The sequence below is a fragment of the Rhipicephalus microplus genome, chromosome 3 (genome assembly GCF_043290135.1).
Source record: "Rhipicephalus microplus isolate Deutch F79 chromosome 3, USDA_Rmic, whole genome shotgun sequence".
Classification (NCBI taxonomy): Eukaryota; Metazoa; Arthropoda; class Arachnida; order Ixodida; family Ixodidae; genus Rhipicephalus; species Rhipicephalus microplus.
Window position 1 is genome coordinate 187560334 of NC_134702.1, and position 72089 is coordinate 187632422.

The following is a 72089-nucleotide window of genomic DNA, read 5'->3' on the forward strand; positions in this document are numbered from 1 at the left end:
CTCGTCAGGCATTGTACGTGCTAGCCGGAGGACGAGACGTCGTGTCGCCAAGACGCCGTTAACCATTCGAGAGAGGCCAACAAAGACAGCATCTTCCTGGAGGAGACCAACGGCCACCGCAAATCACCCCGCTAATTGAGCGAACGAAATCGGCGGACCCTTTGAAGTATGCTGCCAGGATAGTGGGAACTCTCGAGTAGCGGCACACACACGACGAGGAAGAGCCCTGCTGGCGCCACCACAGTGCAGTGTTCACGTGGACCATGCATGCTCGCCCCCCCCTCACCTGTGTGTGCGTGATTGGTGTTCGACTCGGAGAGGAGGAGCCCGACAGGGCATAAAACGACGAGGCAGAGTGCTGGACGTCGCTCTGAACTATGTAACGTTCAACCACCACGCTCGTGGTTTGTGAAACCACTATCCCTTCTTTTCTGTAAATATGTGTAAATAATGTCATAAACCCCTGTTTTATTATCGCGTTTTATTATCGAAACCGCTTTCCTCTGCTGGTATCTTCTCCCATGCCGCTTTGCCTTGTCTCCGAGTCCCCCTCCCAATCTCGCGTGGCATACATCATCACTGATGCGCTGCTTGAAACACCGTCTACTTTCGGTTGTCGCGCCACCAACCGTCGACTCCATCAGTGCTTGTTGGCAAACCATGGTTGCCGTAATCGTGCCGGTATAGAACCTGCGTTGCGCACATGCCTTCAAAGGATTGCCAACGTGATGGATCCGTAGGGGGACACGCTATGCCACGCACAAGTTACACGCACGCAGGCAACACGACGAACAACAAACAGCGCAAACAGCTGCTTGCAGACTGACCGAAATTGTAGGCTCTTGCTCGACAGCATATTTGGCATATTTGGCTCAGCGCGCCAGAGATGTGGCACGGCGCGTCACGCGGAGGCCTGAAAAGAAAAAGGAATTGTTTCTTGGAATTCGTGGCGCGTTGGCTGCTCGCAGCGCTGCCGCATGCAGAATCGACGGCACTCTGCACACAATACGCACGTTTACTTGAAATGCTTGAAAAAATATTGGAGGTTTTTTACGGGCCCCTTAAAGGCCAACTCCGGCGATTCTTCAAGGTCAAAAGATCTCACTGTAATTTACTGGGTACATTCATTTGCATGTTTTCATCATTCGTCCCCGATTACAGATTGAATAGATGTGCAGAGTTTTACCCATGAATTTTATAGATTGCCACAACTCTCCTAACTGGCTTCGAACAATTATTGGCAACATTGTGCGTGTGTGCACAGTGCGTGTGTGCATTGTGCGTGGCAACATTGTGCGTGTGTCCTTGATTTTCATTCCGGGCACTCTAAAGTTGTGAAAAATGCTGTCACGACGTGTATGAGGGCTGCACTTAAGAAGTCTTGCCTGCACTGGATGAAGGAAAGTATCGAGATGCCATTGGACGGGCTCAAACTGTCTTGGTTTTCTGAGGTCTATTTGGCTAGGCTGACAAAGAATTCTACAGGTTCTGAGCATGGCAGGCGCTTGAAAAAAACTGCCTGTTGTCAGCATTGCATTCTCTCATAGTGTATCACACTATGGGTGGGCAGCAGACATGGCTCTTCGAATTTTACAGTCGTGTTGCGTGCTACAAGAAGGCAGTGCTCTGGAAAGTGATGCGTCATGCTAGCAACAACACTTGGATAGACACTGTACGCTTGTCTCTATTTTTTGGCTACAGGGATATTATTATTGGGCTTTTAGCATGCTATGGACACGCTGTGGCTCTGACATCTGCGCAAGTGAATTCACCGCATACGAACATGCTCAGAGTAGTGAATGTATGCTTTAAAAGTAAAGATATTTGGCAGAGAGCTGTTTGGGTGGGTGGCTGGGTGAAAATTATGGGAAATGAATTCTCTGGCCACTTTTAGTACTCTAGTTTTTAATGTTAATATTAAAACTAAAGACTGACCCGACAGTTCAGGACCGATTCGGTTTCGATCTCAGCGGTGACTGTAAGAAATTGTGTGGTTCCCAAAACGCAGCCAGTTTTTTAGTTTTTAATTTTAACATTGAAAACTATAGACTAAAAGTAGCTGGAAAGTTCGTCCTGTTTGTTTGCACTACCAAGTTGCTCTAATGAATTTCTATCAACAGGCCCGCCTATCAACTCTTCTGCAATCATTCAAGTGTTTAATGATATGTGTCATAGCAATAGTGCAATATACCAATGTATGTCATTGCTACTGTGCAATAAAATGTTCATGAACAAAATGCTCATAGTAGTTATAGAGATTTAACACCCCAAAAACCATCATATGAAGCGTAGTGGAGGGTGTCGGAAATTTCGACCGCGTGGGGCCCTTTAGCGTGCACCTTGATCTCTTATTACACAGGCCTCAGACGCTCTGCTCCATCAAAACTGTGGTCGCCGCTGCTGAGATAAAATCCGGCGACCTGCGAATCGGCATTCAAGCACAGTAACCAATTTACCATCATCATAGGCAGCAGAACTTTAGCACACACGCATGATGTTCAGGCAATAAGACGTGTTCATTGACTCTCAATGTCTGACTGATACGTAGAGAAATGAATGGAATTTCGGTAATTCTCTTCAGGATCAAATCTTAATCATCAGGCGGAGCACAGACAGGCTCAAAAAAGCCGAATATTAATGGCAAATGACTATAACTATGCTCTACAATGAATCAAGCACGACAAAAGGAACCAACATTAGCCACTTACAGCCAATGGCTAAGTGAACATCGGTTAAAGAGCGGCGAAAGTAGCCCAACATTAGCAGGTCAAGGCCAACTTAGGCTGAAGGACAGCAGTATCGGCTCATTATTTGCTGGCGAAAGTCATTGGTTCAGCCGATATTGGCAGGACGGAAGCAAGCCAGGCCGAAGCCACCTAGAACAGGTCAAGGCCTGTGCACTCCTCCCGTGACGTCACGTGCCTTGCTCGAGTGGGCCGTGCCTCGCGAAAAAGTTTGTCTGCTAGCCGCCCAGGCTCTATTCACTCCCATGTGCTAGACATGTGTGGGGTTGCCTCACACGTCATAATGGTAATCACATATATGTACTTTTTACTCAAGCATGCAGATGTAAACTCAAGGGCAAGGTATTTCAAGGTAACACATGCTAAAGGAAGCTTCGATTATTGTGCCCGAAAGCTGTAGTGCTATAAGAATGTCCGACTATGGTATGGGGTTTTTCGATTTCCTTGATTAAAAAGAAATGAACTATGATCAAATATATTTCATGCAGTCTGCATCAGTTATTTATTCTGAGACGAATCTTCAAGCCGTTAAAGGTAGCTTAATTAAGCATCTTCAGTTTTCTCTCCAGTGCTGCACCGTTAACTTGTCGGTTTTCATTTGGACGTAGTTTTTCAGTGAGGTATTGGTGGCTGCCCACAATATGTTATGAAGCACTGTGTCTGGATGGTGTCCTTTGCAACAAATGTCCAAATCTTCATTTTAAATTAGCAGGTGCTTCACCACACTGAGAAGAAGCTGCCTTTGGTGCCGTGCTGCATGAAAGTGGGCAATGTTCTCTTTTGAGGTTATCTTATCTAGCACGAGTTGTGTGTGCAGAACAGCACTTGTTGGGGAAACTTGAGGGCCCCTTTTTGTGAGGCCTTTGTTCAGCATATCATCTCCCATTGGCATATCCCTATCTCGCCTCGTGATGTTGGCCACACAATTTTTACAGGGAATTTTTATGAGTGCGGCGAGGGTGCAATAACCTACGATATACGCTATTGAAGGCAAGCTTTCCTCTTTTGTCTTCACATCCTTTTTGATAACCTTAATGCCATATTCTTCCATCACCTTGGTTGCATCAAACACAATGCTGCTCGGCTGGGACAGTTCTTTCATGTCTGGAAATACCAGCACGATTTGAAACTTCAGTTTGACCTCTGATTCAAATATTTGTTGGGCGGAAATATGGTAGTTAAATCCTCATAGCAGACCGTAGCGACCAAACCTCTCCTCAAGGCTGTCTGCCTGAAACTTTCCAAGCAAGACATATTCAAAACGTAGCTCCTCCAGGCAATACCGGCCGACTTAAATCAAGGTATACAATGTGAGACGTAGTGTTAGTGCGTCTCCGTGGTTAACAGTCCTGCACGGCCAGTGCCAACCTTCAAGTTTTCCCAAGTGTCTAGCCAGTCCACAAATGTGTTAAGAAACTGCAGCTGCATGTCCTCCATACTTCTTACGGGTGCTTGATGAGGATTTCTTAGGTGCTTGCCTTTAGATTTTTCGCGTTCACAACGCAACACCACTTGTGTATTAATTCTTGTTGTTCAAGGTATAGCGCATCCAGGACTGGACAGAGAAGAACACAGAACACATACACGGCGCCGTGTATGTGTTCTGTGTTTTCTTCTCTGTCCCGTCCTGGATGCGTTATACCTCGAACAACATGCATAACCAACAAGCCCGCCGTGCAACCTTAGTGTACTAATTCAATATATTCGGCAGTTTCTTGGGCAGAAATCAAACCAAGCTTTGCACCATACGTTTTGAGTGCTTTTGCAATAAATGGGCTGATCACTTTCAGTGCTAGTTTCACGTTTTGTCTTGCGAGGTTGGAGGGGTTCAAAGCCTAGTAGGTAAATCCGTATCCAAGCTTTGAGAGATTGTGCTGCCCGGATGCGTACAATTTACGAAGTGTCTCAAATGTTGCTTATTTACTTGCACCTGCGATGTTGTACTTGAAAATTTGGGATAAAAATTGAACAGGCTTCATTTTCCTGGTTCAACCAGTTGTTACGGATGCACTTCAACAAATGCACGGTATCGACAACAAAAAATAGCGGCCTTGCATTGTCTGGTGGGTGTGGGTACACAATGTCTATTGTTATATAATGGCAATTACTGTCAGTCCTGTTTTTTCAAGACCCAAAATACTTTTTTAAGATGTCGTGCAAATGGCTGGCTTCAATGCTGGAAATAGGAAGGATGTGTACCACATCTTTGTAGGCAGAAAGCAACGAAGATAGCACGTTTCCATTTTATCCGACGACGGTCTTTAGGGAAGGATAATAAGTGAACCCTCGGTCTACCGTCATAATTTCCACGACAGTTTGGCACACAGCAGCGGCCCATCCTGTGAACTTCCTGATAATTTCACATCACGAAACTTCACTGCTTGCACTCGAAAGAACACAGACAGGGTCAAGACTTTCACAAATCTTCAAAGCACGTCCACCAGCACTATTTCCAAATTCTTGTGCAGCGTAGCACCTCGCTATGGCAGGCCCAAACAAGTTCCAACATGCTCGCCTTAACGAAAGGAGTGACTGACTCTACATTCCCCAACCGCTCCTCACCTTGCCCACCAGTTCGTCGGGCTCAGTGTGGTGATGTTAGACAGGAAAACGAAGGGAGTGCAGAGGCCTTCAAAATTCTAGGAGGTCCTGGCCAGGCCCAATATCGCATGTGAAAGTCCTATATTGGATAAAGGGTGGCAAAACCGGCCCAGTATTACTGGCCAAAGTCATCGGCTCAGCCATTAATGGCTTACAACCTTCAACATTAGGCCAAGATTGGGCCTCGCATAATCGCCGTAGAAGCAATACCGGCCCTACTTTTGGAGCTGCCTGGAGTTCGAGTGGTCTTTGGCAATTATGACAGAATGCTTAGTAAGACGGAGGGCAAGAAAGAAACATTAAATTAGCATTTTTTTAAACACCGTCGTCCAAGGCTACTACTCCAAAAATGGATCTGCATGGCACGAGGCCTTGTTAAGTTACGTGACGGATGTGCAAATGTTCTACTCACAAACTTTGGAAATGAGGTGCAGCACATTGCAAAAGGAACCGTCATCGCCAGTCTGAATGATTTCGTCCAGGTTACGGAGCTGCGCACTTTCGAAACCAATGAGTCTGATTTCGAAGACGTGAAGTCTGTTCTTGCAGCCATCGACATCGAGCCACGTCTACTACCAAGCGAAAAAGAGCAAATAGAGGGTCTTTTGAGGGAATTCGCCAAATGTTTCTCGTTGTCATCTAAGGTTCGACGCACTCCTATCGCCAAACATCGCATCATTGTCGACGAGTCAGTGAGGCCAGCCCCGCCGCGGTGGTATAGTGGCTAAGGTACTCGGCTGCTGACCCGCAGGTCGCGGGTTCGAATCCCGGCTGCATTTCCGATGGAGGCGGAAATCGTGTAGGCCCGTGTGCTCTGATTTGGGTGCACGTTAAAGAACCCCAGGTGGTCAAAATTTCCGGAGCCCTCTATTACGACGTCTCTCATAATCATATGGTGGTTTTGGGATGTTAAACCCCACAAATCAATCGAGTCAGTGAGGCCAATACACCGGCATCCATACCGAGTGTCATCAAGAGAAAGAGAAGCTATTGGTAATCAGGTTAAAGAAATGCTCAAAGACGATATAGTCCAGCCTTCATCAAGTCCATGGGCGTCACCTGTTGTTCTTGTGAAGAAAAAAGACCAAACCTTACGTTTCTGCGTTGATTATCGGAAGCTGAATGCCGTCACCAAACGGGATGTTTATCCTCTGCCAAGAATTGATGACACTCTGGATAGGCTGCGAAATACCAGGTATTTTTCCTCATTGAATCTTAAAAGTGGATATTGGCAGATAGAAGTTGACGAAAGAGATCGCGAAAAGACAGCGTTTGTGACACCGGACGGTTTATACGAATTCAAGGTGCTCCCTTTTCGCCTTTGTTCAGCACCCGCCACATTCCAATGGATGATGGACACAGTGCTTTGTGGTCTTAAATGGCAGTCATGCCTGGTTTATCTCGACGATGTTGTAGTTTTCTCTGCTACCTTTGACCAACATTTGGAAAGGCTCCGGGCTGTGCTCACTGCGATCAAATCAGCGGACTTGACGATAAAACCGCAGAAATGTCATTTCAGCTTCCGTGAGCTCCTTTTTCTCGACCATGTCATCAGTGCAGAAGGCGTCCGCCCAGACCCTGCAAAAACTGAGGCCGTAGCAAGATTTCCGAAGCCAACAGACACAAAGGCTGTTAGGCGATTTTTAGGTCTCTGCGCCTATCATCGACGGTTCGTTAAAAAAATTTTCACGAATTTTGCTGACAAAAGAGGAAATGCCTTTCGTATGGCTTGCCGAACAAGAGGATGCCTTCAATGAACTACGAAAGTGCCTTCAAAGCCATCCTGTTCTCACGCATTTTGACGAGGAAGCGGAAACCGACATCCACACGGATGCAAGCAATTGAGGTCTTGGGGCCGTGCTCATCCAATGGCAAAACGGACAAGAACGAGTCATTGCGTATGCCAGTCGCACTCTTTCGAAAGCTGAGGTGAACTACTCAGTGACCGAGAAAGAATGCCTTGCCGTGGTATGGGCTATCAGCAAGTTTCGACCATATTTATATGGTAGGCCTTTTTGAGCTATAAGCGACCATCATTCGCTATGCTGGCTGGCTAATCTCAAGGACCGATGTGGACGGCTTGCACGATGAAGCTTGCAATGACAGGAGTATGATATCACGCTTGTGTACAAGTCAGGTCGCAAGCACAGTGATGCGGACTGCTTGTCACGTGTTCCAATTCATCCTGCTGCTTCTGCTTTCACCGAGGATGGTAAAGATTTTATTTTCTTGGGAGCTGTGACACCATCAGAGATGGCACATCAGCAGCGATCCGACCCTGAGATACTCCTCTTGATCAAGTACATACAAGGACAGTCTGTCGATGTTCCACGACCTTTTTTCCACGGCTTGTTAGCGTTCGTCCTACGAAACAACGTCCTGTACAAAAGGAACTTTGACAACAATATAGCGACATTCCAGCTTGTCGTCCCTTCACATCTGCGACCAGAGATTTTGGAGGCTTGCCACGACGATCCATCAGCTGGACACTTAGGAGTAAGCAGAACTTAGGAGTAAGCAGAAAACGGTGGATAATAGTTGCGACCGACTATTTAACCAGATATGCCGAGACTGCGACTCTTGTTAAAGGATCAGCCGTTGAAGTAGCCGAATTCTTCGTCTCAAACATCGTACTGCGGCACGGAGTTCCAAAAGCGTTGATCACAGACCGAGGGACTGCATTTACGGCCGACCTGATGAAATGCATTATGAAATTGACGCACACCAGTCATAGGAAAACGACGGCATACCATCCTCAAGCAAATGATCTTACGGAACGACTGAGCAGAACGCTGGCTGATATGTTGTCAATGTACGTTGATATAGAACACCGTACTTGGGATAAAATATTACACTATGCAACATTCGCCTATAACACTGCGATGCAAGAGACAACACGAATGACGTCATTCCAACTTGTTTTTGGCCGGACGGTAACGACACCTTTAGATGCAATGTTACCTATTGACGAGACGCCCGAGAATTACTATGACGTTCACGACTACATACAGAAGAAGCCAGACAGCTTGCATGATACCGCATTCTCCAACAGCAGAAAACCGACACGCATCGATATAATCTGCGAAGAAGAGACGTCCAGTACGCACCTGGAGACAGAGTATGGGTGTGGATTCCTGTACGAATACGTGGCCTGTCAAAAAAACTGCTTCGCCGCTATTTCGGTCCGTACAGAGTGCTTTGCCGCGTCGACTCGCTCAACTACGAAGTTATGCCAGAGGGACAGGATATTTCATCCCAACGGCGGCATCTCACGAAAACTGTGCATGTCGTCAGGATGAAACCGTATCACGACCGGCAATGAAACGCTGAAGATACAACGTTCTTTGACGTTAACGACATTCCCGACGAGGGTTTGTGAATGACTGCCATGCAACCAGTTCGACACAAGCATCGGGACGATCCACTCTGGAAAGGGGGGATCGTCACATTGTGACTTCAAATTACGCGCGCTAGCAAATACTTGTGCCTTCTAGATAATTTGCGACGCACGAGGCTGCAGGACCCAGTTGCGCGCGAACCGTGTTGGAAAAAAGAAGAACGTAGAAGAAGAGGCAGAAGTAAATCCTCAAGACAATCGAGCTGTGTTATTATTCTCGGGCACAAGTTCGCCCTGCCTACGTTAGCCTATTAAAAGAGTTCATTGAAGAGTGCGTTACAATATACAAATATAAAAGAAAGGAAAACCAATATCGCTAGCTTAAGCAAGTGTGTTAATTCACAAATGGCACTTACATTTTTTACATTTCCGGACTAGGATATTTTTTACCATTTAAATGTGCTAGTTTGAGAGCCTGGCCCTGTTTGATTGCCATAAGACCACATGAAGTACAATGCGTTACGGGAATTTCTTGCCACCTGCCGATTTATAACTAATGTAACCAGGGAGAACATACTGTCACGTGGTCGTGACGTTGATGAAGGCAGCAGTTGGCTTATTTAAATTGAAAGCTTTTATTTTGCCTTACTTATGACTGGAAAACAAAGTCGAATTACTGCAAGCATTGCACGCTGCACATGAATATCGGCAAACAGAATGTTGACTGTCGAAAAACTGATAAGCGGTGAAGTGCATCGACATTTGCACATGAACCATCAAATTTCCCAGCCGTATCACTGGTCATTGTGCAAGCACTAGAATAAGCTCGAGTGTAAGCATGTGGCGTTCAATCTATTAATGATTAAGCTTCTTGAATACTGAGGCACGGTTCGCACTGAGCATTGCTGACAGTCTTTGTGGTGTAAACAAAATTTAACAAATGCGAAATGACAAATGTGCATGGCAAACTTTTTAAATGAATTAAAATGCAGTCGATTCGTTTTAACACATGAGTCACATAGTACGTATTGAAAATACCAAATATTTTCCAAATAGTTTTCGAATATTTTGCTCTGGCAAAAAAAACTCTACACAAACAAAACTATGAAAAAGCTGAAAGATGTATTTCTCCCTTTCGGCTACTAAATTACCAATGTTAATGCATCCCAAACATTTTCAAAACTAACAAAGCTATATTGATTACCGAAAGAAGGCATTCCTTTTAAAAATCACACTCTTACTCAGTTTTTACTACGAGAAAGCTGGATTCCATTATTCAGTGACTGTCTTCACCTTGTAGTAACTGAATGGGGGTGCTATGTCAGCAATCAACTTCATGAATAACAGCATCATTTCTTCCGAGGAAGCCACGCTCTAGGTCCGCTGATGACTTCCAGTTGGATGCTCATGTTGCAGTCCACAGGAGCTTGTGACTGCTGCGCCTGGATTCAGCGATACGGAAGGAAATCGTCTTCCAAATCAGCCGATTCTGACCAAATGCTTGCTCTTGTCTACTTTCATATCTTTTGTATGTTATTTATTTCAATAGTTTTTGTATACAGCTACGTGATATCTAACCTTTTACCTCTCGCTACTACAGTTCTATGTGGTCACAGTCTTAACTCTTGCACAAGCTTAGATTATGTGCTCTAGAGGCTTTGAACATATAATTTTTTGCAATGTGGTAAAAATTCCTACCCCACGTTCAGGGCCTCACACTTCACTGAACACGACACACATCCAAAGAACACGAAGTCTCTGGAAGTCCCACACAGTATTCATTTTTTTCCACCTTTCGTGGAAGCATTTCTGTTTGTCAAGTGACAACAAATATTTTCTGTGTCCTACAGTAACCACATCATTGTTTCGAGTATAAAAAACAAAATATCATGATAGAGCAGCAAAACACACGCACTCACACTCCCACACACACAGAAAAAAGAAAAGGGTGCCATGCATGTGCCCTTCTTTGCTCACCGAAAAACTAGCGGGCACAAATTTTCGTTAAAAAGTAACTTCATAAGTGCGAAAAAAAATCCTTTAGAAACATATGATTTCGACTATTTTAGGACTAATTCATATTTACGCATTTGGCTACGTTTGGGCATTTTCGGCTACTACGAATTTCAATTTGGCTGTTTGAGGTTTGTGCCATCTGGTAACGCTGGAGCTCACCATTTTAATTTTTTTTTTGTTATGTCAACGCCTTTTCTAAGAAGATGCCTGCCGCATGAGAAAAAAAAAAAAAAGCTGCCACACTCTTTTTCTTCTTCATATTGAAAATGTTCGCAGTCGCTAGCGTCACTTGTGGCGGACGGTGCAACAACGCAACACTTTGCATTGCCTCCGAAACGGTGATGCACAGTTGCAGGTCTCGAATAACTTTCGACTGACGCGCCCAAATCTAAAAACTGAGATTATCACCACAGAACACCCACATACCACCATTTAGTATCGCCATGCCTGCCTTTTCCCCTGTATACGGCTGTACGAGCACCGACGGACTAGACTATGTAAGTAGCGTTTCGCAACCTCCCTAGGGGGGTGAAACTTTGCGGTTTTTCTGTCCCGTGACCGCAGCGATCCTAACGTTTGGGGGCTGTACTACCTAAATGAATGTTCTTGTTCTATTTTATAGTTATTACTAGGTTACTCAATAACTCCGGAGTTTTTACTACACAAGTGAACCTAAAGGTTGCAGTTCGAGATTGCGAAAATAAGAGCGCCACCCGAAGTGGAAAACGGGAACTGCGCAGTCGTCCTATCTCTCACGGAGAAAAAGGGGCGTTTCTTTTCGCGCGCCCATGTATGCTACAGCATGCGGTGTCCCAAAGGCCGCTTTTACCGCTGTAAAGTTAACATAAGCGCGAAAATGCACGCGACAGCGACGAGCGCCGCGACGTAGATCGTCTTCGCGCGATCAGTCGCTAGCGCACCAGGTGGTCTAAATTTCCGGAGCCCTCCACTAAGGCGTCTCTCATAATCATATAGTGGTTTTGGGACGTTAAACCCCACATATCAATCAATCAGTCGCTAGCGCAGGCAAACCTCATTCACGCGATGGCTTCGGCGAGCGAATTCCACTGTTGCTGGCATGAGGCCGTCTACGCGCACCAAGAAAACCGCGTAGCGAGTGGTATGCAATTTAAAAATAAGATATATTGTTGTGTAATGAAACGGAAAGTGTTTATTATTGCCTTGCAGCACTTTTTTATATGCACATGCGTAATAAACATTGCGTTATTTCTTGTTGCGCATACGTAACTTGGGCAGGGTCACGTGCACCTATGTAGTCTTTGTCTTTTCCGGTATTTCGCTATTCGCTGCTTGAGCCCAGCACTTCCGGGCGATGAGCGACGGTTTTCAAATGTGGAGAACCGAGCGATCCTGCGAAAACGAGCACGCGACACGTCGCGCGAACGCCCTGTTTCGTCGCTCATAGCGTCGCTGTCGCGTGCATTTTCGCGCTTATGTGGTTTGGGCTTCAGCCAAACAGACGCATCCATGGATTCTCGCCGTCATCACAAATCGTGCTGCGCTGAGTGGTGTCGGAATTCACGACACACCGGCATAAAATTCTTTCGGATCCCGGTGGACGAAAGGTACGATCTGCATGCTGCTCGTTTTGTCTTTCTACGCTTGCACGGCATATCAGGATGCGGTTGCTTCAGTAGCTGTGTAATTTAATTGAGCTACACGTGCATGATTTATTCATTACATTCTGATTGTCTGCTTTTCGGCTTCAATTATACATGACATGCACGGCAGAGCATGAGGAGGCGGCTGGAGTGAGACGCTGTGCGGACGTGTTTCGCATGAGCTCCGGCCCGGTGACCGACTATCGGCGGACGCGCTTTTTTCTGGACTTGCTGTCAGTGGGCTCGTCTGCAGGAGGTTGCCCTGTACCTACGGACACCACTCGTTTAGGCATGTTTGTCCCCGTTTTTGGAGTTTCCGAGATTTTCCTATCAACCCCGCGGTGGCAAGGCTAGGCCTATCTCCTAGGCCAAGCCTGGCCTGGCCCGCGTCGCCCGGCGTCTGACCATGGGCCTTGTTGGGCTGAAGATGGAACACTACGTCGAAGGGGAGACTATAACACTCAAAGATTTTGAAGCGGGAGAGTGGGCTCCAGTGCTGAAGGCACAGGACCGATTTAAGAAGACTCAGACGCACGGAGCGCAGCAAGTCAAGCGGAGGAAAGCGCCGGTATGGAAGAAACGCGGACCGTTTCTCAAGTTGTCAGCTACGGATTTCAAGATTGTGTACAGGCCCCAGAACTGGGACTTGAGTGTTGTGACAGCGAGAGAACTCGGATGTGCACTGAGAGCAGCAGCGCGTCTAACGAGTGCGATTGCCGCGGAAGACGACATTGTGCGGGTTAATGGCACAAACAACACGTTGGCGGTGAGCACACCGTGCATAAATCGCAGTGGGGCATATGCGACTGTGAAGACGCTCAAGCTGGGTAATCGTGACCTGCCGGTTTCGGCGTTCGTGGCGCCGTTGGAGAACTCCGTGCGGGGAGTGATTTACAATGCTTATAATGGATGCCCAGTGGAAGAAGTTCGGGCGGGATTCCTGAAGAAGAATGAAGGCATAGACATTCTGGATGCGAGACCTCTGGGAAAGTCAAAGGCTATTCAGATTACGTTCGGGGGAAAACGCATACCCCGGCAGATTACTTACTGGAACTGTCTGTACGTTGTGATCCCGTACAGAAATTTAGTCGAGACCTGCTATAACTGCAGACGAGTTGGACATCGAGCGGACGTTTGCTATCGTCCGAGGAGCAACCTATGTCACCGTTGCGGGAAGGACCATCCTGCCCCGCCAGAAGGAGAGCCACCTACGTGCACGCCGGACTGCATCGTGTGCCATGGTGCGCATCACACAGGGAGCCGGAACTGCAAGTTTCGCCTGGCTCGCAAGCCACCGACAGGCCGGCAGCAGAGCATCGAAAGAGAGAGCGAAGCTGGCAACGATAAGCGGTCCTCGAGGGCCACGGAGCGGTCACCAAGGGGTAATGAAGGCAGAAGCAAAAGCAGGGACCGGTCGAGTTCCTTCCCGCCATTGCCAGGGCGCGGGGGCGGCCAAGATGGTAGACGAGCATCCAGTACCAACAGCTGTGCACGCGACACCAACAAAAAGGTTAGCTTGTCAAGCACGGGCTCCCAGAACGAAACCGCTCGAGAGAGGGAGTTAGCAGCGCTGGTTCAGCGACAGGGAGACTTGATTAAAAGAATGGAAAATAGAATTGCAGAGATGGAACGCGCACTTAGAAACGACCAACGGCAGGGGACACAGGCACCAGCAGTGCAAGGCCTACAGAAAGCGACGCAAGAGGCGTCTGCTCGCGTACAGGAGAGTGCAGCTATGGAAGTGGAGAATCGGGGGACAGTGAAGAGACCACTGCCGGGGGATGAGGTTGCTAACGCAAAACAATTAGCCAAAACGTCACCAGTAGACATGCCACAGCCTGTCTTTAAGGTCATTAGTCTTAAGTCGGATATAACAACACTTGCGGATAAAGTAGGCAAACAAGGGGAAAGACAGGATAGGTTGGAGGCTCGAGTCGAAAAGATCGAAGCCAGATTAGACACAATAGAGGAGCGTCTCGGCATGCTCTCCACTGAATTTAGGGATTCCCAAACCCAGGTCATGGGCATGTTTCAGCAGCTTCCTACTCTATTGGAGGCAAGACTGCCTCCCGTGGGTGGCCAAGTGCCATTAGTCAACCTGGTGCCTCATTATGGCACCTCGCCAGCAAATTGAGGTTTGGCAGTGGAACTGCAAGGGCTTTCGTCAAAAGCGGGGTAACCTGCAGTTGCACGTACAAAATCTGGACAGTAAACCAGACATAATAGCTTTACAGGAGGCTAGTGGTTCCGTAAAATTACCTGGATTTAAGGCATTTACAGCGCCAGGAATTGATTCAAGGGGCGTATCACGCGCCTTCACAGCCGTGCTAGTCCATCGCAACATCACTGCCATTCAGCATTCCGTAGATAGCAGCAGGGAAGACTATGTCTTGCTTGAGATTTTGCCTAAACGAAAGTATGAGAAGAGTCTGTTTTTACTTAATGTGTATAGTTCTCCAAAAGATAAAGGATTGGGCTTGCCACAACTCCTGATTCAAACTCAACGGTTAGCAGCTCGCGCTCCGCTTATAGTGGTAGGAGATTTCAATGCGCCTCACCCGGAGTGGGGTTATATTCGAGCCAGCCCAAAGGGCAATCGGCTTTGGCAAGTTGCCCGGGATCTGCGATGGACGCTGTTAAACAATCCACAAGATCATAAGAGGATAGGCAACAGCATAAGCATGGATACCTCCCTAGACCTTACGTTCTATAGAGGCATCAGTAATGCAAAGTGGATTAACACGGGGCAAGCCCTAGGAAGTGATCACTGTATCCTTTCCACGACGTTTAGCGCTGCGAAGCATAAAGACAAAGTGAGGGGACATAGAATTACATATTGAGACAGATTTAGGAAAAACAGAGCAGACACTAAACGGGAAAATTAATGACCTGGATGCATGGGTACAAGCGCTCAAGGAGGATGTAAATAATACCACAGTAGAAGTGCGAGTCGAGCAGGAGGAGACTATTACACGTGGGAAGCGCACGCGAGTCTCTTGAGAAGGTGGAAGAAGCAAAAACATAATGGCGTTCTTCGCAGAACGACTGCCAAGTTAGAACGTAAAATAGAAAATTATACAATTGAGTTGCAAGCCAAGCAGTGGGGCCAGATTTGTGATCGCATGAATGGACAGTTTGGATGCAAAAAGACATGGCAGCTGTTAAGGCATCTTTTGGATCCGGCAGCAACAAAATCGGCGCAACGGGGACAAATGACTCGGTTAATGCATCAATATGAAGGCACAATTGGAGAGTTTATACAGGAACTCCGGAATCGGTACATAACTGATGGAGTAGACGGTTGCTTACCACACTACTCGGGGGTGGAAAACTCAGACCTAGATGAGTTCACAATTGCGGAGGTGGAGTTTGCCATGGGGCAGCTGCGTACTACGTCTGCCGCAGGTCCGGATGGAGTTACTAATAAAATGCTGAAAAACCTAGATTTCAAATCGGTCGGGGCGATCACTGACTTGACAAATGAGTATTGGGTGGCCGGGGAGATCCCAGCACAATGGAAGCATGCTAGGATTATATTTATTCCGAAGCCAGGCAAGAAACTCTGCTTGGAAAACCTGCGCCCCATATCGCTGACATCATGCGTGGGCAAATTGATGGAGCACGTGGTTCTCAACAGGCTTCAGAATTATGCAGAGGCCAAGGCCATCTTTCCCCCAACTATGATATGTTTCAGGGCCAATTTGTCCACACAGGATGTCATGATACAGTTAAAACATGATGTAGTCGATCCCAGGCATGGCACGGGCACCAAAGCTGTATTGGGGCTTGACCTAAATAAAGCTTTCGACAATGTTTCGCATAAGGCAATATTGAATAACCTATCGGGAATTGGCCCAGGGGTCAGGACATTTCGCTACTTCAGATCATTCTTGGAGGGCCGAACCGCAGAAATTTTAATAGGAGATATCAAATCGGACTCATTCGCGTTGGGAGGCAAAGGGACGCCGCAGGGTTCAGTTTTGTCACCGTTCCTGTTTAACATCGCCTTAATTAAAACACCGCCGAGGCTGGAGCAGATACCGGGACTCAAAGACACATTTTATGCAGATGATATTATTCTGGGTAACCAGGGGTAGTGACGCGCATCTGGAAAAAACACTGCAACAGGCAGTTAATATTGTCGAAGAGTTGGTAGGTGAGGCGAGACTTTCATGTTCTCGGCCAAAGTCCGAGCTCTTTGTGGTTCGGGACAAACCCAGAGGGCTACATGCAAGACACTATGTTCTGCCACCGCCGTTAGAGGTAAAGGTAGGGGGTAGGCCAGTAGCTGAAGCTCAAACGATTAGAATTCTTGGCCTATATCTGCAAACTAACAGGAAGAATAGGGTGGCCCTTGAAAAACTTAAGACCACGGTCAATGCTACTGTCAGGCTAATCAGAAGAATCGCTAGCCGTAAAAGCAGGGTTAAAGAAAAAGAACTCTGTAAGCTGGTACAGGCGTTTGTGCTCAGCAGGATTACTTACGCGACACCTTATATGAAGTTGGATGCCGCAGAAAAAGGTAAGGTCGAGGCTATGATCCGGCAAGCTTACAAGGCAGCGCTTGGGTTGCCTAACAACGCGCCTACAGAAAGGCTGTTAAAACTGGGGGTACACAACACCCTGGAGGAATTATGGGAGGCGCATCTGGTGATGCAGCACGCTAGGCTTTCGACAACCAAAGCGGCCAGGATTATATTGGAAAGGATTGGCATTGGAGCAGAGGCTCCCACTGGGGACACTAAAATTCAGGTGCGGTGAGAGTTACATAAGGCCCTGTACATAAAACCTTTGCCCAAAAATATGCATCCGATTCACCATACGCTGCGCAGGCAGGCAAGAGCCAGAGCTTTACACGTTGAGTACGGCGAGTACAAAGCGGCAGTCTATACAGATGTTGCGGAATATAAGGACAAAGACGCTTTTGTGATTGTGGTGGTGGACAGGCGGGGGCGCTTGGTCGCCTCTGGATCGGTCAATACCCGCTCCTCGGAAACTGCAGAGGAAGCGGCAATAGCGCTAGCTGTAACTAATTCGCAGTCAGATTTGATTTTCAGTGATTCAAAGACAGCCATCCGAAATCTGGCGAGGGGCAGAATATCGGCGACCGCCGCACGATTTCTGCATGGGGCAACGGGACGACAAATGAGAGAAATAGAAATTGTCTGGGTACCAGCACACTCTGGGAACCCTAGGAACGAGGCGGCTCACCTGAATGCTCGAGGTTTCGTCAGCGGGGTAGGTGAGCCGCCAGTTCCGGGGAGGTCCGCGAGAGATGGGCTGGTGTCCTTTCATGACATAACGAATCATTATAAACTAGAGCGGAGGGTTTACCCGCCCCCGCACAAGCAGTTGACTAAGGCAGAGGAATGCGTCTGGAGAAAACTGCAGAGGCGATCTTTTCCCAACCCTTACGTGTTGAACAAAATGTACCCGGAGGAGATTAAGCCGCAATGCAAATGGTGTCAGGCTGTAGCAACATATGATCACATACTTTGGGAATGTAGCATAGTGCCGCCGCCAGTGGATATTTTGCGTGATCCCTCTCTTGAGCACTGGGAGGCCGTGTTGACCAGCTCAGACCCAGTCGTCCAGTTAAGGGTCGTGGAGTGGGCCACACAGGTCGCCGCCAACCTTGGGTTGATGGCCATCTAACACGGAATCATCCTCAGTTGCTTTCTGACGAAATAAAGTTTTTTCATCCATCCATCACGGCAGAGCATCTGGAAATTATTCCAGCGAATACATTTGCTACGCACGATTGTTTATACTTGTGTTTTCAATTTAATGCGTTTCGATCGTGCATTGCATTTCGATGTTGCACTTTGGCTCAAGGCAATGCAAGGCATGTCACAAATGTATTTGTAGCAGCATATACAGTAACTAATAGAACAGTGTAAGCTTATCTGCACTCTTTTTATTACCTTTTGATTGCCTGCGTTCAGTCTGTTCTCGTTGCATGCGTTATTATTCTTGAATATTATCAGCCTATTTATGTCCATAGCTGGAGGAAGGCGATTCCCATAATCTTTTGGCTATAAGGGAGGGTCCATATACGTTCATAGCATGTGTTGTTAGTACTATGTTAATTAAGTGCTGAGTACATAAATTATTGCACTTGCGAGTTTAGACGGATGTTATTATATTAATGCGTTTCAATTGTGTGTTCTCATTTTGGCCTCACGTAAATCCACGGCATATTGCAGAGGAATTTAGCTATAAATTTATAAAGTAATAATTTATAATGCATACTTCAATTTCATGTTTTCAGTTTCAGCCTTAAGTACAATTACAATATATTTACAAGAATGCAATTGCAGCTAAAAGCCCATAAATAATTGGACAATGTAAACTTACGTGTTCTACTAATTTATTACCGGTTTTAATAAGGCTTTTATGAAAGATTTGCAGCAGGGCGCGAGAAATACCCGAGGAATACGCAGTGCGCGAGGGTATTAATGTACGAATAGTTGTTTAGAGATTTTGGTGTGGGATGATTGCTATTGTCTGCAAAAATATATTTTAAATTAGGAGAAAAGCTGGGGTCGTTGCCACCAAACATTACTATCGCGCAAGTAGAAGCATGTATCCGCGTCTCTTAATAATAAAGACAGATTTTATTTTAAAGTTTGCTTTCAGATTGCTATCACAAGTCGTCTAGGTTACAAAAATTCAATTAAGAAAGGAAGATGAGAAATGTATCAAATAACGCTTACTTCGAATAAAGATGCCAGTTTTCACTCAAAGCTATCCATCTACGCCTGAAAACAGAAATACATCCATTCTAACCCAAATACTACAAACGCACACATTGATTTTCCAGATCCCGCGCTTGGCTTCAGTATGCGAGACGGCAGGACCTGGTTCATTTACCACCTCGTCAGATCTACAACAGCTACTGCCTGTGCTCTGCCCATTTCACCAGCAGAGACTACGCAGACCCTGGACAGACAAGGCTGCTAAAATGTGCCGTGCCAACAGTTTCCATCTTTGGCGATGGGCAGACACACGTCGAAAGTCCAGGTGGGAATACTGTAAAGTGATCATACAACAGCACAAACTTTCATGCCTCTACATCTATTTACAGAAATGTCTTAATACTCAATATGTGTACCTGTTCGAGTTATCATGACTCAGTATTTTTAAGATTCTCGCGCAGATTACACCAACAATACCAACGCATGGTGTACACAGCATCCATGGATTCGCCGGCATGATTTTGCTGGTAGATATAACTAGCTAAGTAAAAAATTTGCCGGCTTCACAATCGTTAAATTTAGAGCAAACGTCTCACTCAGAACGCTCTACATGTAACCTCCTCGATTCTGATTCAGTTGTCTCTGCTATTTTACCCGTGGCGTAGCATTTTACAAAAAAAAAGGCGAAAATGACCTCATAACTTGAGAGAGTACTCCATGTGGCGCGTTATCAGCTATTTCGCACATGGCGAGTGAGTAGCGGCCAACTTGGTGTCGCTGTTAAAACAATTGCACGATAGCTCTGACAGTGGGAGCAACAGAACTGGCCTTTTAGAAATATATATATATTCTACGACACCCTAGTTCAAAGTCGCTTTTAAAATTAAGAATCCAAAAGGTACTTTATTTTTATTAGCTTTATTATTACAAAATTACTTTTATTTTCAATGGGCCAAATAAGTGTAATTGGCAAGAATTCGGTTACGCGCTAGGTCATCACGGGCACCACGATGTTAACCTGTTCTAGGCACATCGCATTAAGATTTTTAAAATATATGTTTAGGATAGTTGGGACACCCATATATTTAGTGAGTGACACGTAGCGTTCTCTTTTTGTGTGTTTACACTTTTTTTATTACTCGTACTAAAACATAATACGCGAGGAGACCAATTAATAGTGAGAAAATGCCCTGAGTGATTGTAATTGCAAATATTTAATGTGACGCCTAATACCAGCTGTATGTATGTCACGCTGAAATCTGTGCTCCGCCAATTTCTCTTCACAGGCTCTCCTCGGCCCGCGAATACCACTGCAATGCCCGCTCACAGCGCCGATGAAGAAGTTCAACAGACTGAGCCCTCATGTACGCAAATTGTATTGCTCTCTAAGCTCTTTAAAACTATTCCAGATAAATGAATGCCCTGCAGCTATCGTTTTAATGTCACGTACCATTTAACAGATCCTAAAGTGCACTAGGGTGTCAGCTGGGCAAGCTAGTTCATTGCTAGGGGACGAGAACCAGAGCGATGTATACCGAAAGGCAGGACGAGACGAGTGCTTGTCCGATCCCTTTCTTGCTTGTTTGTTGCCTCCTAAGAGGGATTAGTGCCCCGCCGCGGTGGTCTAGTAGTTAAGGCGCTCGACTGCTGACCCGCAGGTCGCGGGATCGAATCCCGGCCGCAGCGGCTGCATTTTCGATGGAGGCGAAAATGTTTGAGGCCCGTGTGCTTAGATTTAGGTGCACCTTAAAGAACCCCAGGTGGTCGAAATTTCCGGAGCCCTCCACAACGGCGTCCCTCATAATCATATCGTGGTTTTGGAACGTTAAACCCCAGATATTATTATTATTATTATTATTATAAGAGGGATTAGTGTTTTTTAAAGAAGACTATGAATTAGTTGTTTTTTTCCTAAACATACCATTTTAAACGTATAACCAATAATGTTTGTTAACAAGGAGTATGCTAATGATTAAGAAAAATTAGTTGATGCTTCATGTTGCCCACGCTGCTTAGTAGGCTCAATGCCCAGCAGTGTGCTTATCAGAGGCCTGTTCCCAATGCCCCAAGTTTGAATAAGTGAAGGGTCGAGAACTAAATGTGACCAACTGATTACTCATGGAAGTAATCACTTCAATTCTACAAGCCGCTAGAACTTTTACTAGGTTTAAAGATCATGGTCAGCTTTCACAAAAACACAGTATAAATGAGCTTTTTTTCTAAATTTTTCAGGTTCCAATCCAGCGGGTCGACAACACAAGCCTTCTAGGTGCTCACCCCGGACAGCCAGAAAAATGAAGAACCTGGAGAAGGTAAATTCAAGGCTTCGAAAGGCACTGTCAAGAATTGGCAAGAGAAAGGTTAAAAAGCTTTCCCAGTCCGAGGCGTTGAATGCTATCAGGCCCCACGTCCGCAAGACATTCTTTAGATTGCTTGAGACTCAAGTTAAAATTAATGGCGTGAAATATAGAGGACGGAGGTGGTCGCCCGAGCACCGCCAGTTCACTTTAAACTTATACTTTCGTGGTCCGAAAGCGTACAGACATCTGTCAAGACTGCTTGACATGCCAACTGTGAGGTCGCTAAAGCAGTGGTTATCAAATATTCCGATGACTCCCGGAGTTATTCCAACCGCTATTGAAGCCCTTGAAGAAGCTACCCGAAATTGGCATTTAACAGATCGTGCGTGCACAATAATATTTGACGAAATGTCCTTGAAGGAACATCTGCAGTATGATGCAAAGCATGACATTGTGATGGGATTCTCCGATGACGGTAGGCAAAGAACACCAGCCGTGGCAAATTCAGCGCTCCTGATATTTGTGGCAGGCATTTCAAAAACGTGGATTCAGCCTGTTGCTTACACAGTATCAAGGACCAAAACGCCCGCAGATACTCTTCATCAGCTGATCATAACATTAATCAAGCAGCTGCAGGGAGCCCGGTTGTTTGTGAAGGCGCTCATCTGCGACCAGGGGGGAAGCAACATCACTTTGGCAAGTAAGCTAGGTGTGACGCCTGAAGAGCCGTTTTTTGTGCTTGAAGGCCGCAAGATTTATTTCCTATATGACACACCACACTTACTTAAATGCACAAGGAATAATCTCCGCGTACCTTACAAGCTCCATATCGGGCAAGAAATTGTGGATTGGTCTTTCATTACGCAACTATACGAAAGCTCGCATCCTCTCAAACTCAAATTGGCAAAGAAACTAACCGACAACCACATTTATCGGAAGCCTTTCAATAACATGAAAGTTAAATATGCCAGCCAGGTGATGAGCGAATCTGTCTCAGTGGCCATTGATATATTCATTGCTCTTGGCGTGTTGCCGGCATCCGCCAAACCAACAGCTGATTTTCTCGAGAAGATAAGTTATTCGACTGTCTGAATAGCTCTTCTGTAAAAAAAGCCAGTGACAAGTTACGTTATGCAATTTCGGAAGGGTCCGAACACCTAGCCTTTTTGCGGGAGTGCCTGTCGTGGGTTGAAAGGTGGAAATTTGACGGGCCTCGGCAACCACACACAGTTGAGGCATGGAAGGTCACCTTAAAGGCTATCCTTCTCCTCTGGGACGACCTCTTCCAAGATTTTGATTTTCGTGTTCTCTTGACTCGCTGGCTACAGCAGGACCCCCTGGAGAACCTTTTCGGGCTTCTTAGGTAAAGCATGGCTGCAATGACAACCCAAATGTGCTTCAGTTCACATCAGGTCTGAAACACATTTCTGTTGGCAAACTGGTTGCCCTTTTTTTCAGAAGGAAACTGTGAACAGGATCGCAGCACTGTGTTGGCACAAATGGCAGAGCCACCTCATTCGCTTCCTACTACTTGTGATGCAGCACCAACAGTCGATATGCTTCTTGATGAGGAACAGCCCGTTAGCCATGATATAGTAGAGGATAACGTTCTCTACTATGTTGGGGGATATCTCGTACGGCAATTTTTGTTGCACAGGCCTCCACACTGTGTGTGCAACACCCTTTTGAAGAATGCCGACCGCCAGCTTTGTGCATCACACCAGTATTTTGCTATGTTTAAGGCAAGCAACATCTCCTCAGATTTATTTGGCAATGTAACAATGCCTTCTGACGATTGCTTTCAGGATATTAAGGCCATGGAAGCTTACTTTTTGGAATATATCGGTGTTGTGGCGCACCTGCCTAATGTGAGTGGAGTTTTGGCAGGCATTTTGCACAGTTGTATGGGAAGGCGAAAATTCTGCTCTGAAGAATGCAAGAAAGCCTTTGTGCACCTCTTTGCAAGGATTTGCCTGTTGTGGCATATTCGCTTCGTGAACATCTCCTTGGCTAAACAACGCACCAGAAAATCTGCTGCAGCACGAAAACTGCGGAAGTTTTTGTAACTTTTAGGATTCTGTTTGCATATTTGAGGTCTTGAAAAACTGAGCGCTCGGAAAACACGGACGACAAAAAGACACACATATGCGCAAAAGTAGGCGCTACTTCCATATTTTTGAGTCACCGCTACTTCTATAGCTGAGGTCACCATTTTCTGCCTCTGAAGCGGACATGTGTGTGTACTATTTATCTGCTTGTATTTTGTTTTTGTTTTTTTCATTAAGCAATATAGGTATGTTACGCTGAAGAAAGCATAAACCCTTCGTGTTATCTTATGAGAACACTCTATAGTGGCTTCAGTATTTTGTAAATTTTTGCTTAAGCTTTTATAAAGAAACCTGATGCTGAATAGAAAATGTAGCAATGTCTAACTCCGATACCTTATGGTTTTTGTATCATTTCCTCTTGCATCCTAAGTGTGCGGTGTGCCGTATTATCTTGTCCCACTCATGGGATGATTTTATATCGAGATACGTGCTGTGAACTTGTGTATAGTTATTACTGTTTTTCTTTTGTCTTTGTATATACGTATGTGCGGCAATGTGCACTGGATTGATACTAGGTTATTAGCATGCTGGCATGTGGGGTCCACTTTTGTATGCGACCAAAAACGTAAAACTTTCAAGTTGTATTTGTACTGCATAAACCGTACGTTTAGGCAACAAAACATTCAAACAAACTCTGCTCTTTATTCTTGTCTAATTTATGTGTACACGTAAACAAAAAGAACGTCTTACTTAGAATAAGTAGTGCACAAATAGGTGGATAGGCAGACCATCAATCAGAACGCAATGATGGCCGTTTTCATCATGTGGCGAGTTGCGCAATAGGAAGAAGGTCGCGTGCTCGCCATCTGAATACCTTCCACTCGCTCAATTTGGCTTGCTGGTGCATCCCAATTGAATTTGGCGCTAAATCCCCCCCCTCGCCACTCGGATCCTCAGTCCTCATCAAGATGGCGTCCCCCAGTGCATGTCTGCAATGCGCCGCCATGTTTTCGTACCGCCCCCAAACACCAGGCGTTCGTCCGGCGCTGCGAGCGAATATCGCGTTCCATGGAGGGTATAGGAAGTTTCACTCTTCTAACTGTATTCTTCTAAAAAATCTGCAGTCAGAGCAGCAGAGAATACGGTGAACATGACGGTCGATAAGCAATTTTTTTGTGCTGTTTGTAAATTGTACACTAGTCATATTTTATAAAAGGGTGCACGGGAGCGCATGGCCTGCGCGCCCCGGCGGCTGCTGGCAGCGCGTTCAAGTGGGAGCGAGAGCAACCACGGCCTGTTTTCATCATCTCGCGGCGAGCAAAACAAGCAGTCATTGATATCGAACCAGTGGCAACATTGCAACCCCTTCCCCCATCAAGGCGACTATCGGCCTCTTGTATAATCATAAACATACATCTGGTCATTGTGCATGACCAGATGTATGTTTGTGTGTCTTCTTTTTGAAAATAATTGTCAGTGAAAGTTTGTTGCCGTGTCGTCTTTCTTGCTTGTGTGATAGTGTTTCCTTCCCTAATTGCACAACGCTTTCGATGCAACCAGCTCGGCTGTCCTTGCTAATGCCAGCTGCTCACTATGTTTAAGAAACTATTGTCCTCATTTGTGTGTGTGTATTTTAACATGAAACAGAACTATTGAATTATATTTTAAGAAGTCCTTTCACGGAAATTTGGAACATCGTAAGTGGTGTATTGGATATGCTTGGAATAGAAGCAAAGTGTGTCACTGACTACTCGTGCCACTAAAGGACGAGCAATGTACGGACTCGGGAAAATGTAAGGCATAGATATTATACTGTAGGGTTATTCAGCATTATCGCCATGTTTCTTTTTTTGTTGTGTATGTGCCAGTAACACATCTCTTGATATGCTGTTTGATTTTCTTGAACAGCTCCTCTCTGGAGGTGCAACAGTCAGGCACGTGCCAAGGCTAAGTCAACGTAACGCAAGCAATAATGTGCGAGGTCTTTCGTTTGCTTTTCTCGGCAATAATGCGTAGCCTCGTCACTTGCAACAACACAAGCTTATTTATTTCAGGAGGACATTGCAGCAGGGCCAGTACATGCAGCAGTACCTGGTCTGCATTGGGAGTCGGGGAAACCTGCAGAAACATCGCCAGAGCTACGATGTGAGCCAGGCCACGTAGCACACAAATCTGTGCACGTGCGACTACTTACCTGCCACGAAGCATCACAAACGGATGAAAAGAAAATTCTGTCCACAAGCGGTTCACAAACCGAGCCTCAAACTGTTTCTTCAGGTATGGCTCATAATTTGCCGTAAGAAAAAAAATGTTAAAGCCACTTGCACACTTGTGAACTATGAGTAAAAAGTGGAGCTGGCAAGCAAGCGCCACTTCTTTGAGAATGCAGATTAGTTCTTGGTTGATTTTTTTCTCTTATTTTTACTATAGTCTCTCTTTATTTCTTTCTATGTTGCCCTGTTTCCTTGCTTCTTTCTTAATCCTCTTGATATGTCTTAATGCCGCCCTTTGCTGTGCATGACTATATAGGCAGTTTTAGTTTTATGTACGTAGGGACTTCATTTACCCTAACGTGAAAAGTGCACGTAAGCTACGTGCGCACCATCTGAAACGCCTTTAGCTACTTGTACGCAACGCGCGGTGACACCTACCACATAGCTCCATCCTCTGGCAATGTTGATTGATAATTGATGTCCTTCGGCTACTAGAGCCCAACGGTGCCTTCTTAAAGATTCTCATTTCATAGCCGTTCTTTTTTGCGATTTTGAAAATTTCGTTGGGCAAGTGGTCTTGTTTCGAGTACTCCTCCTTAGTTTCGAACCTAGGAGGTGCCACCAAGAAAAAGAAATCTTTTACCAGTCGAGTTTGCATTGTGCATTGTTCACTCAATGGAAACTACCAAGCAACTTGCCTGCGAAGGTTTTTTCTGTTTCACTCAGTGTGTTGTGTGAGCAGCAGGTCTGTCCAGTCCCAAACAGCCCGAGCGCTCAACACTTTTTTGTGCAACTCAGTCACGCGGACAGCGATCTTTTTCCAGCACATTGTGTGCCTCATGTTTTCCTCGAAAGAGTTGCATTCTCTCATATAGCATAGCAGGTCTAAATCGTCGCTCTTTGAAAAGCGAAGGGGCGGAGCTGATCCTGCCATGGTGTTTCAATGCAAGCCGTTTGATCACAGCGTCCGCACTAAGCGTCCTGCATGCACATGAAACACATGTAAAAAATCGAATCTCGCATATTTTCATGAGGGCGTGGTCGCTATGTTCCGCACATGCGCACTGCTTACACGTATAAGCTCTACCTATGCAAATCCTCTACATGTTGTCGCGGGTTATAAAATACAGAAAATTTATTTAAAAACATGGACAGTGGAACTCGTAGAGATGCTCTCAAAAGAAGGCTCTCAAAAGAGATGCTCTCAAAAGTTGGTTGGGGTCCATGGTGAAATTTGTGGTGGACACAGTTGACACTAAGAAGGGCAATTAAATAGTGCTGGTTTGTCTCTCTTTGGGTCCTTTTCAAATGTGCACGCAACAATTTTCACCATGAGCTGCTTGACCCTCTTTCTCACTGCTTCCTTCCTCACCTCCAGTAATTCCTCGCCTCACTTGTCCAGTGCCTTGCTAAACCGTGCTGTAGACCTTTTCATCCAGTGAGGAGGACAGGTCTGGCAACCAGCACTTTCCTCTTTTCTGGAATGTGTGGATGCTGGTGCTTGGATGTGTGGCATCAAAAAATTCGTTGTGTCTTGGGTTGCACTGCGAATTTTCATCTCTCTTGTGTTGTTGTTAGCTAGCAAAACGTGAATGGGAAATGTTTGCACTGCTTTTTCTCATACTAACAACTACTAAACAAGAAAAACTGTGGTCTTAATTAAAAACTATGCACAACCAGATGCAGTGTGCTTGCGGCTATGGACTCTTCAAGCAGCATTAAATATGTTATGTTTAGAGGTATTGAATCCTGAATATTGAACAGTGATGACGCCAAATGTGATACGCATTCTAAATAAATAGTTTTAAATTTTATTTGAACCATAGTAATTTTCAAGAGAGCCCTAGAACTTCACTACTTCTAATTTCGTACGAATATTCTGAAGCTTTCACCAAAGAACATTACGGTTGTATGTAACCAACTGTGAATACCGCCACAATTATGAAAACTGAGGTAACCAGTTGTGGAGAACCCCCCATGGTCTTCAAAATATTTCTTAGGGTAGGTTGAAATACAGTAGTGACTATAGTAATCAAGGTAATATATTGTTGCCTGCTTTTAATTGAGTTAAGACACAAAAAACATTAAATAATATTGAACCGCACATCACGAGTGCAGCTAGAAATGCAATGAAATAGATAAACCTGCCATCACATTGTGAGCCCTGGTCCTAAAGGTATGCAAATATAGGTGTTGAATGCTTTATCTAAGTGACAAATTTGCACAAAAACTACACTTGCATCTGCTGTTATTCATGAAGTTGATTGCCGACATAGCACCCCCGTTCAAGTTACTACAAGGTGAAGACAGTCACTGAATAATGTAATCCAGATTTCTCATAGTAAAAACTGAGTAAGAGTGTGATTTTTAAAAGGAATGCCTTCTTTCGGTAATCAATATAGATTTGTTAGTTTTGAAAAAGTTTGGGATGCATTAACATTGGTAATTTAGTAGCCGAAAGGGAGAAATACATCTTTCAGCTCTTTCATAGTTTTGTTTGTGTAGAGTTTTTTTTGCCAGTGCAAAATATTCGAAAACTATTTGGAAAATATTTGGTATCTTCAATACATACTATGTGACTCATGTGTTAAAACGAATCGACTGCATTTTAATTCATTTAAAAAGTTTGCCATGCACATTTGTCATTTGGCATTTGTTAAATTTTGTTTACACCACAAAGGCAATGCTCAGTGCAAACCATGCCTCAGTATTCAAGAAGCGTAATCATTGTAATAGATTGAACGCCACATGCTTACACTCGAGCTTATTCTAGAGCTTGCACAATGACCAGTGATACGGCTGGGAAATTTGATGCTGCATGTGCGAATGTCGATGCACTTCACCGCTTATCAATTTTCCAACAGTCAACATTCTGTTTGCCGATATTCATGTACAGAGTGCCATGCTTGCAGTAATTTGACTTTGTTTTCCAGCCATAAGTAAGGCGAAATAAAAGCGTTCAATCTTGGATAAGCCAACTGCTGCCTTCATCAACGTCACGACCACGTGACAGTATGTTCTCCCTGGTTACATTAGTTATAAATCGGTAGGTGGCAAGAAATTCCCGGAACGCACTGTACTTCACATGGTCTTATGGCAATCAAATATGGCCAGGCTCTCAAACTAGCGCATTTATATGGTCAAAAATATCCTAGTCCGGAAATGTAAAACGTAGAAGCGCCATTTGTGAATTAACACATTTGCTTAAGCTATCGATATTGCTTCTCCTTCTTTTTATTCTTTGTATTTTGTGTAATGATATCTGCCTGGTCTAATGATTAAGATCGACCATTGCACGGCTCAACATGGTCATCACTGCAGTTGACACACCAGTTTTCACTAGTGCAAACTTCCTCACTTAGGAACACACAAAATTGGCATACTACATTTACTTTGTGCTTAGTACAAGGCCTTGTAAACTGAGAACATCTTATGGGCACTGCGTAAAAAGGAGGCTGCGGCACTCTTGCGATCAGGTAATTATTCCTGTAGAACAGCTTAGAACATTGTCCATACGACGGTGAATATTTAAAAAAAAGTTTTTGCCACTTTGTTTGTGGAGCAAGATTTTGTAATTGTTTTTGGGGCAAGATTTTCTAAGTATGTCAGATAGCACACTAGAAGGTAGGCTTTTAAAAGAAGTGGAAATCATGCTGTTATGCTCATCAGTTAATTAATCAACCTCTCAATAAGTCCCTCAGTCAGGATTTTCTTTCAGCATCGAGGACACTCAAGAAGCAGCAATACAATAGCTGCGCCTATTCAATACAGGTCTTTACGTTTTCACCAAGCTGAGCCAAAGGTTTGAAATTTGTTGAAATTGTGCCAGGGTAGCCAACCAGCCTCGAACTTTTGATACTGTTAATTTATCAAGAAATGGAGGATGTGTTAATCACTTGCAATTTATGCATAATCTGATGCAGACATGCAACTCATGACCCTAACTACTAGTTAACTACACCCTAACCTCACGATGAAAGAAAAAAGAAAGTCACAGCTTTTGCACTAAGGTGAAGCAACAAACGCGATAGAAACAAATGAAAAGGTCACGCGCCGAGTGGCAAGCAGATCGAAACGTGCCCTGCGTTTCTCCGGCACAAATGACGCGCGAAACGTACTCACAAGTACAAATGGAACGTGAATAAGCATCCGAGTTGCTACTTCCCTGTGTCTGAAAAGTGCACGTTTTCGCAAGCGGAGGCTGTGCAGTGATTGCAGTGATCTTCGTGTGCCCGGTAACCATAACAGAATCGTTCCAGTGAAAGCCTAAGGCCAGCCAAGATGTACGATCCTCCCCACCACGAGATAAGGGCATAGGGAGTGTCCACCTCACTCCTCAACGCGGGGCAAAGGTTGCGTGGGAGATGAGAGTGCGCGTCGCGGCGTCGTGACTATGTGGTGAAGCGCATTCATTGAGCCCATCTTGCTGATAACGCTGAAAACATGATAGTTTAATAGATATGATAGTTTGGTACATATGATGGTTTGGTATAAGTAATAGTTATAAATAGCTTGCCGTTTGAACGTTGAAGGAGGTGCTCCTTCGTGACTCAGTGGTTAATGCCTCACATTCATGATTTAGAGGTCCCACGTTCGATTATGCATGCCAAAGTAATTTTTTTCGATTATTTTTCTTTCTTGTGTTTACTTATATATAGATACATATACGGTGAGTGACGACGATTGGATTGTGTTCATATCTAGTGGAGATATATATAGATACATATACGGTGAGTGACGACGATTGGATTGTGTTCATATCTAGTGGAGAGTGTCCATATAATTGATTGATTGATTGATATGTGGGGTTTAACGTCCCAAAACAAAATCACCATATGATTATGAGAGACGTCGTAGTGGAGGACTCGGGAAATTTCGACCACCTGGGGTTCTTTAACGTGCTTTCAAATCTGAGCCCACAAGCCTACAACATTTCCGCCTCCATCGGAAATGCAGCCGTCGCAGCCGGAATTCGATCCCGCGACCTGCGGGTTAGCCGCCGAGTACCTTAGCCATTAGACCACCGCGGCGGGGCTGTCCATATAGTTGCTATCGTAATAAAAGGAGAGCAATTCTAAATTTTTGTGACCTTGTTCTATCATGTGCAGGACGCTTTATAAGGCACTTTTGCTTATAAGGCACGTTCGATTATGCATGCCAAAGTAATTTTTTTTTTCGATTATTTTTCTTTCTTGTGTTTACCTATATATAGATACATATACGGTGAGTGACGACGATTGGATTGTGTTCATATTTAGTGGAGATATATATAGATACATATACGGTGAGTGACGGCGATTGGATTGTGTTCATATCTAGTGGAGAGTGTCCATATAATTGATTGATTGATTGATTGATATGTGGGGTTTAACGTCCCAAAACAAAATCACCATATGATTATGAGAGACGTCGTAGTGGAGGACTCGGGAAATTTCGACCACCTGGGGTTCTTTAACGTGCTTTCAAATCTGAGCCCACAAGCCTACAACATTTCCGCCTCCATCGGAAATGCAGCCGTCGCAGCCGGAATTCGATCCCGCGACCTGCGGGTTAGCCGCCGAGTACCTTAGCCACTAGACCACCGCGGCGGGGCTGTCCATATAGTTGCTATCGTAATAAAAGGAGAGAAATTCTAAATTTTTGTGACCTTGTTCTATCATGTGCAGGACGCTTTATAAGGCACTTTTGCCGTGCTGCAGCACTGATGTGAGAAAAGGCATCCTATGATTTAGCAGGGACCACTAGTACTTGCTGTCGTGAGAGACAGCATTACTCATGCATTCTCGGTACTCTTATCATTGCTGACGTCTAAAAAATTACTGGCAATAATTCAGAGCAGTTTACGATGTTCCACAACTTTGAGAAACAATAAACAAATGCGTGCACCAGTTTTCCTTTTTCGCTACACCTTCTCGTTCTTGCTTTACGAATCTATAGATTTTCAAGGTCACAAGGTTGACAGATTCACAATAGAATATGCAATGCTTGTCAAATGCCTTCGCACATCCTCCAAATGCTAATGTGGACTTCAATATTGTTAGCATTGAGGGTGGTTCAGCAGACTGCTTTTATTTAAATAGCAGTGGTAGTGGGCATTATGCACAAATTAGCTGTTGTTAAATAGTTTGTACATGTTTTTATTTTCTGAAAGTAAAGCTGCTTTGTTGCATTGCTCGAAATATACGGTTCTGGGCCAAGGAAGTGCACAGTTTTTTTCCGGTAAGTTGCTCCAAATTTAGATTGTTGTCTCCAAACACATCTTTTTCTCCAAGAATTGCTTCAAGTCCTTCGGATATTGCACGCCTGAATGAGGCTTAGTGGTACGGACCAACAAGCCGCACACCAGCCTTGACAGGGCCTGCGTTCCGGGTTGTAGTGAATCATTGACGGATGGTCACTTTAATTCGTGTGCCGTGCGGTGAAGAAAAGATCCAAACACATTAAGGCTGGTAAATACACATATATAAGCGAATGTAAAAGATGTCTGGCGACAATACACACAAATACAACAGGGTCCCGTATGGGCTACACACAGTATCTAGACATGACAGTGCCTCGCTCATGTTGGCGTAACTGTCCGTCGCACAGCCGGCTGGTGGTAAACCCACTCGGCGGACGACCGGGAAGGGACGTTGTGGTTTGATGAACAGCTCACTAGAACATCAGCAAAGCGCGGCACGTCATGATGAGCAGCCGTGTGAGCTGTGGCAAAGCAGTGGTCCTTGAACGGGGCAAGAATGGACGGACGGACGGACGGACGGATGCGCTCAAAGTAGAGCTGTTCGCCGCCGCCGTTTTTGCTCACGCCGTTTGCGCCGCTGCCGAAGTTCCGAGAGAATTTTTACCCGAGCGCAGAATGTGGTCAAAAAATACATCACTTCACATGCTTTTCTGCAGCTTTAAGATTTCTGAGAGCAGCATTAGCGGTTTCGTGAGCGCTGTTGTGTTTCTGTGTTTGGATGCGCTGCTATGTAGGGCCCATAAACAGCTTCTGAAGATACACGGTCGAGCATGTTATTTTCTCGTGGCATTTCTCGTTCTTTCAGCACCCTTCATGACGCCACTACAGTGATTCACGTCACATAACTAGGGCACATACTCTAGAACGGTTCGTATACGATAAATATGAGTTGTAAATTGCTTTCTACCCTGCTTTGCCACGCATTCACCACCCGCCACACCCGCTCTTCCTCGTGTCTCACAAGATTATCATGCACGATGAACTTTTGATTTCACTTCATTTTGTTAGTTTCCATTGCGCAAGTGCATTGCGCAAGTGCAAATGAAGAGAGTAGCCGACAAGTTCGAAATTCTGATGACAAAACACATAGCGCTCATATTGCACACATGCTTCATGAAGAGCCTGCAACAATTTTGGTAAAGAGATATAGTCCTGTGTAATCGAGAATGATACCAAAAGAAAAGACTCCGAATTATTTCATTTTCTCAACAGATGGATTATTCACAGCGAAGACAATGCAGCTCACCATAACAAGGGTCAGTCTGCTTCGATTGGGTTTGTATATATTTTTTTTATTGCTAGAACTATATTGACGCAAGATATATTTAAAGTTTGCACGTCACGTGTTTCGCATGCACGCCTGTGGTGTGCATGCGAAACAGAACAAGCGAAGTGCCGGTGGGGACTACCAGGACATTGACAATTCAGGCACGCTCAAGCTGCGCGGGATAGGAGAAGTTGACGAAGTGCCGAACTTAGAAGAAGCCAAGGTGTTCTGGACGTAAACATTTTTCTCTAACTTGTTCGTTTGTGTGGCACAAGTACGCCCGTTCATCTGTTTGTATTGAAGGCTACCTTTCAACCGTGCGTGACAAATCTATTGGAAGTGCTGGGTATGAACCCAACCTCTTTTGAAGTTGGAGAAGGCAATTTGGAGCAAAGAAGTCTCAGACCCACCGAGCTGACCCCTGTTGACCAGTGCAGCAACCGTCGCGCACATGGTGAGGACTCTGAGTTTTCCCCTTTTCATTGTACAAGAACAGGCGCAGTTCCCAACGGAGATGCTACCGAGATGACTTCACAGGTTGCGCCAACACAAATTATAGTAGATCCGCCGTGGACGCCCGAACCATTCCACGGTGACGCACACGAAAACGCAGAAGACTGGCTTGAGCAATTTATTTATTTTTTTATTTATTTTATCCTCGGGGTACACAGTACATTTCAGAGGGGAAGGGCATGCACAACATTGAAAAATCAAGGAATACAAAGCAAATTGTATAAAAATGTCACTAATTAAGGTATGAAGATGAATACTCCTAACAACTCACATCATAATAAAGCAAATGATAGTACTAATTTTATTTTTATTACATGGGGAAGGCGCAAAGCAATACAAATAAGCTGTTCAACAAACATACAGGGGGTAATTAGGTAATCATTGTTTTAAGGACATTCTTAAATTGAATGGATTCATTGATGCTTGTTATTGATGCAGGCAGGGAATTCCATTCATTGCAAGTTCTTGGGAGATATGATTGGGCATATGTTACTGTGTTGCAATGGGGGACTGCGACTTTTTGTTGGTGATTACGGTGAAGAGAAATGAAGGGAGCAGCTTGGATTAAATGGGAACGGAGTTTTGGATTATGATAAAATATTTTACGAAACGGGCAAATGCGAGTGCTCTTTCGGCGGGTAACTAGTGGGATGAGGTTTAGAGATGCATTCATTTGAGTGTTAGCCAAAATGAAACGAGCTGCACGATTTTGAACGGATTCCAACATGTGTGTTAATGTTACCTGACCGGAGTCCCAAACAGATGAAGCGTATTTTATTTGAGGACTGACGTATGTGGTATATAGTATTAACTTTAGTGACGATGGAGCAAGAAAGAAGTTTCTTCGAAGGTAACCCAGTGTTTTATTAGCTTTGGACGTTATGTGTTCTGTATGTGATTTCCAGGACAAAGTGTTAGTTATGTGGACGCCGAGGTACTGGTAAGATGTTACAGTTTCAAGGGGGTGACTGTGAAGAAAGTAAGTTGGACAAGTTGTACTCGACCGAGAAATCCTCATAGACTTGCATTTTTTTATGTTTAGTTCCATTTTCCAAATATGACACCAATGAAGTATGTTATTGAGATCAGCCTGCAGAGAATGAATATCATTATCATTAGATATTTTACGGTAAATCACATAGTCGTCAGCAAACAAACAAATTTTGGAAGTAACAGTAGAAGGTAAGTCATTTATATAGATTCGGAATAGCAGGGGGCCAAGTACTGATCCTTGAGGAACCCCAGAATCAACCGGTGCAGTGGAAGAATTAACATCGTTAGTGCTGACAAATTGAACACGAGAAGAAAAGAATGCACGAATCCAGTTAAAAACTGCAGGGTCAATTTTTAGAACACTTAGTTTATATAAGAGCAGGGAATGGTTAACATTATCAAACGCTTTAGCAAAGTCAAGAAATATACAGTCAAAGAAGCAAAGTCCAAAGATAAATGCAAATCATTAGTAAAAGAAATTAGTTCAGTATCACAAGAAAAAAATCTTTCGAAAGCCGTGCTGAGTTGAAGAGAAGAAGCTATTATCCTCAAAAAAATTAAAAGATGAGAAAATATTATATGTTCCATTATTTTGCATGGTACACATGTGAGAAGGTCCGTTCGATTCACCTGCACCAATTGGAACCAGTTCACGGCTGTGCAAGCGAAGTTCAGAAATTGTGCAGCGTGAGTTCAGCGGCGCAGGCACAGCGCGACCCCCGAAACGAATGACGATGTGCCAACAGTGTGCAGGCCTTATTTCTCTTCGCTTAGTTTACACCGTACAGCTAACACTGAACGATGGCGAACCAACCACACATGTGGACAGTTTATGAGGCGCGAACATATTGGCAAAACACACCGCGTTTGTAGAGGCGGGTATGACGCCTAAGCCACCTACGCCAAAGTGCTGCGTCGTCTGCTCAGTTGCACATGCGGCTGCACCAAGCCGGCACCGTCAGCGTAAGAGTTGCAGGAAAATCTTGAACCACTGCTGCACCTTTTCTGCACCTTTTGAAACGAATGACAGGGTTCAAAGGTCGTAAATGCTGCACCACTAAAACTAAAGGCAAAGTGCAGCACCCCGTAAACTGGTTCACGTGGTGCAGGTGAATCGAACGAACCTAGAGATATAGGACGATGTTAGATGGGCTATGTTTATCACCGCTTTTATGTACTGAAATAATCGCAGCAGTTCTCAAGTCTTCAGGTAGTACACCATCATGATACAATTGTGAAGATATGCATTTCAGGATAATGGAACTGTATTCTTTGGTATTCTTTAAAAATTTACTATTCCATCAATACCGTGAGAAGACGTTAGTTTCAGGTTGTCGATAATCGTGACGATGCCATGCGGGTCAAACGTGATGGGATTCACCGCAAAGTGATTGTACGACTGAAGCTCAGGACGTTGGGTATAATTAGATGAAGAAAACGACTTAATGAATGTATCGTTTAGCACAGTAGAACAAAGATGGCCGGGGACAGGATCGCCGGTGGGTGTAAGCAATGATACTTTACTGGTGCTAAGTGGTTTCTATATACTCCAGAAACGTTTAGGGTTAGTCTTCAGGAAGTTCAGCAGGGTTACATTGAAGAACGAGTGTTTAGTAGCCTTTAGCGCTCACGAATATGCTAAAGAGGCTGTTTTGTTCTTTGTCCAGTTGGCTGGTTTAAGTGAATACTTAGCGATTCTAAAAAGTCTTTTTTTCCTGTTAGAAAGTTGGTTTAAGTATCTGTTATACCATGAAGCTTGGTTATTGGAGTACACCCGGCGAAGAGGGATATGGAAATGAATTAGTTCAGATACTTTATTATGGAACAAACACCAATTAGTTTCTACTGAGCGCCCAAAATAACCTGGTAAGAAAATGTCTAAAAAGGAGCTCAGTTCATTAATAATGGCTAGATAGTTACCCTTGTTGTGCTCTCTGATGTTCTTGGACTGTTTTACTGATGGTGCATGCGACAAATCGAACGTGAAATGCAAAATGTTATGGTCGCTCAGGCCAGGAATGTGCAATACAGGTGACGTGACAGTCTCTGATGACGTTAGTACTAGGTCTATAAGGAAAGAAGTTTGAGTGACACGTGTGGGTGAGGTGACGATTTGTGTTTAACCAAAATCCATGCAGATGGTGATAAACTGGTTGGCCTCAGTTGTCGATGGGTTGGTAAGTGGGCATGCGTGCAACCAATCAATATTCGGGTAGTTGAAGTCCCCCATTAGTATGAGTTGTGCATTGGGATAACGAACCGTGACTTGATTTAAGCAGTCGTGCAAGCTATCACAAAATGATGCATCGCTTGGTGGGGAGCGATAGCAGACCCCAACAATAACTTTCTTGAAATTTACATTCAAGCAGCACCACACAGTTTCACTCGCATTTACGGCAAAACGAAGGCATTCAACTTATCGGCGCTTCCTAAGGCCATATCATTATGGAACGACCTTCCCGACTGCATCGCCTCCATCACCGATCCAGATTCTTTTCGCGAACATGTGTGTAATCATTTTTCATCGCACTAATCGCTCTAACTTCACTGATATTTGTAGCTGCAACTGTGCCACTCACCTAGTTTCACACTTCTCTTTGGTCCTCTTTGGTTCTCTTTAGTTTTTGCTGTACCCACCGTTGTCTTGCAATTTATATTGGTAAACTCCTTCGTACGGCTAGCAGTATGTGTGTTTGGAAAATGCGTGCGTATGTTGTACATTTCGGCCATGTACCTTGAGTTCATGTACCTTGAATTTCTTGTCATTCAAGCTTTTTGCATATCGGTAAACATCCGCGTATTACATTTGTTTAAGTGTCAGTGACTAGACACGCTTTGTCACGATGTTGTGTTATTTTCTGTGTATTCCATGTTATTGATGACCGCCCTATTACTCTTCGAAGTTTGTACCCCCCTTACTCAATGCTCTCATTGAGCTTGTAAGGTATCATAAATAAATAAATAAATAAATTCAATGTTCGAAATAATTGGTATGCAGCAGCAATCAAGACGCTCGTCCACGGCCAGCAAAACTCCACCCCCCACTCTGTCAGAGCGGTCACTGCGGTAGACTACATACCTTTTTTCACAATGAAATAATTCGGTGTTAGATATCTTGCTGCTAAGCCATGTTTCAGTTAGTGAGATGAGATCGGCTTTCATATCGTTAATTACTGTACATAACTCATCCTTTTTGCAGTAGATACTACAAATGTTAGTATATAAAATAGAAAATTCCAATCTCGAGCGAGTAGCACCGTTTCCCCTCCTATGTCCCTAGCGATCTTTATGCTGAAGAAGGCGGCCAGAGCGGAGTGCTCGAGAGGATGTACCAAGCGAATTCGATGCAACTTTCGAGATACCGATCTCAACAATGGTGTCATCTATGTCATTGAAGCCAAAGGATTTACCGCCAACATGCAGTTTTTTGTACCCAAGTTTATATGGCTTACACAGGCTTTTAGCATGCTCTCTTAACTTTTTTGAATTTCGCGCGTGGCGGGGCAGCAATCCTCACTAAGAGCAAAGCCACTATTTTTAAGCAAGGAATACTTAGCCAGAACCGTTTCTTTTTGCTTGTATGCAGCAAATTTGATAATGATCGGCCGTGTTTTCATTTTCATAAACCGACCGAGCCTGTGACGGCGTATAATGCTATCGCTGTTAAGGCGCAGATTCAGTTTATCATTAATGACGCTCAAAACATTAGCTTCAGATTCAGTATACGCCTCGTTTTCAACATCTATTATGCCATAAAAAACTAGATTATCTTGTCGAGAACGGTCCTCTGCCTCGTCTAGCCGATGGCGCAGCGCGTAGGCTTCCGACTCAAGTGGATTAAATTTATCATGTAGCTCACTAAAATCGGCCCGACATTGCTGAAGTGATGTAGTCTGGCCTTCAACGCCTCTAACCGTGCCTTTATATCAGATATGGCTTGAAAAGTGTTTTTCTGCTGGTCTTTTAGCTCACACACCGTTTTAGCAACTGATTTTTGTACTGTTTTCATTCTGATTGATCGCTCATTTAAATCTTTGACAGTTTTAAGAACTTCCACGAGAGCAGCCAATGATTCATTAGGACCTGGGTTGCACTCAACATTCCCACACAAAAGCTGTAGCAGCGAGCAAAGAGGTTCAAACAAGGCTTGATGGCATGGAAGCACGACTAGAAACGGATCATCCGATTTAAAACAATGGCAAGGTAGTTGGGACTGGTAACTAACCTGCAGAATGAACAACAGCGTAGGTGAGCTTCCCATCGTTATGATGCTTCCATGCTCATTGAGCGGCGACTGCGCAGCACTTGGTTTTAAACGGGGCGTAGGTGGGGCTGTCGATGTTCCTGCAGCTGCCACGAGTTGAGGTAGAGCAAGATAAGGCAGAAAACCTTGAAGCTGGTCGGGCCGGCAGGAATGCAGCTACTCTAATCCAGGTTAAGTGGCATCGTTGGACACTTCCGAGGCTGTAGGTCCAGTGGCGAACGCACCGGCTAATGGCACTTGCGAACCGTTTCCGCAGCCAGCAGCACCAAAGACAAACTGCAGAATGAACAACAGCGTAGGTGAGCCTCCCATCGTTATGATGCTTCCATGCCCATTCAATTTGAGCGTGTCACGAGGGTCACTGGCTGAGATACTGCTCGGAAGCTACGGCGTGTTTATTTTGTGTTGGAGGATTCTGCACGAACCTGGTTCGGAAACCACGATGCTGCCATCTCGACCTAGGACGGCTTTCGACGGGAGCTACTTGCTATCTACCCAAGTACGGATTGCAAGGAGAGAGCAGAGACCGCTCTCCAAGCTAACAGCGGAACAATGTAAGCGTGGCCATGTATCTAGAGTACATGACCCGTCTCTTCTGCTGAGCAGACTCTAACATGAGCAAGGACAAAAAGCTTCGCCATCTAATGCGAGGTGTAAGCCGAAAAATTTTTGCCTGTTTGGTTAGGAATCTGCTGTATACTGTGGCAGAGTTCCGTTCTGAGGCAGCCACAATGGAAAGAACGCTTTAGCAACGAGCGAGAATGTACAACCGGGATCTGGGCATCGCCTCTATTGATGCAGCACCCACTGCCTTGGGAAACAGCATGGAGTTTTTACGTGAACTCGTGAGATCTGTGGTGCGAGAGGAGCTTCAGAGGCAGCGACTCGACCACAGCGCTCCAGATGTGGCGTCACTGGACGACGTCGTGCGTGAGGAACTGAGAATGGCGGTTTTGGATCTCCAGCCCATTCGGGAACATCAGCAGTATGTCCACCCAGAAGTGGCACCATCGTTATCGCAGAGAGTCTATATGTCGACGCTCTACTGCAAGGACCCCCATGCATAGGGACATCGCAGCCACTTCGGTGTACAGCACTGCGCCACCAAACACACGCCCGCCACCAGATAGGAGACCAAGGAAGACTGATGTATGGTGCACTCCTGACAGGGTACCTCTGTGCTACCACTGTGGAGAGGCCGGCCACCTCTATCGAACGTGCCAGTACTGCCAGGCAGGGCTTCGGGGATTCGCAGTGAATGCATCTAGGCCTCGGGGAGCGTTCTTTCGAGATTGAGCAGTATCTGTCGTTTTGTCAACACTCTCATGACCTTCAGCCACATCATCCTCGCTCGACAGTACCGTTGAGACATCGGTCACGGAGTCCCCGTCAATCATCAGCCTGTTCCACTGGAGGGCGCCGTTCACCAAGCCGGGGTCGGGAAAACTAGAGCTAGCAACCTGTGGAGGTAAGACCGCTGCCGATGTTGAAACAGAACCTCCATCGCTGTCTCCGCGTGGTAATGAAGAACTAAGAAGCCGGTACAGCATTCATGACGTCGCTTTTTACTTGCGTGTATTTGTTAACAGCTATGAAATGAACGCACCAGTGGATACAGGTGCGGATTACTCACTAATCAGTAGTGAGCTCGCCAGAAAACTCAACAAGGTACTGACTCCATGGGATAGACCTCAAGTTGGCACCGCAGGGGGACAGCTCATCGACCGGATTGGAACGTGTATGGCAAGAATCGGAATAAGGGGTTTCACATATATCGTCAGTTTCATTGTGCTGCCGGAATCCTCTCGAGACATAATTATCGGTATGGACTTCCTTAAGGCTAATGGTGCTCGAATCATGCGTCTCATTTTCCACCAAGCACACGATTGCTATGTTCGAAACGGAAGAAAAAGTCAGTGATCTATGTATTGTGGACGAGGATGTGGCGGTACCCCCAAGGTTCAGCGTAGCTGTCCGGTTAAGAAGCAATTCGTTCAGTGACCATAAAGGGCTCGCTGACAGCAACACTGCGCTCATACTCAAAAAGGGAATCTGCATGGCAAGGGGCTTTGTGCAGCTTTGTGACGGATGTGCTAATATCTTGCTGACAAACTTGGGAATGAAGTACAGCATCTTGCTAAGGGGATCGTTATTGGAAGTATTCATGACTTCGTCCAAGTTGCAAACCTGAGCACCTGAGACGCCACCACCTGATTTCCAAGACATGGATGCTGTACTCGAATCCATTGACATAGACCAACCACTGTCACTAAGCCAGAAGAGAGAAATGGAAAACCTCACAAGAGAATTCGCCGCATGCTTTTTAATGTCATCCAAAGTCCAACGAATGCCCATTACGAAACACCGCATCATTGTCGACAAATCAGTCAGACCCATCTGCCAGCACCCCTACATGTTGTCACTAAAGGAAAGAGAAGAGATCGGAAATCAGGTACAAGAAATGCTCAAGGACGATGTAATTCAACCATTGGCGAGTCCATGGGCGTCACCGGTGGTACTCGTAAAGAAGAAAGACCAGTCCTTAAACTCTGTATAGACTACCGATGGCTAAACTCCGTCACTAAGCGAGATGTTTATCCTCTTCCCAGGATTGATGATACTCTTGATAGACTACGAGATGCGAAGTTCTTTTTTTTCCCTAGATTTTAGAAGTGGGTAATGGCAGATATAAGTGGACGAACAAGATTGTGAGAAAACTGCATTCGTGACACCGGACGGGCTATATGAACTTAAAGTACCTCCATTCGGCCTTTGTTCCGCTTCCGTGACATTTCAGCAGATGATGGATAGTGTGCTCTCCGGACTGAATTGGCTGTCTTGCCTCGTTTATTTTGATGATGTTGTGGTTTTTTCGGCTATCTTTGAGCAGCATGTCGAACGACTGCGATCTGTGCTCGAAGCTCTTAGCTTGGCAGACCTGACGATAAAACCACAGAAATGCCACTTCAGCTTCCAAGAGCTTTTTTGGGGGGGGGGCATGTCAGTGCTGAAGGTATTTGCCCGGACCCTGAGAAGACCGCGGCAGTACAAAGATTTCCGAAACCAACAAACAAAGAGGCAGTTAGATGGTTCCTGGGACTTTGCGCTTATTACTGGTGCTTCGGAAAAAAATTTCAAAGCCTGCCGAACCTCTAACGCAACTTACAAAGGAAGATGCACCTTTCATTCGACTGAAGGAACAGGAGGATGGCTTCGATGAGCTGCGACACCGCCTTCAGAGCCATCCAGTCCTCGCACATTTTGACGAGGAAGCCGAGACTGATATTCACACTGACGTAAGCAACTTGGGTCTCGGGGCCGTCCCCATTCAGTGGCACGATGGTGTAGAGGGGGTCATTGCATACGCTAGTCCTACACTTTCGAAGGCTGAGGCCAATGACTCAACGACAGAAAAAGATTGCCTTGTGGTGGTTGGGGCAATAAGCAAGTTTAGGCCATACTTATACGGAAGCCCTTGTCAAGCCAAGGTGTTCTGAACGTAAACATATTTCTCTAACTTAATTGTTTGTGGGGCACAAGTTTGCCCATTTATCTATTTGTACTTAAGTCTAGTTTTCAACCGTGCGTGACAATATGAACACTGTCTACAGGTTTTCATCATCTCCATCATGTTTCCTATAAAGTCCAAATAAATTACTTTTGTGAGCACACTGTATGCTGTTCCCGCGAATAAAATCTCACAAGAGCTATAGCGAGGAACACTGCTGAAGCATAGATAAAACAAGCTGCTGATCTCTATCACACGGAGAGTGCATGCGATAGCATCACTCCGCGTGCGATGCCTACCATCGATCGCTCTTCAACCGGAAAGGAAGCCTTGTCTGTCTTTTGCTGGATGAAGCAGCATGAAAGGATAAGGCTGCATGGCTCGATCTACATCTGTGAACTTTGAATATAAGCACGTGGTCGCGAGTCTTATAACACCCTAGCGCGTTTGCTATTTCAGCAGGCATCAGTGAACGGCTTGTCTACCCTTTTACTCGCTATGATATCACTGCACGACCCCCGCTTATTTTTCTTGAAGTAGCCGTATTGAGATACAGTAGCGTTTTACAGTTTCACCAGGTCATATGAAAAAGAGTTGACTGCAACCTAAGTTCACACGGGACTGTGAGCTCCTATCACATGGTGTGAAATGTGAAATCACTAAAGCGTTGTTTGGCCATAACGCTGTTCATGTCACCTAAAACTTAGCGTGTTATCGTCAAAGACCTGAGATCAAAACTGTTTTGAACTTTTCCGATGTTGATGACACTTCTGTACTGGACACCTTAGTCTCATCTTTTGAGGAATTTGAATGTTCTAGAGAATTTTGCAATGTAGATGCGCTCTTTCTTAAGTTTTGGAATAATGTGTATCAAAGTATGTGCCACCACAATACTTTCAATAGAACCGAATACACTCATGCTACCAGAAAGATATAGTCCATCTCAGCCGTCGCATAAAGCGCTTACGTAAGAATCATCATCTCAAGTGTAATGATAATGCTTCTTGAGTTAATGCATTGAAAGGTAAATAGAACCCAAAATAAAGAGGCTAAGAACTATTACTTTAGCAATGTCTTCACTACACTTACGAAAAAAATTCATCTAGGTCCAACTGCATAATCTAATGCCCTAATCGTTCATGCTTGAGGACCAATCCTCCTCAAATCCGGAAGCTATAGCAATTTCCTTTTATAATTACTTCAAATTTGTTTCTTTTTCTACCGATAACGGCTTCACACCTTCATTTTTCATTTTCCGCGTGCAGCAAACTATCTGCTCTTCCTAATCTTCAATTTAGCTCCTCTGAAGTGCACAACCTTATAGTAATTTTGAAGTTACAATACACTCTGGGCCAGACGGTATGCCAAAGAGATTTCTCAAATGGTACTCAGTATAGTGTGCTAAATATTTTACTGTAGTATTTAAAAAAAGTAAATCTATATAACAGTTCTCTAACTGCAGAAATTAGGAGTGAAACCTGGCAATTGTCTAGTAACTGCAAAAATACTGTAGTCACGAACTTTTCAAACAAGAAATGGCCTCTTCATTTTACATATACTAATGACGGTGTAAATCTAGTGTGTCCTACAGAGTTTAGATACATTGTTGTGTAACTCCCCAAACAACCTAAAATGGCACTGTATTTCGGAACAGTACAACATCTTCGAAAACATTGGTATCTCCGACACAGGTAAGCAACTAGGCAAAAAGGATGCGAACTGACAGCGCATAACATTTTGGCCAAACACGGACACGTGTTGGTTAATTCGTGACCTGATTACAGACATGATAGAGCTATCGTAGGATATTTTACAGCGCAACAGGTTGGAGACGGACTGCGCTGTGTCCCTTCTCTGTCCTTTGCTAACCCGTTCCGCTGTACAATGAACATACACTAACTCGCGATTTTGCTGCATGATATAGCTATGTGAAAGACTGTTAAAAAAAGCAATAAGGTTTAAATTTTGTCACCATGACCAGCGTTTCTTGTATACACTTCAAATGTGCATTCTTTATCGCTGCAGTCCCTTTCGAACATCGGTGCACTTGCAATCGTCTCATCTTCCGGTGTAAATAAGATAATTTCCCCTAAATCCAGTATTTTAGCGCCCATATTCTTCGTTGCATCTTCTGCACGCCGTGCCTGGTGATTTGATTCTATCAATATTGTGCCTGTTAGATCAATTAGGAATTTTTTCATTTTGTTTTGTTTTTTGTGTGTTGTTTGATTTTTTGCAGAAAGTGCATTTTAGGAATCAGCTTGATGGGTACCTGCGCAGACTTGGTTGTGAGCAATTGAAAAAAAAAAAATGCGTGAACATGTATTTCATTAAATTGCATTTCTGAATGCTCAAGATTTCTATTTACGCATGCTATGTCTCGAAAACTGGAAGAGCAGTATTTGTAAATAAATAACATATAAATTTAAATGTACATAATAACACCAGGTTTGACCATTTTGAGCTGACAGGCGCAATGTGTAGATTAGGCGTTCACGATCACGTCTGCCAAAATTTAGAACGCCATGCGCCATGGAAATCAGTCAAATTTCAAGATGAACACTGCTCCTCCTTCCTTTTGCGGGCGCGGGCCCAGACAATGAGGGCTTGGCGTGTGCATGTGAATGGCCCTACGTACATGGCAAAGCAGTGACCTTGGTCGTCTACGTAGATGATTGTGCTTGCAAACAGTGGCACATGAAATGGTGAAACTTATTTAACACGACACGCGTAGTTTATATATTTGTTGTTTGAAGAGAATATCAAATCTCTTGATAAATAATGAGATGCAATAAGGAAATGTGAGTGTTCTTTTTTTTCTTTTTTTTTATGCGAGTTGCAACAAGATGCGGGGCTAATGTGCCAGCGTTTCACATGCGTTCCTGTGCCCGCAGTCAGCGCATTGAGCAGATGACAGCCGTGTAACGCTCCTATGCGCTTACGCACTCATTGTGCTCATATATTCTACCACATCTAACCCATCGTTTCCAAACCGTTCCTTAGAAACAGGTAGTAGACCTCAAAACAACGGTGGTCAATAACAACAACAAAAAATATGCCGCTTGCGTGCACGGAGGTTAGGCTTGTTCGGGCACACGTGACCTCTTGGCCGGATGCCGTAGAGGGTAGGATTTGGCTTGCGAAGGCTACGCGCAGAAGTGGCAAGGGTTTCGAGCTCGCCTCATCTCATCCTCATTTTGCGCAGCTTCAAAAATTCATTTTTTTTTAGCTCGTAATGAACCGATTCAAAACATATTCGTGGTTAAATTTTCTTCATCGGACACCAACAACTTTCACGGTCTAACTAAAATTTGGTACAGGGACTACTGAGTGGCCATTTGAGACAATGTTACTGTCACCTCAACTTCTTGGCCCTTTTGTGGAAACAGATTTTTTTTTTCTTCAAAACCCAAAGAACAAGTCGCTATCCCCACCAGCTCTTGAATCGTAATCCTACCGACCTCCCCCTCTACCCGTGCCGGGCTGCCGATCCGATGGACCCTACGCCGTTCACACGCCACCGCCGAAGGTGGAAACACTGGCGCGCCACCGACAACAATTTTGGTACCAGCACACAGGTCTAGCTTAAAGTCGCCGAAGTTCGCTAATAAATGCTTCACATTTAAAAAATAGTAGCATATCCACGGAGTGAATGATGATGAATGGGGCAAAGCATCCATCCGTCTGTGCATCTGTCTGTCTGTCCACCCATCTGCACCTCCTGACTGAGTCATCGAACTAGATGGTCACGAACCACGACGAGCTAAGTGGGACAAACCCGAGGCTTAAGGAACTTTGCCCATAAGATTTGAGTATGGCTAGTCTATATCATGTAAACATAAAAATAGTACAATAATATTATAAATTATAACACGATAGCAGATGACAAAGTGCTGCATAGTCGGAACCACAACACAATAGCGAGCGATGCAGTGCAGGGCACTCCCCAAACAAAGCGAAACAAAAAGCTTTCTAATTTGAAGTTTTGTGCATATGTGATCTTAAAAATGCTAGCTCTTTTTGTGTTCTGTCTTGACCTGGGAAGTTTGCTATCATGTTGTGGTTCAGGGCATATTCTATCTCGTGTACATAGTGTTACAACAATAACATATGCATGGTTTTTCAAAATGAACTATTTGAAAATCAGCAGTCACCTTTGTCGTTTCTTAGCCCCTTGGTTTATTCTTGAGCTGTATGCAAGGCTAATATGGAATACGATGCGCTACTGCACATTCGTATGCCCTGCTTCAGTTTATTGGGTTAGTGCTTATTGTCTCATATTCATAGAAATTTGTCTCTTTAGATGTAGCATTGGTGTGACATTTAAATCAGATTTTTTTTGGGGGGCATCTGGTATTTTCTCATTTTATTAAAGCCCTGCAACACCTTCCTATGTAATCATGACTTCATTAAAAGAGTTTATCATCAGCCATCCTTCATGGCGGTATAATGGCTGCAGTGCCCAATTGCTGACACAAGGGTCGTGGGTTTGATCTCAGCTACAGCTGAGATCAAAGCTACAACGAACTTGCGGAATTCAAGAGCTCGTCGACTGTGTGATGTCCGTGCATGTTAAACAACACCAGATATTTAAATCCCCGGAGCCTTTCAGTAAGATGTGCCTCAGAATCGTAGCATGGTTTTGGCATGTAAAACTACATTCAATAAAGAAGTATATTGGCTCCCAAATCACCTGTGGCGAGTGTTTTAGAATCAATTATGTATGAGCAGAGTTGCAGGGATTTTTCGCATGCTTCATGGGCTTTCCGTCTCCTTTCGTATCAGCGAGTGCATGTCATAACCTTGCACACCTTCTTTTCCATTTTCTTCGAACACTGTGCGTACTTAGAGCATGCAATGCAGCCATGTTGTTGCATCTCGAAGCGGAAACTATACAGCTCATGATACTCAAATCAGCTGTAAAGTCGTGTACATTGTATTTATTGTGCTGCCATTTTGAATTTGTACATCATTAGTCAAGAAAAGAACGAGTGATTTTTGTCTGAGTTCAATAATTCAAAATAATGCGAGGCCATGGTGCTGCACTATGTTTGGCTCACATATTCTTGAGAGCCTTGACTACCAATCTGTATCATCTTCTATTTTGAATTGTTGCAGTGTGTCAAAGAGGCAATGCAGCTCATATGCTGTTGCAGCTCTTATGCAGCATGATCGAAATTGTTGTAAAGCATTGGAATTGTTGGAAATGCTGGGATGGTGCACCTTCACCATAAATGTAGCTTAGTCTGGGTGAGACAAGCTCATCATCTACTTCACTCGGCTGCTCTGTAGTCGGTTCCCTGCTTTATAAGTATCATAATTAACGTTGCTTTTGTGTGTTCTTGATGTCATTGCAGGTTCCTTGGATTTCGTGTCTCTGGAGCAGTCTTCTGCATTGGCGTCCGTGCAAGATCGACTGCATTCCTGCCGCAAAAAGGAGGGTCCCTTTTCCTGTGTCCGCTGCAATGCATCGTTTGTGATGAAAAGCCGGCTCGTGAAGCACATGCTCATTCACACAGGACAGGGTCTCTTCCCCTGTGTTCACTGCAATGCATCCTTTTATCAGAAAGACCACCTTGTAAGTCACATGTGCGTGCACACCGAACAGCGTCCCTTTTCCTGTGTTCATTGCAATGCGTCCTTTCCCAAGAAGGGCAACCTTGTGATACACATGCGCACTCACACAGGTGAGCGTCCCTTTTCCTGTGTACACTGCAATGCGTCGTATATAATGAAATGCCAGCTCGTTAGGCACATGGCCATTCATCCAGGAGTGTGTCCTTTCATCTGTATTCACTGCAATGCATCCTTTTCCAAGAAACACTACCTCGTAAGTCACTTGCGCATGCACACTGGAGAATGACCCTTCTCCTGTTTTCACTGCAGTGCATCTTTTTTACTGAAACACCACCTCACAAAGCACGTGTCTCGACGTCATGCAAACACGATGCCACAAATCTGACTGGCCAACAAGAATTCTTCAATATAGATTTCACTGTCGTATCACCGAACGAGTGTGTGTAGCCACGTTCACTACAATGCAAAGAAAGATTAGGGAGCGTTTGTTCATTTAAAGAAGCTTCGTTATCCATAGGCCTTTTGTATAACACCCCGTCTTTCTAACATAACGCTTTCCACGCGAATGCGGAATGTCATACACCGCAGCAATGGCGCAGTCAAACTCTTCGGCCCTGTGTTTAACCTGGCAAAAACCCTTGCCGCACCAAGATTAATTTAATTTCACTTAATAAATTGATACCGCCTTTTTTGGTCTTCAGTTTCAGTTTCTGGGCGCCGAATGGGCCTGTGACATGCCACTGTAGCTTAATCGCATGGTCACACAAGGCTGTGATGCACGTCCTACTGATCGTCTGCTCTCACTGGCTATCCCACAAGCACACTCTGCACAAGCACCTGTAAAACAAACGTGTAGCAGTCGCAACGCTTCGCCGGGCCTGGTACGTATGTGGCGGAGGTCTCCGAAGGCAACTCGTCTCACTACAATAGGCGTGCGCACCGGAGGGGGGTAAGGGATGACCACTCCAATAGTCACCTACAAGGGGAGGGGTGCAAACACAGTCCCACACATTGACATAATAGGGAGGGAGTGCGAAGTCACACCCATGCCGTCGCATAGAGGGGGTGCGCTGCGACGAATCTTCGTCCCCTCAAAAAGAAAACCTACGCACGCCTACACTCACTACAGATCTGGTGTGATATCACTGCAACTTTGGTCACCCTTCCTGCAAAGCTATGACAGTGCTTGACGTGCTTGCAGTAGGCTTCGGTTGGGAGAAGTGTCGTCTGTTGTGTCTGAAGGTTCATGTGGAGTGTCTTAGCATAGAGAGGAAACCCACTAGAGGCTTGTATTAGCCTCGAAATTTGATTGCACCGCCCCTTTAAACGGTGTGAGACACAATGTAGGATTGAAATACTTTCTTGTATTTTGTAAATAAAAAACAAACAAGAAAGCAGGCAGTTCCTTCAAGCCTCATGCTCAGAACCTCTTGCCTGCACCTTGACATCCTGTAGAACCCTTTTAGCCAGCCTAGTCAAATAGACCCCAGGAAACAAAGACAGTTCCTTCATCCTGTGCATGCAAGACTTCTTAAGCACAGTCCTCATACATGTTGTCGTGACAGCATTTTTCACATTAGAGTGCCCGGAACGAAAATCAAGAATAGGCTTTTCACTTCTTGGAGCATACATCCAACAAGTATGACACCCATTGAGAAAGGCAATAATGTAATGAAATGACAGCATAAGGAAAGCTTAGAGCTTGAATAAAGTAGCAGATAGGTGGGCAGCAGGCAAGGCGTGCTGCTGGAATGTGAATAGAACTATCATGCCTGGCAGAGTAATTTCACACTGAGAGAGAGTTCAACTCGAAAAGGAAGCATACAGTGCTAGCCAAAGTTCCCACAGCGCTTGGCCAAGAAGCGGCAATCCACTTGTATCATGGCTATGCCATTGTAATCTCACCTCCCTTTTTTTTCCTCTCCTTGACAAAAAAATGAAGTATAAAGATGGTGCATCATGTTCCCGCGCTATTTGCTTTTCGTATTTTACAATCGTGTTGCGTGCTGCAAGGAGCCAGTGCTCTGGAAAGTTATGCATCATGCTAGCGACAACACTTGGATAGAGACTGTATGCTTGTCTCTATTTTTTTTCTACAGGGATATTTTATTGGGCATTTACTATGCCATGAACACGCTGTGGCTCTGACATCTGCGCAAGTGAATTCACCGCGTACGAACATACTCAGAGTAGTAAATGTATGCTTTAAAAGTAAAGATATTTGGCAGAGAGCTGTCTGGGTGGTTGGCTGGGTGAAAATTATGGGAAATGAATTCTCTGGCCACTTTTAGTACTCTAGTTTTTAATGTTAAAATTAAAACTAAAGACTGACCCGACGTTTCAGGACCGATTCGGTTCTGATCTCAGCGGTGACTGTAAGAAACTGTGTGGTTCCCAAAACGTCGAGCCAGTTTTTTAGTTTTTAATTTTAACATTAAAAACTATAGACTAAAGGTAGCTGGAAAGTTCCTGTTTGTTTGCACTACCAAGTTGCTCTAATGAATTTCTATCAACAGGCCCGCCTATCAACTCTTCTGCAACCATTCAAGTGTTTAATGCCATGTGTCATAGCAATAGTGCAATATACCAATGTATGTCATTGCTATTGTGTAATAAAAAGTTCATGAACAAAATGCTCATAGTAGTTAGAGATTTAACACCCCAAAAACCATCATATGAAGCGTAGTGGAGGGTGTCGGAAATTTCGACCGCGTGGGGCCCTTTAGCGTGCACCTTGATCTCTTATTACACAGGCCTCAGACGCTCTGCTCCATCAAAACTGTGGTCGCCACTGCTGAGATAAAATCCGGCGACCTGCGAATCGGCATTCAAGCACAGTAACCAATTTACCATCATCATGGGCAGCAGAACTTAAGCGCACACGCATGATGTTAAGGCAATAAAACGTGTTCATTGACTCTCGATGTCTGACTGATACGTAGAGAAATGAATGGCATTTCGGTAATTCTCTTCAAGGTCAAATCTTAATCATCAGGCCGAGCACAGACAGGTTCAAAAATGCCAAATATTGATGGCAAATAACAATAACTATGCTCTACAATGTATCAAGCACGGCAAAAGGGCCCAACATTAGCCACTTACAGCCAATGGCTAAGTGAACATCGGCTGAAGAGCGGCAAAAGTAGCCCAACAATACCCGGTCAAGGCCAACTTAGGCTGAAGGATGGCAATATCGGCTCATTATTTGCCGGTGAAAGTTCTCTATTGGATAAAGATTGGAAAAACCAGTCCAGTATTATCAGCTAACGGCTCAGCGAATAATGGCTTACAGCCGGCAACATTAGGCCAAGATTGGGCCTCGCATAATCGCCGTAAAACCAATAGCGGCCCTACGTGGTGCTTCCTGGAGTTCGATTTGTTTTTGGCAATTATGACAAGATGCTTAGTATGACAGAGAGAAAAAAAGAAACATTAAATAGACGTCTTTTTAAACACCGTCATCCAAGCCTCAGATTAAAATTTCTTTCTTGCATTTATTCCAAGACGGGGATTATTAGGCAATTGTGTTTTCAGCCACCCAACTATGTTAATCAAAAATGAGATCACCTCTAAAAAATGCACGAGATTCGCTTTAAGGGTGACACTTTACACTACTCTTTCTTTGTTCGCACAATAAGACATTGGAACATTCTGACACCGAAAAATGGCTGTGTTTGTTGAAATGACATTTTTTCCATGTTTTACGGTACTAATTATGTTCTTTATTATGTATACTGTAGCCTCTCTGCCATATGGTGAAGCAGGTACTTAATAAATAAATGCAATGAAAGAGCCATGTAACTGACGTCTAATCAATCAAAAGAATTTTCCCAAAAAGATTTTTCATTCTGTACCATCCCATGCTGCTGTAAAATGCACTGCTTAGGAACAAAACCTTTCATTTGCCTCTCACCTGTCTAGTATGGTGACACAGCATCTCTTTCTAGAAAAATTGGGTATGTCTGTTTGAGATTATACACAGCGAGAACCTCAACTTGCTGGCTGTAGGCAATGTATTACGATTATAAGGCTATTTTGGAATACAATGACAATGTCGCTCATTAACCTGGTAGCTTACCTCAGTGCATTGACCAGTAGTGAAAGAAATTTCATCTGCTGCTTCATGTGAACTTTGTATGTCTATTGCACGTGAACATATTATTAATGATAGTTGCGCAGTTTTTTATTTCCCCTTAAAAGAAGCAAGGCCACATATCCATGAAAAGAATGATTGAGTGGGCAAAGCTGTGCAATAAGTCAGTGTTACCTTAAATCGCTTGCGACATTGCAAACACTCACGAATGTAAATGCGTGCCTAGCAGTGTGCTAATTCCCTGTGCCATTTTTTGTGCTTTGTAAATATAATATGTTTGTTCTGATTGTGAATAAATGGCGTCATTTTTTCTCATGTCTATTACATCGTCACTCTATCGTTCAGTTATGAGATGAGTCTTAGCAGTTTGACGCTCGCACGACTTTTACCTGTGTTCTTTCTGGCCGGAAATTCGGGTTTGTGTGATGTCACACAGTTCAGTTCATTGTTACATATTGTTACGGGGAAGAAGGCATTTTACATTTTGCATTGAAAGGCAGGCATACAAGATGGAGCCTGGTCTACATGGGATATCAATAAACATAGTCTTCATTCCTACTGTGTCCATCTCTGGTGCCTCACAGCAAGATAATTTCATTCATTGTTATGTAAGTGGAAACCCAACCTTGTCGACACAATACTGCATCCAGCAGTGTGTCATCTGTCTTCCTTTCCTTGACCAGTAGACGTTTGGAACGCTCCTTGGGTTTCAGCCGTCTACTTAGACGAGAACTCTGGCCTTGAACAAGGCTCTGTGCAGCCGCGCCAAGCCAATGCCTAGTGCAGGTTTTTAGTGCAGGGCGTTAGTGATGGCATCATTAACCTTCGCGCTTTAATCGGTGACCCTCACTGGTGTTTATGATAAGTCACTTAAAGGGCCCCTAAACCGCCCAGAGGTCGAAATTTTGTTGTGACGATCTAGTTGTACAAGAGTCTACGAGGAACGCTGGCAGGATTGCACGCGTTTGCTCGTTTCGCTCTTTCCTACACTAGGCTTCGTTCGTCCGCTCGGTTGTTCACCTCTCCGAGTAGCCTTCCTCTTTGTTCGAGGGAGACGCAAAAAGCGCGCGCATCTGCTAGCCAAAAACAGGCTCTCATTCGCCCAATGAACCCTTCTGTTGCTTGCGACATCACATAATCTTACAGGTTACGTCATGACGGCTGTCGTCAATAAAGGAAAGGCACGAAAAACATCACGCATCGTCTGGTAGTGGTTTAGGGGCCCTTTAAAGCCATGCGTAATTATTTCTTGATCTGTTATTAAAGTTATTGATTCATTGGTGCTCTTCCATGCCATTTTTGATATACAGTGGATCTATTTATAACGATACCATTTAAAACAATTTACCAAATGCCGCGTCTCTCATAATCATATGGTGGTTTTGGGACGTTAAACCCCACAAATCAATCAATTTACCAAATGCCTTCTATAGTAACTTGAACTGCGTATCATGATTCTCTATGGAGTACCAGAATGTCAGATATAGTGATTGAATTCAGCTACAGCACACGCCGAAAATGGCTGTTCATGCTGACAGCATGTGCTGCTAGTGGCCCTGCACCCCCCGCACACCCTCGAAAATTAGTCGACTCTGCCACTTTTAAAGAAGGGACAAGGTGGAGCTCTCCGTCCAAATTTCCGAAGCGAAGTCGAGAGAGGTGTGCAAAGTGCCAGTCGATGAAGAGCTGCCAGAACGAGTTGTGATTTAAGGAAGAGGTGTCGCGTCTAGACCGCTTGCTTCGTGCTAAAGATGTTGTAGAACTGTGTTGGCCCCTCAGTGATGACGCAATCGTACCTATACGGTTTACGGACAGCGGTAACTACATGCATGGTTGAGCAGCCTAATCAGCTACTCTCATTGCTGTAAGCCCAACGGATATTATATAGTATCTCCGGGAACTTGTTTTCGCAAAGGACCTAACAAATGTACACGAACTTCATATTAAGCAATCAAAGCTTACCAACTAAGGCTTACAAACTAATAGATATTTGCTCTCTACCTTAAATGCATGCAATTAATGTTTTTCCGGACCTTTATTTTGCAGAAGTGGCAGCAGCTGGGTGAAGGGGAGTTGAATCTTCCTTTAAATTTTCGCGCATTGCCTCCCCCCCCCCCCGCAGGGGCGTAGGCAGATATTTTATTCAGCGAAAGCACCTTTTTGATTTTAAGTGGAAGCCGGGCTGGAATGGAAGATGTGGTCGAGTGCCATTTTGCGCTCTGTATGCTATGGCAAAAAAACAGAGCGAGGGGGGGGGGGGGCAAGGGCCTGGTTGCAAGTTATGCCACCGCGGCCCCCCCCCCTTCTCTTCTCTGGACGCGAAGGGTCCGCCATCGCCAAGGCTATCGCTACCTGTTCTGTTACGGAAGCAGACGCTTTTCTCACGGAAGCTGAGTTGAGTACACGACCGCGATGACCAACGACCACAGCTGCAAAACAGTCGGAGCGGCCATACTGCGCCGCAAAAACACGAGCAAGCATGGTTGTCATAAAGGGTCTTTTCAATCTAAAAACTGCAGGGCTGCGCATGTGGTCGTTGGGTGCTTTAGTGATACGGAAACCACCATATGATCATAAGAAACGCCGTATAAAGGGCTTCGGAAATTTGGCCGCCGGGGGTTCTTTCACGTGCACCCAAATCTGAGCACACGGGCCTACGGCATTTTCGCCTCCTTCGAAATAAATGAGGTGCGCAGTGTAAATCTGCTTCGCATAATTCTTGAAAATGTAGACATCGAACTAAGATAAGTGTTTCCAAATTCTTGTCTGGTTCCAAACCATTTGTCAAGTACATTTTGTTCATAAATATATCTTGCTGGTGATTAAGCATGTACATTTGTCGCTCAACAGAGGTGCTGGAGTAGCTTGTAGGAACCTTCGTTTACGGTTGATTTTGAATTTTACCCGAATGTAATTCATAAATGCTCTGCTAGAAAAAGAAGCCAGATTTAAAAGAGCTGTTTTCTATATCTTGGGAACCGATTTTTTCACTATGCCCCAGAACTTTGTATAGTTTGCTGTTTCGACATAATTGCCCCGCACTAGATGCTTCTTTGGAAAATGGCCCATTCGTGTGTAAAATTGTAATGCAAGGTTGCATATATGCACATTAAATAAGTGTACCGGATGAACAGCTCCACCGTTATATTGTACACATGCGTGGCTAGACTGCCTTCCCCAATCCCTTTTAGACAGTATGACGTAATGCCTAGCTTGCTAAATGAAATCGCCACACCACGTTCAGGGCCTGAACCTTCACTGAACAAGAAACACACCGAAATAACTCAAAACGTTCTGCTATAGCCCCGCAGCGCGCGGCTTAATTAATTGTGGTAGAGCTGTATCCTACTCGAGGCATCATTTCTACCGAGGAAGCCACGCTCTAGGTCCGCTGATGACTTCCAGTTGGATGCTCATGTGTCAGTCCACGGGAGCTTGTGACTGCTGCGTCTGGATTCAGCGATACGGAAGGAAATCGTCTTCCAAATCAGCCGATTCTGACCAAATGCTTGCTCTTGTCTACTTTCATATCTTTTGTATGTTATTTATTTCAATAGTTTTTGTATACAGCTACGTGATATCTAACCTTTTACCTCTCGCTACTACAGTTCTATGTGGTCACAGTCTTAACTTTTGCACAAGCTTAGATTATGTGCTCTAGAGGCTTTGAATGTATAATTTTTTGCAATGTGGTAAAAATTCCTACCCCACGTTCAGGGCTTCACACTTCACTGAACAAGACACACATCCAACGAACACGAAGTCTCTGGAAGTTCCACACAGCATTCATCTTTCTTCCGCTTTTCGTGGAAGCTTTTGTGTTTGTCAAGTGACAACAAATATTTTCTGCGCCCTACAGTAACCACATCGTCGTTTCGTGTAGAAAGAAAATATAATACGCAATAGAACTGATACTCATAAAGCAGCAAAACACACGCACGCACACTCCCACACACACAGAAAAAAGAAAAGGATGCCATGCATGTGCCCTTCTTTGCTCACCAAAAAACTAGCGGGCACGAATTTTCGTTAAAAAGTAACTTCATAAGTGCGAAAAAAATTCTTTAGAAACAAATGGTTTCGACTATTTTAGGACTAATTCATATTTACGCATTTGGCTACGTTTGGGCATTTTCGGCTACTACGAATTTCAATTTGGCTGTTTGAGGTTTGTGCCATCTGGTAACGCTGAAGCTCAGCATTTTAATTTTTTTTTTGTTATGTCAACGCTTTTTCTAAGAAGATGCCTGCCGCACACGGAGGAAGGAAAAGGTTTCCTTCCTCCGTGCTGCCGCATGAGAAAAAAAACAGCTGCCACCCTCTTTCTCTCCTTCATTTTGAAAATGTTCGGAATCGCTAGCGTCACTTGTGGCGGACGGTGCAACAACGCAACACTTTGCATAGCCTCCAAAACAGTGATGCACAGTTGCAGGTCTCAAATAACTTTCGACTGACACGCCCCGAGGGGCCGCAGATGAAAAACGCTCAGCTAATACCGCCCGTCGCCGTGATAATGGATGGATGGATGGATATGGCTGTACCCTTTAGATCGGGCGGTGGCCAGCGCCACCAAGCCGTAATACCTAATGAACCAAAAACTATATTTATTTTTTTTTTCCTTAAAAAGTGAGTTTGAGGATTCCTACTTTGCAGTGAAGAATTTAATTTTCACTCGTGCCTTGACTTTAGCCACCAATCAGATAACCTCCTTCTAGTTAAGTCTACCCGCTTAAAGTCTATTTTGCCCTCCCGGTCCCTAAACCCCAGTGCTTTGAAAAACGCAGCGCCATCATCCTGAACTATAGGGTGAAGCCCTTTACAGAACATTATCAAGTGTTCGGCAGTTTCTTTTTCCTCTCCACACGCACTGCATACTGTGTCTACCCCTTCGTATTTGGCCCGATATGTCTTGGTTCGCAGCACTCCCGTCCGGGCCTCAAACAGTAGAGAACTACCCCGAGTATTATCATAGATCCTTTCCTTGGCAATTTCCTGCTTAAAGGTTCAATAGGTCTCTAGTGCGGACTTCTTATTCATGCCCATTCTCCACATGTCAGTCTCAGTTTCCTTCACTTTCTTCTTAACCGATAGTTCTTTTTGGTTTGGCCACCTGCTGTTTTCTAAGTATTTACCAGTCAACTTCCTGGTTCGCTTCCTCCATTTTGTATCGACATTCTTCATGTACAAGTAGCTGAAAACCTTCCTAGCCCAACGCTCTTCCCCCATTTCTCTCAATCGTTTCTCAAATTTTATCTTGCTGCTAGCTTCCCTGCCCTCAAATGATGTCCATCCCATATCACCTTGTACTCCCTGATTTGGTGTATTCCCGTAAGCTCCTAAAGCAAGCCTACCTATTCCACGTTGCTTAATTTCTAATCTTGCTTGAACTTCTGATCTCATGCACAAGACCGCATTGCCGAACGTCAGCCCAGGAACCATGACCCCTTTCCATATTCCTCTCACAACATCATACCTATTGTAATTCCACAGTGTCCTATTTTTCATGACTGCTGCATTCCTGTTACTTTTAGTCGACATGTATATTTCGTGTTCCCTTAGGTACTCGGTCCCATTGCTTATCCATACGCCCAGATATTTGTATTTATCTGTTATCTCTAGCGTGACCTCCTGTATTTTAAGCTCACTACGTTCGTTGTCATTGAAAATCATGACTGCTGATTTTTCCTTACTGAATCTAAAATCTAACCTATCCCCCTCATTACCACAGATGTCCATCAATCTCTGCAAATCTTCCTTGTTGTTGGCCATTAGCACTATATCATCTGCGTACATCAATGCTGGTAGTGCCTGATCAATAAGTTTTCCTTGTTTGACTAAAGAGAGGTTGAAGCCCAGTCCACTTCCCTCTAATTTTGCCTCTAATCCTTGTAGGTACATTATGAATAATAAGGGTGACAGGGGGCACCCCTGCCTAAGCCCCCGTTTTACCTCTGCAGGCTTGGATACCTGTTTTTCCCACTTTATAACTACCTTGTTACCTTTATAGATACCCTTTAAAAGATTAGTGACTACATGTTCCACGCCTAGTGTGTCCAGTATTCCCCACAATTCCTCTTGAACCACGCTATCATACGCTCCCTTGATATCCAAAAATGCTAGCCACAGAGGCCTGTGTTCCTTTTCTGCTATTTCGATGCACTGCGTCAGTGAGAACAGATTGTCTTCCAACCTCCTGTGTTTCCGAAACCCATTCTGCAGTTCCCCCAGCACCCCCTCATCATCTATCCACGCCTGCAGTCTTTCCTTTATAATCTGCATCGCCAGTCTGTAGACCACTGATGTCACCGTTATAGGACGGTAGTTGTTTATGTCAGCTTTGTCCCCCTTTCCTTTATAGATCATGCTCATCCTGCTAAGTTTCCATTCATTGGAAACCTTCACCATCGATTATTATTGTGCTCACTGCCTCTCTCAAAGCCTGCTTAGACTTCGGACCTAATGTCTTTATCAGCCTAATTGGAATGCCATCTGGGCCTGTTGATGTCCTACTAGGAACCCTTTTCTCAGCCCTTTCCCACTCTTGTTGTGAAAATGGAGCCATTGCACCACTTGATTCGTCCTTGTCTATTGTGGTGCATAAAGTACATTGTTGAAATTTTTCTGTCACCCTTGTTCTTATATATTCAATAGCTTCGTCCCCTTCTAGCCTAGCACCTTGGGCTGTAGTTATAAAACTCTGCTCTAGGCTCGTCTCATTTCTTAAGGAGTTTAGATGGTTCCAAAATTTCGCAGCTGCCTTTCTATTTTTTTTTATGTACTTCTGCCAGCCACTGAGCTCCCTTCCTTCTAATCTTTTCATTGATCAGAAGGGATGCATCCCTTCTACAGCTTAGAAAGGTTGCCCATTTTCTTTCAACATCATCTGTCGGTTAACCCCGCTGCTTAGCATGTCTATGTTCCCTAGAGGCTTCCTGACGTTTTGCTATGGCTCTCTTAACTTCCTCATCCCACCAACTTTTGGGTTTGTGTCTTCTTTTTCGGGGTGACTTCTCACGCGTCTTAGTAAGCTCTAGCTCAAAGAGTCTAATTAGATTCGTGTATGTCCACACTGTCTTATTATCCTCCGTGATTACTTTCTCAATTTGTTTAGTGGCTATTTCAATTTGCCTTTCTGAATAAAAATTTTCCTGTAGTTGCTCATCTTGTCTCCTTCCCACTTTCCCTGCTCTTCCAAAACTTAGCTTGATACGTTTGTGATCGCTACCCAGACTTCTGGAGCCACCTTCATCTATGTGCATTCCCCTGAGCTTATCATACATCCTATGTGACATCAGTGCATAATCTATCATCGACGGAAGCCTTCCTACCTCCCATGTTATTTGCCCTTCCCACTTCTCGGTACTGTTGCAAATGATCAAATCAAGCCTTTCACACATATCCATGATCATTTTGCCTGTCGGGTCAGTATACCCATCTATATCTTCTATGTGCGCATTCATGTCTCCTAGTATAATTATCTCGCACTCTCTTCATAACTCCTGAATGTCCTTTGATATACACTCTACCATTGCCTGGTTTTCCTCTCTGGCCTTTCCTCCCGTCCACAAGTACACGAAACCAAGGAGTGTCATTTGACCTGCCACTTTCCCTTTTAGCCATAAATGTTCCTTGCACTCCTGCTTGACCCTTTGCCAGTCTGTACTTTTATGAATGAATGCCCCAATACCACCCCCTTTCTGCTGCCTTCTGTTCTATTACAATATTCCCACGCGTAGTCCGGATTGTTCGGAGGTTGTTCCATGTCTCTAAGATGTGTTTCTACAAAACCGTATACCATCGGCCTCTCTTCCCTTAGCTGTTCTTCTATCTCTTCCCACTTCAGCCTGTTCCTACCACCCTGCGTGTTAATATACCCTATGTCTGAATTGGCTCGGCGCTCGTGGCTACTCTATTTATGCCCCGGACTCTACCTTTCTTAGATATTGGTGCCACTTTGGAATCGTATCTGTCCATACCACCTGTCGAAGAGTTTCCCTGGTTGTTTTCCTCGTTACTAGCTATCCTGCACCCCGCAGGGCTCGCTCGCCCCCCAAAAAAGCTACTGCGCGTCCTGCAAGTCGCCAACCCACCTCATGACCTAGCCGCCCATCGAAATGAATTCTGTCTCGTTGAAAACCCCCCCACCTATGCACCTCTCTGTTTATTTCCACCACCTCAAAGCCTTTCTCTCGACTCATCCGCCATATCTCTTGGTTTGCGTTGACCACGGCTCTTTGCAGGTTGCTATCACGTACCGGTACCTCCGGTATCGTGCATATCACAACCTGTACCTTAGGAGAAGTGGCGCGCATGTCATCAACGCCGTTCGCCAGTGTGGCTGCTAGTCCTACTGCATCTTCATTGAGGACATCGTTTAAACCGCCTGAAATTATCACGAGGTTTCGTCTATCAGCTGTCGTTTTGAGCTTTGCGCTCGCTTGCTTCATGACTGCTTCCAGCTTGCGTCCTGGGAACGCCCCTACTGCAACCCTCTTGTCACCTCGTACCCTCTCTTTGATGGCTTCTGTGCATCGATTTAAATTCGAGTCTCCGGCGATTATCACATGCTGTGACTTTTCAGCTGGAACGTCCTACAGCTGGGGGTTACTTGCACCTGTGACGCCGGCTGCTCTGTCCCCTCTTAGCCCCACCACTACTTCGCTGAAGCTGGGCCTTGCGACAGTTTAACCGGCTAAACCTGTTTTTTCCAAACTTGCTCGCTTTTCCCTCTCCACCGTTCTGGTTGCCGGTTTCCTACTGTTCTCTCGGTAGGTCGCTTCTTTGTTAAGCTTCGCTAGCGCTTCCTTGGCGGACTTCAGTCTTTCTCCCATTGCCCTCGTTTTCTCTTGCTCTGTCGCCAACGCAGTCTCGAGCTCGGCGATTCTCACCAGCAGTTCACTCTGGGCAACCATCATTTTCTCCATTTTGTCCTCGACCTCACAGTGCCTACACTTCGCGTCAGCCTCTTCTCCGTCCGCTTCTACGCTTGGGTCCACTTTCAAACCCACTCCACATCCTGAACACTTTACAGTCTTTTTAACCATGCCTTTCTGACACCAATTGTCCCTATACTCGATAATTACTAAACTAGAGCCCTGCACTTCGAAAAAAAAAAGAAAGTCTATGCTCTACTACAAAAATTTGCGTGTTCAATGTACGCGCACCTCCCCCACGGGTGAGAAAAGAAAAAAAAACAACAAAAAATTTCAAACACACACACCCGCGCTAACTAATAAATACCTGGTGTCTGGCCCCCGAAAAAGCCGTACCATAAAATAAGTGCTACGAAGATTTCAACCGCTGCCTTATAATTATAAAGACAAGCTCAAAACATGCAAAAACACTTATCTGTGCAGTCGATCCGGAGCGCTCAAAAAACACGTCCATCCACCTTCACAGCCCGAACAACTATAATGATGATGATGATGATGATTAAAGGCCTCCCCTTGGAATCGGGGTAACGGCATGCGCCATCTAGCCTACCTTAATAGTTCGAGTTTAAATTTTTCCCTCAACTCGGATGTCTTTTTAATTTTGCCCAGCTGCTACTCTTGGCTGGGATGTTATTTTATCGACTTCTCTGCTTTTCCTCCACCAATGCTCCAGCCGCTGCTTAGTAATACCTACTGCTGACCAGTTAATGCTTCCATCAACCGCGAAGCCCAGCGCCTCAGGAAGTGTGACCTTCCCCCCATTTCTATCCGGCTGAATCTTTTGGCATTCCATGACTATGTGGTCGATTGTTTCTTTATTTATGCCACATCCAACACATGTCTCATCCTGTGACGAATATTTGCTCCTGTAAGTTAGAGTTCTCAAGCAGCCAGCCCGCGCCTCAAAGAGCAACGCACTGCCTTTATTGTTGTCATAAAAGTTCTCTTTCCGGATCTCTTGTTTGCTTGCCTTGTAGATTCCCAGCGATCCCTTCTTTTCCATCCTCTATTTCCACATGAGCGTCTCTGTTTCCCTCACTTGCTTTTTTACTGGCCCCCTTTGCTTATTTGCCGCGGTCAAGTTATATTTAGTCGCCAGCTTTCGCGTCCTCTTCCGCCATTGGGTGTCCACACTTTTCAGGTACAGGTATCTGTGCACTCTGGCTGCCCAGTTCTTCTCATCTAAATGTCTAAGTCGCTCCTCAAACCGTATTTAACTTTGTCCTTCCCTCGCCTCAAATGAAGCCCAACCCATATCGCCTTGTACAGCCTCGTTTGTAGTCTTACTGTGAGCTCCCAGAGCTAACCTGCCGACTGCCTTTTGGTTAACCTCCAGCCCCGACAGGATATCTGACTTTAAGCATAATACGGCATTAGAGAACGTGAGCGCCGGCACCATTACCCCTTTCCAGATGCCTCGTACTACCTCGTACTTATTGTGTCCCAAAAGTGCTCTATGTTTCATTACTGCTGCATTTCGTCTCCCTTTCAGTTTGAGGTGTTCTTCATGAGCATTCAGGTAGCCTTTTCCTTCATTAAGCCCGATCCCCAAGTATTTGTACTTATTTACTAATGGTATGTCTTCCTGTTGTATCCTTATTGGTGCTACATGAGCTTCCTCGTTGAACACCATGACTCCAGATTTCTGTGGGTTAACATGTAGGCCTAGGTACGTTGCCTCATCACCACAAATGTCAGCCAGTTTTTGAAGTTCTTCCGCATTATCCGCCAGCAGCACTATATCGTCTGCGTACATCAATCCCGGAATCCGTTGTGTTATGCCAGCGAGTCCTCGTTGTTGGGACTCCGGGTCCTGCCGGTCTCGTTGTCGGTAGCTGGCCCCGTCGCAGGATCCATCGTCCAACAATTCAGCGAGAAGAAGCGCCCGAACGAACAACAGAGATTTATTTACATGTGGAGAAGTGGTCAAGTGACCCAAAGAGAGAAGAGTGCGTGCGATACAAAACGTCTTCGGCATTTTATAGCGCCACGTTGTTGACACTGGGCGTCTTGTCCGCATCGTCAGCCAATACGGTGTCGCCGGCACCTCGGCCACGAGGGAGGGGAAAACACCTCTCACAACACAAGGAGTGGCACAATCCAACACCATATATGGTCCCGGCGCCCCAAAATGTTACCAAATATGGTCACGAACGCACAGCAGACCGCGTAGCTCTCCCGGCGAGGAGGAACCCGAATGGGGAGGTGGGGGTGGCCGCCACCGCGAGTCACGAACCGGTTCTCCCCCAAACACTTCCTGCTTGGCTCCCCAGGGCCGATCGTAACAGTCTCTCGCGCGGGGGGGGGGGGGGGGGGTGAAGATCTCGATGGGCTGAGGTTTGCAGCCACTGTCCGGAGAGATCAGCGCCGGCAGTCGGTTTGGTGACGACCGTCTTCGATGAAGTAGAGGGCAACACCTGCTTCATTGTGGGCTCAACAGACGTCACATACGCACATGAAAACACAACTACTCAGCCGGTGAGCGCCGGACAATTCCGCCAAACTCCACCAGGCAATTTTTTCCTTTAACTGATATTAAAGGAAATACACAATTTATTCAAAATGTTACTCACACTTTAAGGTGACACAAAACAACAACACTGGAAGCACACCGAACCCGAAACCCTGGATAGCCGTGTCTTCAACGTTTTAAAGCAAGTACACCTAAAAGAGTAAAAAAAAACAATCACTAGCTCTTGTTTAGGTCAGGAAAAAAAAATGCCAGAGTTCTCGAGACATCCTCTCGCGTCAGGGGCATCGACTTAAGCCATCAGCGTTGCCATGGAGTACACCCTTTTTGTAGCGTATTTCAAACGTATATTGTTGCAAAACGAGGCTCCAACGCAGCAGGCGGCCGTTCTTAGAGGACATGGTCTGTAGCCAGGTGAGAGGACAGTGGTCCACTTCCACAATGAACTTGCTTCCGGCAATATAACAAGCCAGTTTCTGGACTGCCCAAACCAAGCACGCACATTCCTTTTCGCTAGCGCTGTAAACCTGCTCGCGAAGGGTGAGTTTCCGGCTAACATATAGGACGGGATGCTCTTGATCCCCCTCATCCCTTTGACTAAGAACTGCCCCCATGCCTCTATCACTAGCGTCGCATTGTACTATGAAAGGCCTCGCGTAGTCCGGTGAACTAAGCAAAGGTTGGCTCGACAAGGCCGCTTTCAAAACGCGGAAAGCCTTTTCTTTCTCCTCATCCCAGTCGACCATTTGGGGCTCGGTCTTGCGCAACGCGTCAGTAAGAGTGCTGGCAATGTCGGAATATCTAGGGATGTACTTACGATAGTAACCAGCTATTCCAAGAAAAGCCCGAATATCGGTTTTCGTTCGGGGCTGTGGAAAGTCTCGGATAGCTGCCACTTTCATTTCAGAGGGACGGCGATGCCCTCGACCGATAACATGCCCGAGATAGAGTACCTCTGCTTGTGCTAGCTGACACTTGGGCGCCTTTACCGTTAAACCTGCTTCGCGTAGGCGTGTCAGTACTGCTCTCAAATGCGTCAAGTGTTCTGGCCAGGACGAGGAAAACACGGCGACGTCGTCCAAGTAAGGCAATGCGAAGTCCTCTTGACCACGCAAAACCTTATCCATTAAGTTGGAAAAACAGTAAGGCGCGTTCTTTAGGCCGAAACTCAACACTTTAGGGCGGAATGTCCCCAATGGTGAAATAAATGCAGCATACCGGCTCGCCCTCTCGGTGAGCGGCACCTGCCAGTAACCTCTCACTAGGTCTAGCGTTGAGATGAATTGCGCGCTGCTTACCCTCTCGACGCGTTCCTCAATGTGGGGAATTGGGTATGTCTGATCCTTGGTGATGAGGTTTAACTTACGATAGTCTACGCAAGGACGCGGATCTTTGCCGGGTACCTCCACGAGAATTAACGGGGAAGTGTAATCACTTTCACACGGCTCAATCACACCCAATTCCAGCATCATGTTAACCTCTGCCTTTATTAGCTCAAGCCGGCGAGGTGACACCCGATACGTCTTAGATCTTACCGGTTCTGACGAGGTAAGCTCTATGTCATGAGTGAGGACGGATGTCCGGCCTGGCTCGCTTACAAATCTGTCCTGAAACTCGGTCAAAAGACCACGCAATTCCTGCTTCTGCTTCGTTGTTAGTTGTGACTTTGATACTAAATCCTCAACTCTTTTCTCGATCGGGACTTCGTCCGATTCGGGAGCTAATTCAGGGATTTCTGCCGGAACCTCTTCCGGAACATTTAAAGTCATGTTCACGATGGCTTCCCTCTCTTTGTAGGGTTTGAGTAAGTTGCTATGATACACCTGGTGTGCCTTACGACTTCCTGGTAATTTTACCACATAGTTGGTGTCAGACAATTTTCGAGTAATCTCGGCCGGGCCGACCCATTGCACTTCAAGCTTATTCTTTTGGGAGGGCCTCAACAACATGACCCTGTCTCCTACAGCAAAGTGTCGTGCTTTAGCGGTCCGATCGTAGTAAAGCTTAGCCTTCTGCTGTGCTTTGGTCATCGCACTCTCGGTCAGTTCTTGGGCTGTTGTTAGACGATCCAATAAGGTGAGGACATATTCCACTACTACAGGATCATCACCCTGACCTTCCCACGACTCTCTCAGCATACGAAGAGGAGACCGCAGTCTGCGGCCGTAAACAAGTTCCGCTGGCGTAAACCCTGTTGTCTCATGTGGTGCAGTTCTTAGTGCAAACATCGTTGCAGGTAAGCACATTTCCCAGTCAGTTTTCCGTTCAAAACATAAGGCTCTTAACACTCGCTTCATCACGGAGTGAAGCTTTTCTATCGAGTTCGACTGCGGATGGTAGACTGAACTATGCAATAATTTCACGCCACACCGCTCTAGAAAGGTTGTCGTTAAGGCACTCGTGAAAATGGTGCCCTGATCTGATTGTATCTCGGCAGGAAAGCCTACCCGGGCAAACACGGACAGAAGTGCGTTCACTACTTCGACGGAACTTAGCTCTTTTAGCGGGACCGCCTCTGGAAATTTAGTAGCTGGGCAGATTAAGGTCAGGATGTGACGGTAGCCTGAAGTTGTCTTGGGCAAAGGACCTACTGTGTCAATTACCAACCGACGAAAGGGTTCCGTGATTACGGGTACCAGCTTCATTGGAAATTTCGCCTTATCTCCCGGCTTACCCACTCGCTGACACACATCGCAAGATTTTACAAACCTCTCTACATCTTTAAAGCATCCAGGCCAGTAGTATTCCTGTAAGAGACGATTTTTCGTCTTCTTTACGCCTAAGTGGCCTGACCATGATTCTCCATGCACCAAACTAAGCAAATCCTGACGATACGCCTGAGGTACGACTACCTGGTCAAATTCTACTCCTCGCCTATCTAGATATTTTCGATAGAGTATGCCGCTCCTCTCTTGGAATCTCACATTTCGTTTGGCGATTCCCTCTTTCGAACTGTCCTGGAATTGCTTAAGCGTTGGGTCACCCTTTTGTTCGGTTATTAATGAAGCGGGGCTCACCTGCAGCAGCCGACTGAAATTATCCGAAGTTGGCAATGCACACAACTCTTTTGTATTTCCTAGTACCTGGGATGTGTCACCCTCTGTGCTATCCTCTGTACTACCAGGAATCGGCTTGGGAGCAACGGCATTTTCTATTTGCTCGGCCAACGAGGCGTAATTGACCCCTTCCAATTCGGGAGGAGGTTCATCGTCGCCTTTAGGAATGGTTGCGTCCGCGACTACGGCTTCGGCCGCCTGTTCTCGCACAAGTCGATTTGTTACCGTGGTGTCCAACTCGCAACCAGGCCCGTTGTCGATTTGAGGCTTGTTTGCCTCAGTGAATGTTGCTCTCGCAGCCAGCGCACGTGCCTTCGATCTAGTCAGTGCCTGCACTATGCCTTCTCCCAACGTTAGACCTTTCTCCTTCAGCATTTGATCTGACTTATTTGAAAATAAGTAAGGATACTGAGGGGGTAGATATGGCGATACCGCGGCTTCTGTTTCCAATGTTCCAAATGCGCCTTTAAGGACAACTTTAGCTACGGGAAGGCACTGACTGTTTGCTTCTACGGCTTGTCTAATCCAGGCACAGTCTCCTGAATACTGTCCGGACTGAACAAAAGACGGATGAACTACGTCCATAGTGGCTGCGGAGTCTCTAAGAACCCGACACTGCTTGCCGTTCACGGTAAGGTCGTACATATAGGGCTCTAACAACTTCATGTTCTCGTCGGCTTCATTTATAGATAAAAAGGCCAACTTTTCTTTCGGGCAGTTTTTCGCGAAGTGCCCTGTTTTGTGGCAATTGAAACAAGCAGCCGGTTTTCTCGCCTCAAATTTCCTTTTGCTTGCCTCTGCCGACGCCCCATGGTTAGATGAATTGTTTTCCTCACCCTTTTGTGCGAGACTTGTCGGTTGTTTTCTAAACGGCGCCTTATTCGGCCGTAGGAATTTTTCCCTTTTAGGCTCGCTGTTTGCCCCGAGGGCGCGGCGCGTAACGAATTCTTCAGCGAGCTCTGCGGCTTTTGTTACGGTGTTCACGTCTGGTCTATCCTGAACCCAGAACCTCACCTTTTCTGGTAACCTTTGATAGAATTGTTCCAGACCGATACACTCGAGCACCTTGTCATGATTCCCATATGCCTTTGCCTCTTTCAGCCACTCCCCCATGTTGGCCATTAACTTGTAAGCAAACTCCGGGTATGAATCATTGCTCTCTTTTACGGCGTTGCGAAATTTTTGTCTGAAACCTTCCGCTGACAACCTGTATTTCTTGAGAAGGCTCGACTTTACCTCACTGTACTCGTCAGCCTCCTCTTTCGTGAGGCGCGCGATTACTTCTGAGGCCTCCCCCGGAAGTAGGGACAACAAGCGTTGAGACCATGTATCCTGGCTGAAACCTTGCCTTTCACAAGTTCTCTCAAAGTTGACGAGGAACAGCCCAATGTCCTCCCCTAGCTTGTACGATCTCATTAGGTCCGTCATTTTGAACCTGACCCGCTCTGCTGTACCGGATGCCTCGCTGCCTCCTGCTCTACTATTATGGCTAATCTCTAGCTCGAGGCGCTTCATTTCAAGCTCGTGCTTTCGCATCTTATCTGCCTCAGCTTCTGCCGCTTTCCTTTCGGCCTCGGCCGCCTTTCTTTCGGCCTCTGCCGCTTGCCTCTCCTGAATCTCCTCGACACATTCTGACAGCTCGTCATCCTCCGCCCCCAATGCGAAAATCGCCTCTATCAGCTCTGGCTTTCTTTGAGAGTCCGACACCTCCAGATTCAACTCCCTTGCAAGTAGCAACAACATGGACTTTCGCAGGGATTTCAGATTCATGGCTGCCTCCAGTACCGCTGTCTCTGTTCCACAAAGATTCCTGTCCTGCAACTAATTAACCTTGACGGCAACGACAGCTCTAGGTTCCTGCCTTGCCTCAAGTTTTCCGTTAACTTAGTCTACAAATAAAGCTTCAAAAAGCTCTTACACGGAATCCTGCCCGGTCACTGTTAACCTTGACGCCACTGACAGAAAGAGCTTAACCAAGCTATCACACAATTTCTGCCTGACGCAAGTTACCTGTTAACCCAATGACCAAGACAGCCCCTCTCTACCAGCTTTTACTTAACACATAGAGTAAATGCCTGGTAAAATTTAACAGAGAAAGCCGGCACTCACCCAGTTCGCAGTCATGTCTCCGGCGTCGTGCCTCTCAGAAGTGCCGTTCGATTCCCTTTGGAAGTCGATGAGCTCGTGTAATCCTTCTCCTGTCGTCCCGTTGTTGAACTTCGGGCTCACTCCGTCCAGTGGTCGCTTTCGGGGTTATCAGCATCCCGCCGCTGCCATCCAGTTGTTGGGACTCCGGGTCCTGCCGGTCTCGTTGTCGGTAGCTGGCCCCGTCGCAGGATCCATCGTCCAACAATTCAGCGAGAAGAAGCGCCCGAACGAACAACAGAGATTTATTTACATGTGGAGAAGTGGTCAAGTGACCCAAAGAGAGAAGAGTGCGTGCGATACAAAACGTCTTCGGCATTTTATAGCGCCACGTTGTTGACACTGGGCGTCTTGTCCGCATCGTCAGCCAATACGGTGTCGCCGGCACCTCGGCCACGAGGGAGGGAAAAACACCTCTCACAACACAAGGAGTGGCACAATCCAACACCATATATGGTCCCGGCGCCCCAAAATGTTACCAAATATGGTCACGAACGCACAGCAGACCGCGTAGCTCTTCCGGCGAGGAGGAACCCGAATGGGGAGGTGGGGGTGGCCGCCACCGCGAGTCACGAACCGGTTCTCCCCCAAGCACTTCCTGCTTGGCTCCCCAGGGCCGATCGTAACATCGTCAAACGTCCGTGCCTCTGAAAAAGGCAATCTGGGTCAAGGCCAGCCCGCAGTCTGCCTGGCGCGATCGACTCGACGGCGTGAACACGCGCGGCGCCCCTCTGGCCCACGTGCATTGAGTCAGCTGTGCACGTGACAGCGAGCCGGCGTCCTCGTGTCTGGTGGTCTGACGCCTGGCGCGGCGACCCCATTGGCGGAACCTGCCCTGACGACCAGCAGCGCTTCTGATTGGACTTTTTGGTTGGACCCGGTGTAAATAAAAGAAGCCCTGCGGCGCGTCGCGATCGGCCGTCCTATGAGAGAGGAGGCCCCGTGTCGGAGAGCCGACATGTGTGTGAGTCGGCGGTTTTAGGCGAAAAGCTGACGTATGTGTTAGAGAGGAGAGCTCGGCTCTTCGAGTCTCTGTCGGCCCCAGTGCCGAAATTGTAACGCTTCTGTATATATGCTGTACATAAACCTTGTTTAACTCACCGTCGTCTCGTCCGCTCGTTTTATCAGCTCTGCGCAGAAGCAGTCGCGAGCTGAGAAACATACGCTACCAAACGGCTGGTGACCTTCCCGGCGGAGTTGAAAGCAGTGGCGCCTGTGGGACCGGGTCGGCGTCGCCGTCTTTCTCAACAGTGGTGGCAGCGGTGGGATTTCGGAGGTGGTTTCGCAACAGTGGTGGCTTCGGCGGGATCGGCCCGTCGTTCGCAACAGTGGTGGCATTCGTGGCAGCCTCGGAGGCAGATTCGCAACAGTGGTGGCAGCGGTGGGATCGGCCGGCGTCAGCGACATCGATGCGGTGAGTGCCTGATGTTTTCCCCTCAGTTCACCGGACTTCTCTAGCTCAGGTTGTAGTAGTTTAGAGAAGGGCTGTGTGAAGCATTGAAGTGAGCTTTGATCGTTTCAGGCAAAGTCGAAGTGCTTTGAAACCGAAGTTAATGCGGAGGGGGTAAACACGGGAGTGTGAAAAATTGCTTGCGCGTCGTGCTAGTAGGCTTATAGTGGGTACGGCAAGTAAATTGTTAACAGGGGCAAACAGCAAGAGGCTAGTGTGAACGATGGAGAACCTTAAAGTGAAGGAACTCATCGAAATTTGTGAGGAACTCGGCATAACTTTGGGCCGTGCGAAACGAAAACAAGCGATCCTTGAGATCATGAAGGATGAGGGAGTGTCGGCTGAGGAAGTCGATGAGGCCTGGGTGGATATTAAAGCACGCCGTGAGGAAGCTGAAAGGCGTGAACGTCGCGAGCGCGAGGAGGCCGAGAGACAGGAGCGCCTTGAGATGAAACGACTAGAATTGGCAATCCTACAGTGTTCGCAGGCGCCTAGCGTAGCTTCTCCGACGACTCAGGACAGCGGTTTTAGAATTAGGGACCAATTGCCACCGTTCGTAGTAGGCGAGGACATGGCGAAGTATCTCGTCAAGTTTGAACACGTCTGTGAGCGAAATGCTTTGGAGCGGTCTTTTTGGGCGCAGAACCTGATAGCTCTTCTTCCCGGCGAAGTGTCCGACGCGATAACTTGCTTGTCCAGGGAAGCGTTTGAGAGCTATGATGAGGTAAAGGAAGCGCTCTTAAGACGTTATAAGTTGTCACCCGAGGCTTTCAGGCAAAGGTTCCGATATGCTGAAAAGGGGAATGAGTCACACGTTGACTTCGCGTTTCGTCTTAAAGCCGATTTAATTGAATGGCTCAAGGACGAAGGTGTTTATGACGACCGCGATAGAGTGGTGGAATGCGTTGCATTGGAGCAATTCTACCGCTGCATCGAGGATAATGTCAGGCTTTGGCTGCAGGACAGACTTGGGGAAGTACAGCTAAACAAAGCAGCAGAGTTAGCTGAGGAGTATTATACTCGCCGAAAGTTGCACAGCAGGGCAGTGCGCGTTGAAAAGGATGAGAGGAAAGAGGGCTTTTAAAAGAAACCTGATCAACGGAGACCCGCTCCGCTACGTAATTTCAAGAAGGACCCGTCTCTTACGAAGGACAGTGTAGGGGAAGGGCAAACAGAAGCGGAGAAATCGATTGAGGTTTCTACCACACAGGCATTTGAATCGGAAAACAAACGGAAGCCGCTAATCTGCTACAACTGCAAAAAGGAAGGACACATCGCGAGAAACTGCCAGGAAAAGTTTGCCTTCGCAACAATCCGAGAATCAGAAAAAAACATGCGGTTGTTGGAGCCGTATCTCCAAGAAATTAGGGTGAATGAGAAAACGTGCCGAGCACTTAGAGATTCAGCGGCAACCATGGACGTTGTCCATCCTTCATTGGTGTCTCCGGATGACTTAACAGGAGAATGCGCGTGGATCAGGCAAGTCGCCGAGGAGCAGAGTGTTCGCTTACCAATCGCCACGGTTGTCATTTAAGGCCCGTTCGGTATGCTTCGCACCGAAGCGGCTGTGTCTGCCGCGCTAAACGATCGTTTTCCTTATCTTTTCTCCAACAACTCGGAGCAGCTTCTCAAAGAGCAGGGCAAATCGTTCTTCCCCAACTTTGCGTGCATGGCCCTCACGCGATCGCAAGAGCGGAAGCTATCGCGGCAGCTTGATCTGGTTCAATGCAGTGAACTCTCAAGCGACCTTGTCGGCGGGTCGACGGAACCCCAGAAAGGAAATTTTCCGCATGAGTCATGTGAGCAGTCACGCGAGCGGCCCGTCGCGAAAGCGGTCGGCGCGGCCGGTGCGGTAGGGGGAGACGACATGGCGCCATTGAGTCAGAGCGAGAGGGTTGCAACGCTCTCGCCTGTAGCGGAAAGTGGGAGCGAGCTGCCGAGAGTTGATCGAGAGACGCTCATTCGAGAGCAGCGTGAGGATCTCTCGATTGAAGCGCTAG

The 72089-nt window shown here is 45.7% G+C and overlaps 1 protein-coding gene across 1 annotated transcript; it reads left to right on the forward strand.

Moving 5' to 3' along the window:
* The first annotated feature begins 11751 nt into the window (after positions 1–11751).
* On the forward strand, positions 11752–52346 carry LOC119167536 (uncharacterized). Its single transcript, XM_037419032.2, has 6 exons — positions 11752–12284; positions 19144–19343; positions 20305–20382; positions 21251–21330; positions 25421–25643; positions 47723–52346. The coding sequence occupies exons 1-6, from the start codon at positions 12187–12189 to the stop codon at positions 48226–48228; spliced, it is 1185 nt and encodes a 394-aa protein (XP_037274929.2). The 5' UTR covers positions 11752–12186; the 3' UTR covers positions 48229–52346.
* The last annotated feature ends 19743 nt before the right edge of the window (positions 52347–72089 follow it).

Bases quoted from the DNA above. Each gene is read 5' to 3' on its own strand.
- LOC119167536 (XM_037419032.2), top strand. From the start codon at position 12,187: ATGGATTCTCGCCGTCATCACAAATCGTGCTGCGCTGAGTGGTGTCGG. The intron at 19,344-20,304 runs GTGGGAATACTG...TTCTCTTCACAG, and splicing joins GACACACGTCGAAAGTCCAG to GCTCTCCTCGGCCCGCGAAT. The intron at 25,644-47,722 runs GTATGGCTCATA...ATGTCATTGCAG, and splicing joins GCCTCAAACTGTTTCTTCAG to GTTCCTTGGATTTCGTGTCT.